The sequence below is a fragment of the Octopus sinensis genome, linkage group LG12 (assembly GCF_006345805.1).
Source record: "Octopus sinensis linkage group LG12, ASM634580v1, whole genome shotgun sequence".
NCBI lineage: Eukaryota > Metazoa > Mollusca > Cephalopoda > Octopoda > Octopodidae > Octopus > Octopus sinensis.
In genome coordinates this window covers 10,213,121-10,285,209 of record NC_043008.1, presented here as the reverse complement: position 1 = coordinate 10,285,209, position 72,089 = coordinate 10,213,121, and the positions used below count along the sequence as shown (strand labels likewise).

The 72,089-nt window shown below is 38.6% G+C and overlaps 3 protein-coding genes across 3 annotated transcripts in view; 1 reads left to right on the top strand and 2 right to left on the bottom strand.

Annotated features, from left to right (window-relative positions):
- Nucleotides 1-11,113, bottom strand: part of LOC115217966 (tumor protein p63-regulated gene 1-like protein) — a 59,558-nt gene extending 48,445 nt beyond the window's left edge. Inside the window, exons 1-2 of the mRNA XM_029787693.2 lie at nt 10,873-11,113; nt 9,513-10,013 (exon numbers count right to left, since the gene is read on the bottom strand). Coding sequence (XP_029643553.1) covers nt 9,513-9,881 — 369 coding nt within the window. The 5' untranslated portion in view covers nt 9,882-10,013; nt 10,873-11,113. The remainder of the gene's footprint in view (nt 1-9,512; nt 10,014-10,872) is intronic.
- Nucleotides 11,114-27,905: 16,792 nt separating this feature from the next.
- LOC115218057 (alpha-aminoadipic semialdehyde dehydrogenase) lies at nt 27,906-59,370 on the bottom strand. The gene is made up of 19 exons (XM_029787823.2): nt 59,007-59,370; nt 52,514-52,567; nt 50,629-50,694; nt 49,505-49,585; nt 49,265-49,388; nt 47,951-48,083; nt 46,704-46,748; nt 43,512-43,589; nt 40,863-40,920; nt 40,097-40,136; nt 39,947-39,988; nt 38,229-38,323; nt 37,589-37,673; nt 36,752-36,858; nt 35,863-35,979; nt 33,321-33,418; nt 32,914-32,987; nt 30,708-30,783; nt 27,906-28,343 (listed from the first exon to the last, which is right to left on the bottom strand). Exons 1-19 carry the CDS (start codon nt 59,229-59,231, stop codon nt 28,289-28,291), a joined length of 1,653 nt encoding a protein of 550 aa, XP_029643683.1. The 5' UTR covers nt 59,232-59,370; the 3' UTR covers nt 27,906-28,288.
- Nucleotides 59,371-61,630: 2,260 nt separating this feature from the next.
- The window catches only part of LOC115217986 (sorting nexin-25), a 36,948-nt gene continuing 26,489 nt past the window's right edge, over nt 61,631-72,089 (top strand). Inside the window, exons 1-6 of the mRNA XM_029787725.2 lie at nt 61,631-61,783; nt 64,624-64,868; nt 66,287-66,447; nt 67,496-67,627; nt 68,899-69,077; nt 70,471-70,657. Coding sequence (XP_029643585.1) covers nt 64,644-64,868; nt 66,287-66,447; nt 67,496-67,627; nt 68,899-69,077; nt 70,471-70,657 — 884 coding nt within the window. The 5' untranslated portion in view covers nt 61,631-61,783; nt 64,624-64,643. The remainder of the gene's footprint in view (nt 61,784-64,623; nt 64,869-66,286; nt 66,448-67,495; nt 67,628-68,898; nt 69,078-70,470; nt 70,658-72,089) is intronic.

Here is a 72,089-nt window from a genome sequence, read left to right as displayed (position 1 = left end):
TGGTGTGTTTACGTCACCATAGCTTAGCAGTTTGGCTTCAGTCAAATCAAATCGACCCCAGCACTTATTCTTTGTAAGCCTAGTTCTTATTCAATCGGTCTCTTATGCTGAGCCGCTAAGTTACGGGGACATAAACACACCAACATCAGTTGTCAAGCAATGTTGGGGGGGGGGAATACAAACACAGACACACAAACATACACATACACACACACAAACACACACATACATATATATATATATATATATATATACATACACATATATATACGACAGGCTTCTTTCAGTTTCCGTCTACCAAATCCACTCACAAGGCTTTGGTCGGCCCAAAGTTATAGTAGAAGACACTTGCCCAAGGTGCCACGCAGTGGGACTGAGCCCAGAACCATGTGGTTGGTAAGCAAGCTACTTACCACACAGCCACTCCTATGCCTATCTTCACTATTCATGAACAATACACAACTAAATTCATTACACTCCATATAAAAAACCAGGACCTATGTCTGATAACCTTTAATGGTGACCATGGAGTTTAGACAAACAAGCCAAAACTAATTGATTTACTAGGTTTAGATCATAAATTTTTGAATTGCTACTCAACTTAAAAGGTTTAAAGCCATAAAACACGTTAGATAATCTATGGGATAAACCTAAATACTGCATATGATAAACAAATGATTTAACTGGAAGTTAAGCTCCTCCTGCAATAGTCTAAAGGTTTTCTATGATCAAGAATGCAACAGGATAATAGGGAACCTCTACATATTTGGTTGACTTGTTAGAAATAGCAACCAAATCTCTAACATCATATCCTATCACTTTAAAAAAGAAAGAATACATTGGGCAATGTTGTCCTGAATATAGAGTCAAAATTGATTTAGTGGTATCAATATGTTTATCTAAGATGGAGATATATATATAATAATAATAATAATAATAATAATAATAATAATAATAATAAATCAATGTGCCATTTTAAAGCCTAGCCAGGCTCAAGGGCCCGGTTTCCCAGTTTCTATGGCGTATGTGTTCCCCAGCTGGACGGGACGCCAGTCCATCGCAGCTTTACTCATTTTTGCCAGCTGAGTGGACTGGAGCAACGTGAAATGATGTGTTTTGCTCAAGAACACAAAGTGTTGCCCGGTCCAGGAATCGAAACCACAATCTTACGATCATGGTACTGACACCCTAACCACTAAGTCACGCGCCTCCACATATATATATATTATCACCATTTAACGTCCCTTTTCCATGCTAGTATGGGTTGGATGATTCAACAAGAGTTGGCAAGCCAGAAGACTGTTCCAAGCTGCAATACCTGTTCTGGCAAAGTTTCTATGGCTGGATACCTTTCACTGATTCCCAACATGGCTTCGTGCTGAAGAGATCATGCTTGACCAACTTACTAGTAATGGAAGAATTGGTGATGCGCATCCTCGATGATAGTGATGCTGTTGACATCGTTTTATTGGACTTTGCCAAAGCTTTTGACTCGGTAAACCACCGCCTACTACTTGTCAAGCTTCAAGCATATAGTTTCCATCCGGATATTGTACGATGGGTTGGTGCCTTCCTCTCAGATCGCTCCTTCCAAGTTCAAGTTAATGGTTCGCGGTCCGACGTCTCCAGTGCGAGCAGTGGCGTGCCTCAAGGTTCAGTGCTTGGGCCCTTGTTGTTCTTAGTCTTCATAAATGACTTGCCCGACGACCTCACGCAACACACCCTTCTATTTGCCGACGATATCAAACTGGTCGCTCCTCGCGGTAGTATAGAGGATCTTCGTCGATGCCTCCACCAAATTTGGAAGTGGTCTAACGATTGGGACCTGTGTCTGAACGTGTCAATGTGCTGTCATCTGCCTGTCGGCTCTACTCCTGCAACTCAACTTGATTTCGAGCCAGGTCGTCTGCTGCTGGAGAGGACCGATCAGGTAAAGGACCTGGGTATCTTGGTGGATTCCTCCTTTTCGCCTTCGGCCCAGTGCGTCCATGCTGCCAACAAAGCGCGCGGAATTCTGTTTTTGATTCGACGGTCATTCGGAATGCTCACAGCAGCCATATTCCTGCCACTCTATGTCACACTGGTGAGACCCATATTGGAGTATGGGATTCAAGCCTCTTCTCCTTATCTCCTCAAAGACATACAGCACCTCGAAAGAGTCCAGAGGCTGGCTACCCGCATGGTTCATGGTCTCAAAAATTTGTCCTACGAAGAAAGGCTGAGGACGCTCGACCTTTATTCTCTTGAAAAACGCCGCCGCCGTGGTGATCTCATTCTCGCCCACAACATCATAAGCGGGAAGTGTAACCTCTCGAAAGAGCTGTTCTTCACTCCTGCTCTGGAGCGTCGGCTGCGGGGTCATTCCAAAAAGCTCTACCTGCGACGATTTCATCTCAATCGAAGGAGAGGAGCTTTCTCCGTCCGGGTTGCGGATCCGTGGGACAAGCTGCCAGACGAGATGGTGAAGATGCCGACGACCGCTTTGTTCAAAGCCTCCCTGGACCTCAAGTGGCCTGAACTCTTTACATGAACACCACCCTGTACTTAACTCCATGTCCCCCTACATGGCCTTGCTATTTGCTTTTGAGCCAAATTAACTAACTAACTAACTAACTAACAAACACCAACCATTTTGTAGAGTGTAATGGATGTTTTTTGCACGACACAGGCACCAGAATGGTCACCAAGTAACTCACAAGATTTTTCAGCAGTAAGGAATGGCTTCAAGAATCAAAATCTTCAAAATACAGTGTGTATGTGTGTGTGTGTGTGTGTGCGCATGTGTGCACGTGTATGGGTGTGTGTGTGGTAAGAAGTTTGCTTCTCAACCACACGATTCTGGCTTCGGTCCCACTGCACAGCACCTTGGGCAAGTGTCTTCTCCTACAGCTTCAAGCTGACCAAAGCCTTGTGAGTGGATTTGATAGATGGAAACTGAAAGAAGCCTGTCGTATATATATTCATATATATATATATATATATCTATGAGTGTGCACATGTTTGTGTCTGTGTTTGTCTCCCACCACTGCTTGACAACAGTTATTAGTATGTTTATGCCCTTATAACTTAGCTGTTTGGCAAAAGAGACCAATAGAATAAGTACCAGGCTTTACAAAAAAAAAATGTAATAAGTCCTGAGGTCAATTTGTTCGACTAAAATTCCTCAAGGCAGTGCCCTAGCATGGCCACAGTCAAATGACTGAAACAAGTAAAAGGGGTGATGCTCATGACCTTGACCTTTGAAGACTCTCCTCTCTAATTGGTTGGTTTGATGTGTTTGATGGACAGCTTAGAGAGCTGAAGGTCAATGTCAGCAGGAAAATACCTGTCAGGGTTAGAACTGTACAGGGTTTGAGGGCTGCAGGCCAGGGAAGGAATGACTGCTAAAATATTTTATGTGGAGGGGTTAATGGTGGGTGAGTAGGGGTCAGAGAGAATAAGGGGTGGGAAGGGGGTGGAGAGGGGTATGTAGTAGTAAATTAGTACAAAAAGATCAAAGACCATTGTAGTAGTATTAGATAAGAGAGACAGACAGACAGACAGACGTGAAAACACACAGACAGACAGACAAGCTGGCAGGCAAACCGACCAACAAATGGATAGATGGATGGACAGAGGGAAAAACCCATGCATTTGTGAGTCAGAGGTTGAAGAAGTGGCTGAAGAAATTCCTTCAAGTTTGTGTAAAGGTGCTTTTTCACAAATGTCACCTTTAACCTTTCAGCATTCAGGTCACTCTGTCAAATGTTAAACTTTATTTATTCACATTGTTTTGAATTAATTATGCCTTATCTTGTAGATTTGAGATTTTGATGAAGTAACTGTTAATTTTTAGAATTATATTGTAGGGTTGGTGTGGAGAGGTCAGACCTTGCCAGTTTGAACATCAAACACCTGGAATATTTTGGCCAGATATGGTCACTTTAAATGCTAACGGGTTAATATGTACACCTAGATATTCCCTTTTACTGACATTTGTATGTTAAACCATCAAGTCGGCCAATCATTATGATTTACATTCTAGATGGTTCTAACATCAACTCTTAAATACTAAATGTCACTGAGATCTGGTTAAATTGAATTTCTGAAAAGTTTTAGGATATTTTACACTTTTTCGAGATCAGTGACTTTTCGTCACTGGAAAAAGGATATATGTGTTTGCATTGGGACCCCTTTGCATCGAAGACCGGTGATTGTCGTGCACTGACGATGGGTAAATACCCAGAAACCCGGGTCCATGTGTATCACATCAGGTCGATAATGGGAAGGATGGCTTCCCTTTGCAAATACTGATAGGGCACAGAAAGTGTGTCAATTGCCAGCTGGAGAAGATGTTCTCCTGGGGCTACAAGCTACAGTAGCATCCACCCTTAGCAATTAGCCACATTTAAGTGGCAAATATACTTCACGTTTTACATCAATGTTTTTGTACAACTTAAATGGATGACATTCAATATTTGCTTATTGATTACTGAATGTCATTTCAATGATTCACAGAGATAGAGATTAAACTTACTACAATGAAGATATCTTTCTCTGCTGCAGCCACAGTTTCAAAGGGCATCTAAAAGCAAAAATTCAATCCCCAAGTCTTGTAGGGTAACAGATAAGATTAAAAGTATAACATGGTTTCAACTCCTGGTTAAAACTCTCTCATTCAGTTACACTGCTAATATCTTTTGAATAAGTCCTGAACACACAGCCACAAACTCTTGTTAGAGTCATCAGCCTGGGGTGCCTTTGGCTGATGAGGTACAACAAAATTAAAACACCAGGTGACTCAGAATCCCCTTGTGATAATGAATCAATTGTGTTATGAACACACCTTTGTTGTAAAGGAGAAGTTCTTTGATGAAACAAAATAGTGATTAGCATATTTAGGCTTGAATCTGCCAGAATGTATTAAGAATAAACATACAAATCATCATTTTGATTCTTATTTCTTTATTGCCCACGAGGGGCTAAACACAGGGGGGACAAAGGACAGACAAAGAGATTAAGTCAATTACATCGACCCCAGTGCGTAACTGGTACTTAATTAATCAACCCAGAAAGGATGAAAGGCACAGTCAACCTCAGCGGAATTTAAACTCAGAACATAGCGGCAGACGAAATACCGCTAAGCATTTCGCCCGGTGTGCTAACAATTCTGCAAGCTCACCGCTGTTCACCAAGTATTAAATGATTTATAATACACATTATGCTTTCATTAACCCATTAGCACCTAAATTATCAATATAAAGAAAAAATAATCTCTTGATTTTTTTTAGCTTGTTTAACACTAAGGAATTTTTGAAGCAAAAATATTAAATTTTTTTTACTCATGCACACAACACGCATACGGACATGTGCATGCATGCACACACACCATCATCATCATTTAAGACTGACTTTTTCATGGTTGCATATATCAGATGGAATTTGCTGAGGCAGGTTTTCAACAGTTGGGTGCTCTTCCTGTCACCAACTCTCACCAGTTCCCAAGCAAGGTAATATCCCCTCTCCCAATGTGGCCGTAGCCAGTACCGCACCGACTGGCCTCCATGCTGTGGGCACGAAACAATCACCATCCGATCGTGGCCGATCGCCAGCCTAATCTGGCTCCTGTGTCGGTGGCACATAAAAAACACCATCCGAGCGTGGTCGTCTGCTAGCCTTGTCTGGCACCTGTGTCGGTGGCACATAAAAACACCATCCGAGCGTGGTCGTCTGCTAGCCTTGTCTGGCACCTGTGTCGGTGGCACATAAAAACACCATCCGAGCGTGGCCGTTCGCCAGCCTCGTCTGGCACCTGTGTCGGTGGCACATAAAAACACCATCCGAGCGTGGCCGTTCGCCAGCCTCGTCTGGCACCTGTGTCGGTGGCACATAAAAACACCATCCGAGTGTGGTCGTTCACCAGCCTCGTCTGGCACCTGTGTCGGTGGCACATAAAATCACCCACTACACTCTCGGAGTGGTTGGCGTTAGGAAGGGCATCCAGCTGTAGAAACACTGCCAGATCTGACTGGCCTGGTGCAGCCTTCGGGCTCCCCAGACCCCAGTTGAACCGTCCAACCCATGCTAGCATGGAAAGCGGACGTTAAATGATGATGATGATGATGATGATGATCCTTCAAAGACAAGAGGCACAAGGGCTGGAAGATGGCGGACAAATGACATACACACACACATTATCATTATGATTTTTATGTCCACTTTCCTGGTGGTTTGACAGAATTCAACATATGGGCCCAGTGTTATAGTCTTGATGGAGGGACGGATGTTAGAGGAGGAGTTGTAGGGGGGTGTTTGACAGGACCTCAATTTTGCTGAGATGAACAAGTCTTCTCAAGCAAAGCTTATTGCCATTCCTCTTGGTTCTCTGCCATTTCCTCAAGGAGACTCAACATTCACTACTTCATCTCACATCTTCCTGCATCTGGTGTCCTTCCTAGCTGATGCAGGGATGCTTTATCATCTCCTTCTAATATATATTATTTTTAAACACAGTACATTCGTAAGAGGTGTCACCTCAGACAAATACCACTGTAACTCGCCTGTTAACCAAGGGCCGGTTTTAAAGCAGATTTATTCAAATTGAGCCCTATTCCAAGAGAGTGTTCCATGCTCATGCTCAAGCAGATGATGCTATGATGACTTTTTGGTATATCATTGTGGCTAAGATGCTAAAGCCTCAAGCCCTCAATGCCTTTTGGTTGGGATATGAAGCATGAAACATCAATCTTCAGCTTTTGTAGAGAGGAGGGCCCCACTGACAATTCTCAAATTGGGCCCTGCAATTCCTAGCATCAGCCCTGCTCTTAACGATGCATATACATTAAGTATGATGCATAGATGGCTATTTTAATTTAATACTGCTTCTATTATGTATAATGGTATTATCATTGTCTTTATCATTAACAACCAGAAGCAAAAACAATAATAATAATAACGAGCCTATTGTATGCAATGTTCAGGTGCATTGCATAGAAAGGATCAATAAGTCTTGTTCAGCAATTCTTTTCACAGAGTAAATTGTATTTCTTTATATAGCAACAGAGTGTGCATACATGTTTGTCCTTTGTTTCCCTGTGGTTTTAACGGCTGGTTGCCCTTCCTGCCACCAACCATATTATAAGTGTGGACTTCAAAGACCTGTTGAGACAAGTAAAATCGAAATCAAACTCAGTGACTGGCATCCGTTGCTAGTGGAGTGCTAAGAGTACCATTCGAGTGAGATTGTTGCCATAGCAACAAGCTGGCCTTCGTGCCGATGGCACATTAAAAACACCATTTGTGCGTGATCATTACCTGTGTCACCTTACTAGCACTTGTGCTGGTGGCGTGTGAAAAAAGCATTTGAGTGAGGTCGTTGCCAGTTGCTGCTGGACTGGCTCCTGTGTAGATGGCACATAAAAAGCACCATTTGAGCGTGGCCGTTGCCAGTACCACCTAACTGGCCCTTGTGCCGGTGGCACGTAAAAGAACCTACTACACTCTTGGAGTGGTTAGCGTTAGGAAGGGCATCCAGCTGTAGAAACACTGCCAGATCAGATTGGAGTCTGGTTCGCCAGACCTCAGTCAAATCGTCCAACACATGCTAGCATGGAAAGCGGACGTTTAACGATGATGATGATGATGATGATGTAGTCAGTTTTTATACAGTGAAACTACATACAGACAAAATAAATGACTTCGCACATTTTGGTGTACAAGGTCAAACTTATAGAGGACAGATAGTCCTTTGAATCATCTAAAATATGAATGATACTCTATGATCTCAAACGAACGAAAGGTAAAAAATTCACCCTGATGGAATTTGTACTCAGACCATAATTAAACACTGTTATGGACCTATATACAATGTCTGCTCATTATAATTCCATTTACATCTAGGATGCTTTATAGAAATATTACACAAACTCCCCAGTATTTAACTGGTACTGAGTTAACAAAATAGTAACTCAGAGGGATGAAAAGTAAAATTAATTTTGGCAGGATTTGAAATAAGAATGTAGAGGTCCATAAACTAAAGGCCACAACACCAAAGTCGAATGTTCAAACGATTTTGTCAATCCATGAGTCAATATTTCTAAGTAATAATTTTCACGACAGTATCTGGCATTCTGCTTGTTGTAGTTGATTAATCAGGTCAGCCTGGTTGAACAGATCTATAATCGAAATCATACTAACCGAGACCAGCCTGTAGTTTTAGTGGTATGTAAGACATTACCTAACGTAGTCTTACTTAAGATAGCAGGGTGTGGTTTGTGGGCAATTTGGCTGCGATTTCTAGCAGGTAGAACGACCACCAAGATGATCCTTCGTTGGTTCGCCTTCATCTTATTTCATTCATTTACGAAACATTTGATTAGAAATAATTTCAACGTAGGATTTGGGTTTTTGCGTTTTATTTTCTGAAGTACCAGTATTGATTTATTGCAGAAACCAATTACCAATGACACTGATGTAACACATGGCGGTTGTCTTGTATACTCGTTCAGCTGGTGGTTCCCCCCAGTAACCGAAGATTGGCCAAACGAGTAATGCTTGGCATCGGGTCTGGCAGGTGAGTCACGGCTGAAGTGACGTAAAAAAAAAAATTATGTGGAATGCGAGTGCAACGAGATGCTTGGGTGGAAGCGATGTTATGACTGGCAGGTTGAGATGAGCAAAGGCGGTTGTAGTAGTGGTCGTTGATGAGTCACAGAGGACAAGTCACCCTCGTTCGAAAATTCCATGAGGTAAACTTTACTGTAAGAACACATGCGAACAACTTCTGCTGTGTAAATAAATGCAGACCTAGCTAAATGCAGCTAGAAACTTCAACACTCGGTTTGCTGTGTAATAAAAGGAAAGTATTGCCCCCTTTATGTTTTTACTTCCTGGTTGTTCGTTATAGAATCAATGAAATTAAGTTCTAAGACTGATATATAATTGCATACCTCAGCACCTCTGTTTACCTTTCAGCTACAATGGCAATATTTCAGATCATTACATTATAATATATTAACAGTAATGTTCAGTAAAAGTAAACTTAGGACGGATCGAAGGACCCGCACCACCTTCTTTATATATATATATATGTGTATTTTTCTGGTTATGACTTTTCACAGTATTTACATCGTTTATTCACCTGAGGGGAAACCATTAATGCCACAACATCTCATTTCAGCTACCCTATCCTTAAGATATTTGGTTTCACGCCTATTATCGAACGCATGACCCCCTTTTGAATGGATCGATATATTGATAAATACGTAACCACTTCTATAATGTAACGGAAAGGTAACTGAAAGAAAAAAGAAAGCGGATGTGTAGGCGTGCATAAATGACTGAGATGAGATGAGATGAGAAAAAATGAGATAGAAAGGAAACAAGGGTATATGTATTGTTATATGAATAATTTAAAAGTGGGGTAATTATGCTGTGATAAATAAAGGTGAGTGAATGTGAGCGGCATGGAGATAAGGTCAACGTGAAATACAACATAAGAATATGTGGTGGACAGGTATCTTAAATCGCCTTACCTTGTAACTAAAAAATAAATCGCATGCTTCATCCGTCCGGACAATGTTCTGTTTCTTGGACGTTCGGCTACTCGTACTCAGAGTACTCCTTCGACTGTACGTACTTCCTGGTCGACTTCTGTTGAGGTTGGGGTCAGTGGCCATAGCTTGATTGTCGATGGGGGTCGGTGTATGTTGTTCGTTTCTAATAAACGGATGACCATCCGTAACGTCGTTGGTGCTGCCATGGTAGGTGTGTACTCCGATGTAACCTGAATTTGTTGGTTTCAAACTTAGGGTGGCACCGACAAACTCACCTTCCTTTTCGTCTGCCGATGACAGATGTTCGTCACTCAGGTATTCAGATACGAATTTATCATCGGTCATCATTTTGAATAAACGATTTCTGTTGTACACTGACTTCTTTTTATAATGTCACCTACCAACGATCACTACGAGGGTGTGTATAGTGTCGCGCGTGTGTATATATATATATATATATATATGTATATATAAGTAGAGCTGTAGAGATAACAAAGGAGAAAGTATTAATTGGGAAATGACAACTAAATTGACATTACGGAATTAATATACATTATTATATACACCCACATTTCTGAAAGAAAAAGTCAACATATTGTTTACTATATTGGTTCGATCACGTGTTGAACAGATCGATACGAATTACGAAGCAATACATGTATGTATGTATATATATATATATATATATATATATATATATATATATAATATATATATATATGTGTGTGTGTGTGTGTGTGTGTGTGTGTGTGTGTGTGTGTGTGGTTAAAATTTATATACACAGAGAGATGGATTTACATTAGTATACAGACGTAACGAATTGCGTTTGGAATTGGTAAAATTGGTAAAATTGGTAAATGGTAAAATGGCTTGAGTCATCAGTGTCCTAAGGATGGTAATATTTTCTAGGCCAATAACACTCCCCATATACCCATATATATATATATATATATACTCATATATATATACATACATACACACACATATACATACACGGGGAGAGAGAGAAAGATCTAGTAAACATGAAGTTTATTTAAATAAATTAAATAATCTTACAAAAAAAAGACTCTATTTTCTTTAGGCCTTATATTATCTAATGTTTGTCAAAAATTTAAATTCTATTGTTTTAGTTTGTGTGTGTCAAAAGAAGAAGAAGAGAGACATAATGTGTACCTCATCACGATTTATGATAATTTACTAAGCTTTCGTTTCTAGATAAAACTTAGTTTAGTTGCTTGCTAAGTTGTGGGTGCACCTTAGTTAGAGAGAGAGAGAGAGAGAAGGGGGCCTCGCCATGTAGAAAGAAACATGCGTAAATCAGCAAAGCAGACTTCCTTACCTCGTCGCCTTTATTTAATAGTTTACTAGTTAATAATAAATACTATTATTTTTAACTACTAAGTACTTCCTTCTTGTCCTCTCACATAGTAATGAAATAGTGTTGGGGGGGTGTTCGATAAATGAGATATTAATGAAACGACAACCCGATGTCTAAGCAAAGTGAAAATCACTTGTTCTCCTCTGAGTGGTGAGGCAGAAAATGCAAGAAACAAATACAAATTCCTCAGCCCCTCCCCCCTCCTGCTGGTGCTACCGCTGCTGCTGATGCCAGGTGATGTCACATTCTGGAATATCTCTCACTCATCGTTCTTTATTCCCATGTGGTTTCACCGAACTTATCATTCTATAATTCTGCAATTCCGTTGTTCTGTTAATTACACAAACTTGACAACGCCTTTTGTTTTATTGTTTTTACAGTATTATTCTCTTTGTTTTATTTTCATTTTCTCTTTGTTTTATTTCCTTTTGTTTCCCCTACTTTTTTTTTTTTTCACAAAGTCTTCCTTTATTTCCTCCCAAAATAAACTCAACCAAATAATTAGTCGTTGACAAGGAATTTTTTCTGAACCTTTTGTTTCATTGAATTTTAAAAAATTCCCATAACTATTATCCATTTTTTTTTTTTTTTACTCAATTCAGTGATTGAACTGTTGCCATGCTGGGGCATCGAATTATTATCATCATCATCATCATCATCATCATCATCATCATCATTATTATTATTATTATTATTGAGTGAGAGAGCAGTGCATGCCATCAAAGTGACACTGGGGTAAAATATACGAAGCCCAGTATACCCATCATGACTACCCGTCTGATAAGGGTACACTAGGCACATGCATCGCAACCATATGTGCGCGACATGGTGACCTCATATCAAGATAAACAGCACATGACCTTGCAGGTGGGGCCCAGTTAGAATTTTCTTCTGGTTGAGTAACCCATCCTGCTCAAAAGGTCCCTGAATAAGGGTTGTTTAAGGATGTTGAACAAAACACCCATGTTTCCGAAGGTGAATTATCCAAACCTCCAAGAATTCCTTTCAACACATGGCTATGATGCTCCCCCTCTACTTCTGCTCGTGATCAGAGATGCACATATCGTCAGCCACTAAGGGACATGCTCAACTGGTTAAGGTCAAACAACTGACAAGCAAATCTGTGGTATTGAGCAGAGTATTTACTATAGCCCATCTTTTATACCAAGACAAAACAATGTACATGATAACACTTCCAATCATTTAAGATCAGAAGCATGTGGGACAAAATGCTGCTAAGCATTTTGTCCATCTTTACATTCTGAGTTCAAATTCTGCTGAGGTCAGTTTTGCTTTCCATCTCCTTCATGGTCAATAAAATAAGTACCAGTTGAGCACAGGGGTTGATGTAATTCATTTATCCCCTCCCTCGAAATTGCTGGCCTTGTGTCAAAATTTGAAATTAGTATATATTCAGAGCGAAATAGCAGGACTATATTCACATAGGGAATCTCGTTAGGGACCAATTTCTGTTTTCCAGTATTTTTCTGTGATTCAACAAAGGCCAGGTCCCAAGGTTATCAAACTTAAGAGGCCCGACTTGTAGTTTTAAAACCTCAAATACCCTTGTAACCTTAACTGTTGGTTTCTATATTAAACATTCAGTGAAATAAAAAGCTGATCATATTGTGTTGGAGTAAACATATTATTTTCAAACATTCAGAAATGAAAAAAAAAAAATCAAACATGATGAATATATCAAAATTAAGGTAAGAAGTTGAAGAGAATAAGGAAACTATTATCTCTCATCACTTTCATTCCTTTACTCTTTTACTTGTTTCAGTCATTTGACTGTGGCCATGCTGGAGCACCGCCTTTAATCGAGCAACTCGACCCCGGGACTTATTCTTTTGTAAGCCCAGTACTTATTCTATCGGTCTCTTTTTGCTGAACCGCTAAGTAACGGGGACATAAACACACCAGCATTGGTTGTCAAGCAATGCTAGGGGAACAAACACAGATGCACAAACACACACACACACACATATATATATATTGTTGCGGACCACCTGCCGTCACCCGGTCGATCAGCGAATGTTTTCGCCACGGAAACTCGAAGAGGAGAGAGAGATACAACAACAACAGCAGCAGCAGCACAGAGGCAATCGAGAGAGACACAAAGAGGCAAGGCAATTGGCCACGTTTACCAACTAGTTTATATGACTATTACAATTGTTACAACAACAAATACATTTCAGATACATTTAAAAGAGGACATGCAAGTAACAACTCAATACATCATACAGGTATACCACAGATCAAAGCATTTAAACTGTCCGGTAACAACACATCAAGTTCAATAACAACAGCAATTAAAGAAAACACATGCAAGAAACAGGTATACAATGTTCATGTCACAAATAATTCACGTTACAAATCAATGTTCAAATCCAATTAAAACAAATAACGTTCACAGTTCTTTAAGGTCTTTAAGGACTACATCAGAGTCTTTCTTTTCCACAATAATTCTGAACATAAATACCACAACTCGATAATCAACACATCAACAAGTCCTTTACTCAATTCACATTGTTCTTTTCACTGTCTCATTTCTTTTCAACATTTCGATACATCGATTCTTTTTCCTTCTTTTTCTTCACATATCAATACACAATTCACGTACCTTAATTCCTACTAGAATGGCCAGTGTCCCATATTGCACCTCATCTCTCTCAGTGCCGCTAACTCCAACTTGCCAAACTCTTGCCCCGAATCCCAAATCCTCGCTCCTAAGTCCAACCGCTCGCTTTGACGACCAAATACCGACTGCTAAAGGCCTCTTGCTCTGTCACCACCCTCAATCTCTCTCTGCTCTAATATTCTCTCTATCGCCGCTTGGTCCTATGTGCCTATCTTCATCGACGCTGTCGCTGTCACTCTCTCACGACAGCTCACAGATTCCTTAATCTGTCTTCCTCACTACTTTCTTCTTCCTCACATCTCTCTGACCCCTTCTCGACCGGCACAAGGCCAAAGGTCCCTCCACAGGCCATTACTCTTCCCAAAACAAAGGGCTATAACTTTTTATTCCAGACTTCCAGACTCCTCCCTAAGAAAAGTAGGTCCTTTTCATTTTGTGAATTTTCAGTTATACCAAGTTTTTTTCTTTTTCTTTTTTTTTTTTTTTGTAGATAACATTATGGTGTTTTAGCTGAGAGTAGTTTGTCAAGGAGACACAAAGTTTGTTTTGCATTCTACTTCCTTCTATGAATCTGTGATCCAGCTGCACTGCCTACACTTTCTCTCATAGCTCTTGAGCTCTCATCAAAATCATCCTTGACTTGACCATACAGCCTACTTGTTGTTTTTTCAGGTATAGTGTATTAAGACCAGGCTATCAAATGTGTCCTTCCTTTAAAAAAAACATCTAGCTTGACTTAAGGGAAATCTGGGTAGCATTTCTAATAGATTAAGCAGATTAAGACTGGAGTCTGGTGCAGTCCCTCAGCTTACCAGTCTTGGTCAAACCGTCCAACTCATGCCAGCATGGACAACGGAAGTTAAATGATGATGATGATGATGATAAGCAATTGTTTAGAAGAGGTAATAAAATCAAGTACAATCTCATGTCCGTTTAATGTCCGTTTTCCATGCTGGCATGGTTTGGATGGTTCGACTGGAGTCTGGGAAGCCAGGAGATTACACCAGGCCCCAATCTGATCTGGCAGTGTTTCTACAGCTGGATGACCTTCCTAACGCCATGATTACATTTATATGGTTGGGAAGCAATCTTCTTACATCATCATCATCATCATTATCATTTAACGTCCGCTTTCCATGCTGGCATGGGTTGGACGGTTCAACTGGGGTCTGGGAAGCCCGAAGGCTGCACCAGGCCAGTCAGATCTGGCAGTATTTCTACAGCTGGATGCCCTTCCTAACGCCAACCACTCTGAGAGTGTAGTGGGTGCATTTTACGTGCCACCAGCACAGGGGCCAGAGATGGCATCAACTATGATCAGATGGCGCTTTTTACGTGCCACCGGCACAGGGGCCAGAGATGGCATCAACCCGATCGGATGATGCTTTTTACGTGCCACCGGAATGGAAGCCAGTCAAAGCGGCACTGGCATCGGCCACATCCGGATGGTACTTTCTACATGCTATCGACACGGGGCTCACAACTACAATTTCCATTTGATTTGATCTTGATATTGCTGTTGATGTTGACGTGAGATATATTAGTAGAGGTTACCCTCTAATTACAATCCTAATACTTTAGATAAGGAATGGACGTATAGGATCACACACTCCTATATTGACCCCCACCCCCACCCCACCAGGAAGAGAAATAAGATAGTTACAGCTGGAATGCTTTTGATCATGGGTTTGTTTGTGTAAAGCTGACCTGAGACTAAACATCAATGAAAAATGTTCAAGTTCTTTATTAAAATGTCTGGGTTTAGTTTGCTTTCGACAGAAGAAAAATGAAGTTGTTTTGACATCAGTTATTCTTATGACAAAGATCATCTGAAAACATTTTTCACATATCAACCAACCATTGTTACTCAAAAGTAATTGTAATAATGGTGTGTGTGTGTGTGAATGGTGGCTGTACAAGTATAAATGTAATCAAAATATTTTATTATGACATTAAATAAACTTATGTCTAGTTTCTAGTTACTAGACAAGCAAAAAGAAAATTTAGGCACATCTAAGCAGTCAATCGCCTTGCAGGAAATAGCAGCCAAATTCTCTTCATAGCAGTTTTTAAACAATGCATTTCAAGACATCAGTTTGGTGGTTCAAATAAGATATGCAATCTATGTGGGTGTCTTTTCAGAACATTGCCTGGTTTTAAAAGCCACCTCAAATGCCATGATGGTTCTAAGGTGTAGGTAGAGGAAATGCTCAAACTCTGCACAGGAGGCTGATTTCTAAGCATAGCTTTTTAAATACTACTGCAAAACAAGCTCTGGGAGAGAATCTTTGGGATGGTTGCTAGTTGGTCTGTTATAACCAATCAAAATAGAAACAAACTTGATCTATAGTAGATTGGTTTTTACTTTGGTGTAAATGTATACATAAAGCAAATTGGCCAGTCTGAATGTTGTTTGGCAGTTTCAGCTGTAAATCTGATGGCTTGTAGAATTATATCTCACAGATGAATAATGGTTGGTTAAGCCCAAACTGAATGGGCGCCGAGATTTTCATAGAGTTAACGTTTGTGTGGTTATATTTGACTGTGCGTGGGTGGATAAAAGACTAACAGAAAGAAATAAGTATGGAAGGCTAGCAACAGCAAATTGTACAACACACACACACGCACACTTGCACACTCGCAAACACACATTCTGAGTTACAGATTGCTACTGCGTTTTGAAAATTTCCTATTTTTTCCAACAATTCTGTCTTTCATCAGAGAGAACTGGCTTCAAAATAGTATGGCTATTGTTTCATCTCTTACCTAAACTTAACTAATGACATACATGCATACATACACATACATACATACATACATACATACATACATACATATATACATACACACATACATACATACATACATACACACACATACATACATACATACATACATACATACATACATACATACATACATACATACATACATATATACATACACACACACATACATACATACATACATACATACATACACACATACATACATACATACATACATACATACATACATACATACATACATACATGCATACATACATATATACATACATACTTGTATACATACATACATACATGCATACATACATACCTATATACATACATATTTGCATACATACATATATACATACATACATGCATACATACAGGCATACTTGTATACATACTTGCATACATACATACATACATACATACATACATACTTGCATGCATACATACATACATACATACATACACACACACATACATACATACATACATACATACATACATACATCATCATCCTCATCATCATCATCATCATCTTCACCATCACCATCATCATCATCATCATCATCATCATCTTCACCATCACCATCATCATCATCATCATCATCATCATCATCATCCTCATCATCATCATCATCATCACCATCATCATCATCACCATCATCATCATCATCATCATCACATCATCATCATCATCATCACCATCACCATCATCATCATCATCATCATCATCTTCACCATCACCATCATCATCATCATCATCATCATCATCATCCTCATCATCATCATCCTCATCATCATCATCATCATCATCATCATCATCATCATCATCCTCATCATCATCATCCTCATCATCATCACCATCACCATCATCATCATCATCATCATCATCATCATCATCATCATATACATCTCTGCAGTCTTGGAGGTTGAGCAAAGCTCAATGGCTACTGCACCCTTCAACTGAATAAACCTAAGCCATCTTTCTTTGAAGAAAAAAAATCATTACACTCATAATTAAAATTAAATCTTTGAAGTAATAATTAAATATCTGATCTTCATAGAAAATATAGGCTAACTGACCCTCACCACAACCGCCGCCACAATCACCACCACCACCACCACCACCACATCCTCAAACACACAAAATGCTATTACACTGTAAACGGTATATATTTTACACTTCCTTATCTTTATCCCACACTTGACCTTAATGACATCAATAGACTCCATTCTTTGGTGTTAAGGAAAATAAGAGAAGAAATATTTCCATTCAATGTTTGTTTGTTTTTTTCTTTTTCTTTTCTAGTATTTCTTTTATTTAATTTCAAATTTTGGTTTATGCTTTAAAATCACAGAAAACTTTATCTTGTAGTGGCTTCAAAGAAAAGAGTGCTAGTTTAATAATAATAATAATAATAATAATAATAATAATATAATAATGATGATGATGATGATGATGATGATGATGATGATGCCTTGATGTAGTACCAGGCAGTGGCTCTCATGGCTTCTGATCTTAACTGATTGGAAGTGTTATCATGTACATTGTTTTGACTTGGTATAAAAGATGGGCTACAGCAAATATTCTGCTCAATACCACAGATTTGCTTGTCGGTTGTTTGACCTTAACCAGTTGAGCATGTCCCTTTGTGGCTGACGATATGTGCATCTCTGATCACGAGCAGAAGTAGTGGGAGAGCATCATAGCCATGTGTTGAGAGGGATTCTTTGGGGTTTGAATAATTCACCTTTGGAAACATGGGTGTTTCATTCAACATCCTTAAACAACCCTTATTCAGAGACCTTTTGAGCAGGATGGGTTACTCAACCAGAAGAAAATTCTAACTGGGCCCCACCTGCAAAGTCATGTGCTGTTTATCTTGATATGAGATTACCATGTCGCGCACATATGGTTGTGATGCATGTGCCTAATATACCCTTATCAGACGGGTTGTCATGATGGGTATTCTGGGCTTCGTATATTTTACCCCAGTGTCACTTTGATGGCATGCACTGCTCTCTCACTCAATATTATTATTATTTATGGGTTTTTCTTCTTCTTTCAAATTTGCTTCCATTTCTTGCCAAGTGTCTTCCCGACTCCTAGGGCAAAGAAACTCATTGTATACATTGGTAGGCCATTAAACTAAACTCACTAGTTCGTTCATTTTTTTTTTTTTTTTTTGATAGTAATAAAGTTAAATTAAAATACATGGGTAGTAATAGTTCTCACATCGACAATGCTCTTCTTGCAATAATATTATTATCATTATTATTATTATTAGTGTTAGTGTATATCCCAAATCCCAATGTGGATTTCAGGTTGGGACAGGCACAGCTGTCATAATTTTTACCCTTCAGTAAGTTCAAGAAAAAGCATGTAATCAAAATATTGACTTGTCCATAGTCTTTGTCAACTTGACCAGTGAATCATTAGGTGCTTTGGAAAATTTTGTCAAAAGTTGGTCATCCTGATAAATGATAAGGGTTTTAGAATCTCAGCACAAAGGAATGATGGCAACAGTGTTCAGGGGTATTTTCTGTTGCCACTGGAACCAAACAGGTTTTAGCCCCTGCACATTATTTTTTCTCCCATATTTTCAATGATGTTTCAACATGCTTTTAGGGATAACCATGAAAGTGTAGTAGTAGTAGTAGTAGTAGTAGTAGTAGTAGTAGTAGTAGTAGCAGTAGCAGCAGCAGCAGTAGCAGCAGTAGTAGTAGCAGTAGTGGTGGTGGTGGTAGTGGTGGTGGTGGTGGTGGTGGTGGTGGTGGTAGTAGTAGTAGTAGTAGTAGCTTAGGCTGTTTTACATCCATTTTCCATGGTTTATTTGTTCAAATCAATGTTTCCATTGCTGGATACTCAGTCTACTGCAAGCCACACACACACACATACACACACACAAACACACACACATATATATACATATATATATATAATGTTTAGTGTGTAAATCCAACTAGAGAAAACAACAAACTTACTTCAGCCTTATTAAATTTCCTCAACCAAGCAAATTCTGTTTAACTGGCAAGGACAAAAGAGATCAATAATCAATATATATATACACACAGAGATAATGGTGATTCATTGATATTGATTATGAAATATCTACCATGGGGTTGAGGGGAAATTCCTCAAGGGAACATTCTACATTACTCAGCCCACATATTCTCTCCCCAACACTCCCTAAACTCATTCCATCTCGAAAGACCCCCCACCCAACTCCTCCTACCTCTTGTACTCCTTCTCTCCCATCCCCACACACATTCATAAGTTATGTACTTTTATTTTTTTGCATTTTTCTTTTTTCTTTTAATTGCTTCAGTTATCACGCTGTGGCCATGCTGGGGCACCGCCTTGAAGAATTTTAACCAAAACGCATCAGAGCCAGTACGTATTCTTTTGTTAACCCTGGTCCTTATGTTATTCCGTGTGTGTGTGTGTCTTCGTGTCTGTATTTGTCCCCCACCACTGCTTGGCAGTTGGTGTTAAGCTGCAGGGACATAAGTAACACCAATACCTATTTCATTATTACCCACTAGGGGCTAAACACAGAGGGGACAAACAAGGACAGACATAGATATTAAGTCGATTACATCGACCCCAGTGCGTAACTGGTACTTAATTTATCGACCCCGAAAGGATGAAAGGCAAAGTCGACCTCGGCGGAATTTGAACTCACAACGTAACGCAGACGAAATACCGCTAAGCATTTCGCCCGGCGTGCTAATACCAATTACCAAGCAATGGTGGTGGGTACACGAACACACACACACACACACACATATATCACCATCATCATCATCATCATCATTTAATGTCTGGTTTCCTTGCTGGCATGGGTTGGACAGTTTGTCAAAGAGCTGGCAAGCAGGGAGTCCAGACTCGAATTGTCCAGACTCCAACAGACAATTGGAGTCCAGACTCAAATTGTCTGTTGTGGCAAGGCTTCTACGGTTTGATGTTGTTCCTAATGCCAACCACTAAATAGAGTGTGCTGGGAGCTTTTACTGTCCACTGGCATGGAATAAGTGAGAGTTAGCTCATGTGGGAATTGAACTCACATCTCTTATTTCCACGACAAGAGTACTGACCTATTCCACCAACATAGATACACACACACAAAAAAAACATACAAACACACTAACACACACACACATATACATACACAAACACACACACACACATATATACAACGGGCTTGTAACAGTTTCCATTTACCAAATCCACTCACAAGGCTTTGGTCAGCCTAAGGTGGCAAGCTGGCAGACACTTTAGCATGCTGGGTGAAATGCTTAGCGGTATTTCATCTGTCTATATGTTCTGAGTTCAAATTCCGCTGAAGTCGACTTTGCCTTTCATCCTTTCGGGGTCGATAAATAAAGTACCAGTTTCGCACTGGGGTCGATGTAATCGACTTAATCCCTTTGTCTGTCCTTGTTTGTCCCCTCTATGTTTAGCCCTTTGTGGGTAGTAAAGAAATAGGTATTTCATCTGTCATTACGTTCTGAGTTCAAATTCCACCGAGGTTGACTTTGCCTTTCATCCTTTCGGGGTCGATAAATAAAGTACCAGTTTCGCACTGGGGTCAATATAATCGACTTAATCCCTTTGTCTGTCCTTGTTTGTCCCCTCTATGTTTAGCCCCTTGTGGGCAATAAAGAAATATATAGTAGAAGATACTTGCACAAGGTGCCACACAGTGGGACTGAACCTGGAACCCTAACAGCTAGGAAGCAATCTTCTTACCACACAGCTACAACTGTGCCTGTATCGCCTGATTCATAAGAGATAACTGAATAGTGAGTGGACGGCTGAACAGCCGAGCTCAAAATAACCGACCTTGAGCTGAGTTTAATCAATGAATTAAAATGCATCGATGATATCACCCGAGAGCAAGCATGATCCTTCGGAATGGAAACAGTACATGGTGAGATCAATCGAGTGAAAGACAGAAAAAATGAAAAGGAAAACAATGAAATCTATTGATTGGTTTTGTGGTTCGGAAGAAATTGGAAATGAATACTGATAGTCAATTGGATTATTGTAAGTAATGTGTAGCTTAGTTACCATAGCAACAGCACTGCGATAATGTTTCAGTACAATAATTATTAATTTTTCCAGATATGTTTTAATGTTTGTAGCAATTAATGGCTATTATCTCCTGACTAATTGATTTCATTGATAATTGCAACTGTCTCAGTTTTCTACTTTGATATCGGAAGTCTTTATGTTGTATTCATTCTATTAGAAATAGCAATCAAATTTCATTGAAATTATAAAAAAAAAGGAGGGACATATTAGATAATGTAGTCTCTGTTATACAAACTGATGGGATGGTTATGGCTGGAAGGCTTTGAATTATAAGTCTGCTTCATCAGGTTTGCTTGATTGGGAAAATACAGTTTTTAATAAACTGAGCCAATGAGAGAGTCATTCAATAGTGAGACAACCTCTTATCTTAGACTAGGCGTAGGAGTGGCTGTGTGGTAAGTAGCTTGCTTACCAACCACATGGTTCCGAGTTCAGTCCCACTGCATGGCACCTTGGGCAAGTATCTCCTACTATAGCCTCTGGCCGACCAAAGTCTTATGTGTGGATTTGATAGACGGAAACTGAAAGAAACCTGTCGTATATATGTATATATATATATAATATATATATATATATATATATATATGTATGTTTGTGTGTCTGTGTTTGTCCCCCCAACATTGCTTGACAACTGATGCTGGTGTGTTTTCATCCCCGAAACTTAGCAGTTCGGCAAAGTACTGGGCTTACAAAGAATAAGTCCTGGGCTCGATTTGCTTGAATAAAGGCAGTGCTCCAGCATGACCGCAGTCAAATGACTGAAACAAGTAAAAGAGAGTAAAAAAAGTTGTACTATGACTCAGTGGAAAACGGCAAATGGAGGACAGAAAGCTGACATATAAGTGAAAAAGAAGCAGCAAAGATAGCCAAATGTCCAAGCATCATACACAGAATAGAACACAAAAAGACTGAATACTCAACAGTAAGAGAACGATGAAGAGGAACGCTTCATTAGGCATGTCAGAAGTGGTGTTGGCAAATTTCAAGAAGCATGAAATTGTTAACCCTTTCGTTACTCTATTTATTTTGGGATGCTCTGTGTTTCTTTCAATTACTTTAAATATAACAAAAAATTTAGTAAAATAACTTAGTCATCATTAAGCTAGTGTTAGGACCATAAATTGTGACTAAGGTTTGGTGGAATATTTTAATTCAAAACTTATGAAAACAAGACATTTTTACTACGGAGCCAGAGCCGGTTTCAGCCGGGTTGGTAATGAAAGGGTTAAAAGATATTCTGTTCTGATGGCTAACGACCATTGTGGGTTGTTTATTTCATGCTTCAACAATTCTGATTGTGAAAATACTTTTTTTGAAATTCCTGGGTTCTGAGCTTTTTTTTTTTTGATTTTATAAGCATGTCCACAGGTGGTAGAGATGCTGAAGAGATAAAAGGTGGCCAAAGTTATCAGTGGAAAGATGGTGGGCAATCTTGAGGGCTTCTGCTAACCCTATAATGCTAAACGTTATAATTTTAGTGTGTCAATGCCCAGAGAAGCAAGACATTCAAGATGCTGCAGGATGGTCATGAGAGAGCACAATCACCTCTTCCAGGATAAACAAAGAATGTATATAAAAAAGAATGCGTATAAAAAGAGAGAGAGAGAGTGAAAAAAGAGAGGGAGAGAGATATCAATGGGGACATTAACATATTTAAATCTAGTTGGGATGAAAATTATATAATATAGGTTATTTGCTGGATTCTCTTTTACTCTTTTACATGTTTCAGTCAATGGACTGTGACCATGCTGGGGCATCATCTAGGTTAATTATCTTTTTGATTAATTATGTCCGTTACACCCAGAACCATAATTACAGCATCAAAGATATTCTGAAAAAAATCAATATTAATTAACACCTAAAGCAGCAATCTGGCAGCAATATTTGCACACCAGGTAAAATGCTTCACAGCATTTCATCCACCTTTATCTCTGATAATTCCAGGTAACTGCAGGAGAAATACCTGGTTCAGAATAAACAGCTATTCCTGGCTTTCCCTGATGTGAAGACAGCATTTGACAAAGGATCACATTCGGTAATCTGGTGAGCTCTGAGGACATGAGGTGTAGATGAATGGTTTGTGTGGGCAGCTGAAGCTAAGTACAAGGATGCAGCAGGTAAAGTGAGAGTTGACAATGACTTCAGTGACGAATTTAGTATCAAGATAAAGAGTCCATCAAGGTTCAGCCCTCACTCCTCTCCTGTTCGTCATAGTCCTACAAGCTACCCCAGAGGAGTTTAACAGTGTCCATGGAAACTCTTATATGCTGATGATCTAGTTCTTATAGCTGAATCCAAAGGGGAATTAGAGAATTAATTCCAGGCATGGAAGCTAAATCTGGAATTGAGAAGCCTCAGAGTAAACTTAGCAAAGACAAAAGTTTTAGTAAATAGTAAAGAAGACGAGAACTGGATGGCCTTCTTCAATATGCAGAAAAGGAGTACTCTTTTACTTGTTTCAGTCATTTGACTGTGGCCTCTATCAGTCTCTTTTGCCGAACCACTAAGTTACAGGGACGTAAATACACCAGCATCAGTTGTCAAGCGATGTTGGGAGGACAAACACAGACACACAAATATATACACACACATATATATACGACGGGCTTCTTTCAGTTTCCATCTACCAAATCCACTCACAATGCTTTGGTCGACCCGAGGCTATAGTAGAAGACATTTGCCCAAGGTGCCATGCAGTGGAACTGAAGGTAGAAACGCCATACACTGTACTTGATGTAAGCTGTGGACACACAAGAAATGTAGTGGAATCACTGACAGACTATCCATAAATATGAGCTTCATATGCAGCAGCTGCACTGGAGCAGTTTGCATGAGCATATGCTGCACATTGTACTTGCCCCCATGTTACAGTGACTCCTCACTCCCATGCATTAGGCCTGCCTCGTCTCCCTGCCACCCCCAGCTCCTATGGATTACCTATTTCTTTACTACCCACAAGGGGCCAAACACAGAGAGGGCAAACAAGGACAGACAAACAAATTAAGTCGATTATATCAACCCCAGTGTGTAACTGGTACTTAATTTAATCGACCCCAAAAGGATGAAAAGCAAAGTCGACCTCGGTGGAATTTGAACTCAGAACGTAGCAGCAGACAAAATACCGCTAAGCATTTTGCCTGGCATGCTAACGTTTCTGCCAGCTTGCCACTTTCTGCTATGGATTACCAACCATGTCACCCTCTCTCTTGACCTCCCCCAATGACAACTGTATCATCATTACTACTTCTGCTGTTGCTTGTCTCACCAGCTTCTTGTTCATCTGCCCTTCAACCCTCCTCCCTCTGGTAATCTGCTTCCTCATCTTCTCCCTTTGTTCTCCAACCCATACAATCTTGCAAAAGCAATTCTTCAACTGACTTTGTGCCTTGTGGGGCCACCTGGGCACCACATCACCATTTTTTCTCTCTAGCAGCTCCTACCACTTTTTTTTTTCTTTCTCTCCTCACCTTTTTCCTCTGCTAACCCTAAGTACCTATGCAGAGCCCTATACAGGAACCTGCTCTGCTCCACTTCTCATAGTAATCCCCTCATCTTCTACCATAAAGTCGACCCCCTCCCTCATGCTCATAGTCCTGCAAATTGCATGGCAACCTCAACAGTGCAGGTGGCAAGAGAAAAAAAAACAAAAAAACACCCAATCCACATTAAAGTGGTTGGCATTAGGCAAGGCATCCAGCCATAGAAACTTTGTCAAAATAGACATTGGAACATCATGCAACACATCAGATCCTATCATCATCATCATCATTGTTTAACGTCCGTTTTCCATGCTAGCATAGTTTGGATGGTTCAACTGGGGTCTGGGAAGCCAGAAGGCTGCGCCAGGCCGTCTGATCTGGCAGTGTTTCTACGGCTGGATGCACTTCCTAACGCCAACCACTCAGTGAGTGTAGTGGGTGCATTTTACGTGCTACCATCAAGGGGGCCAGACGAGGCTGGCAACGGCCACAATTGGATGGTGCATTTTATGTGCCACCGGCACGGAGGCTAGTCGGGGCGGCACTGGCAACGGCCACATTCGGATGGTTCTTTTACGTGCCATCGGCACTGGTATCACAGCTACAATTTCCATAACTGAGATAATCCATGCCAGCATGAAACACTGACGTTAAATGATGACGACATGGGAGAAGGTGCCTCTATAAATAAAGCAGCATTCATATATTAGTTAAACTGCTACTTCAGGTCACCCTCTTATATGTCTGTACAGAGATTTCTACCCTTTTCACATACAAACTTGTATGCACAATTTACAAACACTTATGTTAAGATTCAATGGCAATGTAATAGAATACCAGGTGTTCATTAGTTGATAGTTAAAGGAATTGATCAGAGATATATGTACAGTGTCTCTCAGAAATCAATATATCAGACATTTTTATCTCTTTACTCTAGAGAGTGAATGATAAGTTACAATGACCAAACTGTTAAATGTATCGATTACCTAGGGAGCCAATAGGTGATCGTTTGAATCGCTAGAAACAGCAGCCAAGTGACACTGCGCTTTATTTTTTATTAAAGAAAGGAAGGATACATTAGATAAAATACTCCAGGGTACACTATACCTAGAAACAACAATAGCAACAACCACTTATTAATCTTTGATAGTGTGTTTCCCATCCTGTTATTGCCAATGGAAGAGAGCCACTACAGTCAATCTACTAGAAAAAAAACCCAGCAAAATCTTCTTCAAATCACACACAACCATCTAGGAAAAACAATAGAATGTATGAGATAACGTTTTCTTTGCTTGGGAAAAAGAAGGGATGGTCATAACCAGAATGTTTTTTATCATAAATCTGTTTGATCAGAGACGACCTAAGGTTAAACAACACCCAGCTAAGTTACTCTACTCTTTTACTTGTTTCAGTCATTTAACTGTGGCCATGCTGGAGCACCGCCTTTAGTTGAGCAAATCAACCCCAGGACTTATTCTTTGTAAGCCTAGTACTTATTCTATCGGTCTATCTCGCCGAACTGCTAAGTAACGGGGACATAAACACACCACCATTGGTTGACAAGCAGTGTCGGTGGGGACAAACACACACACATATATATATATATATATACAGGACAGGTTTCTTTCAGTTTCCGTCTACCAAATCCACTCACAAGGCTCTGGTCGATCCGAGGCTATAGCAGAAGACACTTGCCCAAGATGCCACGCAGTGGGACTGAACCCAGAACCATGTGGTTGGTAAGCAAGCTACTTACAACACAGCCACTCCTGCACCAATTTAAACTATTTCCCCGGTACACTGCTAGGTCTAGGGACAAAGGTTAACCTTTGACATGGTTCAGTCCACCTTAATGAGAGGTATAACAGAACTGGAACAACAGGTGTAACAAAGCTATCCATTAACATTACAAAGTAAGGTCGTTATCCAGTTTCCAAAAAAATGTAATCTAAACAACCTATATGTTTGAACCTCCCAGTTTCTTTCAGCCAACGATTTATTTTATCTCTCTCTATATAAAGCTGAAGTTGTCTGTGTATGGCAGGTTTGGTAGCCTTCAACTAACACTATCTCCTCCAAGACCCTGTGACACAAGTTGACCAAAATTGAGAGTATGATAGAAGAAGGCTTGCTCTTCCATCCGTAGAAGAAAAAATTCAAATCAGACCATGTTAACACCAAAAATTATTTACATCAAAAAGGTGTTTTTTTTGTATGAAAATCCCTATTTTTTACAATTTTTTGACTGCTGTGTCACCATTTTTCAGTGCATTTCAACCAGAAAAATGTTCTCTTAAAGAGAATAACAAGCTACATAATGCAGAATTTTCACTTTTCAAAAATCCAATTCTAAAGGGTCGAAACAAACCCGAGCAACGCCGGGTGATACTGCTAGTATTTAATAAAATTGGTGCAGGTACATCTGTCTGGTTAAGAAGTTTTGTTCCCAACCATATGATTTCTGGTTTAGCTCCATTGTGTGGTTATCGTGTGTGTGTGTGTGAGTGTATATCTGCACTTGTACAAAATTCACAGTATTCAAGGGGGATGTTGTCACTTCCATCAATAAATAGTCTGCATATTTCATATCTTAGAAGCTGTGAGAAACAAACAAAAAAAAAACCCTTACTTGAAAAAAAAATTTTAATTAAGGTAAATGGTTAGCATCAGAAAAGGCATCCAGCTGTAAAACAATGCCTCAATATCATTCATCTAACCCATGCTAGCAGAGAAAAGCAGATGTAAAACAGACGAAAATATTTTCCTTTAGTTTTGGCACGTAAAAGCACCCACTATACTCTCGGAGTGGTTGGCGTTAGGAAGGGCATCCAGCTGTAGAAACTCTGCCAGATCAAGATTGGAGTCTAGTGCAGCCATCTGGTTCGCCAGTCCTCAGTCATTTGTCCAACCCATGCTACCATGGAAAGCGGATGTTAAACGATGATGATGATGATGAATTCACAAAACACAAAAACTAATAAAAATAAAAAGTAAAGTACAACACATTTTTATATAGCTTTTATTCAGCTTATTTGTCTTTTACAAAAATATTTTGTGAAATTTGATAAGCTATTACTGCTCTAGCTCAAATTCCTTCATCAATTCGCTAAATTTTCTCCAAAAGGGAATAAGGATCGCGTGTGTGTGTGCATGTGTGTGTGTGTGTGAGAGTGAATGTATGTTATTGAAAGTGGAGGGGGGGTTATTGATTGACATGATTTCATCTATCAGAGTAACCAAAGAGACTTCGATTACAGGTCAATAATCTAGTCTAAAATACTAGATCAATAATCTCAAGCTTAAACAAATGGATGCAAAATGCACCATGGAATCATTTTGAAACGTTGGTAGAATCCGTTTCTGAAGAAGCAGGCCTGTCAACATTTTATTCAAACTTGATGCCTTGGGCAAGAGGTAATTCTTTGCTGTAGTTGATGGTGCTAGAAAATATAACAAAAAGAGAAATATGTTAAAAAATCAATACAAAATGTTTGGTTCAATTTCTTTTTTTGTAAAGAAAGAGAAACTGTAAAAGAAAGTAAAAAGAAATATAATAGGGCTCTGCTATCAAAGCTATCAATCCTCTTTCTCAGAGCCTTCCTTGGAAGATGCAGAGGGGCTGGCACGAAACTTATATTAGCAGTATCAGAACACTGGCGGACCTGGTTGGCTCTATGCATGATGACATCCCTGAGACCACTAACCTGGGATGACCTCAGCCTCATCAAGCAAAAGCATGAAACAAGCAAGTAAGCGAAGAAATTTAAGGGCCATTTTAAGAAGAAATTCTTTATAGCAAACCCACATTGGTATGGGGTAAAAAAGAAAATTTTTTTTAAAGGCTATGAACAGTCAGTGTGAACACTTGCAAAAATGTCCTAAGCCTGAACTTATTAGGTCCATCTCGAATTCCAGAATTCAAAAGGCCAGAGCTTAACATCATTTCCAGGGCATACATTCCCCTTTGAATGGGATGCTGATCCATTACAGGATTAACTCCCCAGCTATAACTGGAACTCAGACAAGTGGACTAGAGCAACACGAAATGAAGAACACAATCCACTACTCTGTCCAGGAATCAAAACCATGATTTTAAGATTTTGAGTACACCACCCTAACCACTAGACCCCGCACCACCACTTAAACTTAATGAATCATTAGAGGTTTTTTTTTTCTTTTACTTTTTTTAGTTGTATGTATTTGTGAACAACAGCATCAATGAATATTTGTACTGGAATCAAGTTTCAACAGGTCAATCATTGTAGGTCAGTTTCTTCCAAATGTCAACTGCACTTACACAATACTATTTACAGCTAAGTGGACTGGCAGTCAACTGGCTTTCAAATCCATTGCCTTTTTCTTTTGCAAATACTAGTTTCAAATTTCAGCACAAGGCCAGCAATTTCATTCCAGGGGAGGGGTTAAATCAATTACATCAACACCATAGCTCAACCGGTATTTATTTTATTAACTCCAAGAGGATGGAAAGTAAAGTCAACCTCAACAGAACTTGAGCTCAGCATCTGAAAACAGATGAAATGCCATGAAGCATCTTATTTCTTTATTACCCACAAGGGGCTACACACAGAGGGGACAAACAAGGACAGACAAATGGATTAAGTCGATTACATCGACCACAGTGCGTAACTGGTACTTATTTAATCGACCCCGAAAGGATGAAAGGCAAAGTCGACCTCGGTGGAATTTGAACTCAGAACGTAGCGGCAGACAAAATACCTATTTCTTTACTACCCACAAGGGACTAAACACAGAGGGGACAAACAAGGACAGACAAACGGATTAAGTCGATTATATCGATCCCAGTGCGTAACTGGTACTTATTTAATCGACCCCAAAATGATGAAAGGCAAAGTCAACCTCGGCAGAATTTGAACTCAGAACGTAGCGGCAGACGAAATACCGTAAAGCATTTCGTCCAGCGTGCTAACAGTTCTGCCAGCTTGCCGCCTTCTTCTTTGAATAAAATGCCACAAAGCATCTTGCTGCCCGATGTGCTAACAATTCAGCCAACTTGCTGCCATTTTCAAACATTAAAAAGAACTATTAATCTTCCTTGGACTGAGACACCAGCACAGTTACTGATCTCCTGTTCTACATACATCATCATCATAAGACTTCTATTTCTCCTTGGACTGGGCTGGAGAGATGTGCAACACAACAGCCTTAGCTATTACTTCAAGGCAGTATTGGCAATAAATAAAGCTTATATTAGCAGTATCAGGTTAGAAACTAACTGCCACTAATCCCTAACTCTTTCCTGTACACTAATCTTCTCATATATATGATTAATTAGATCATCAACACAAACTTCAATTAAAAAGAAGATTAATGAAATTCTAGCATACGAGCCTTTTACAGCAAAACCAAGTGAAATGGCTACCACTGAAAATAAGAAACCAAAAAGTTGATTATGGTACCAACTGGTCCCATTATTACCGTAAATCCTCAAGTATAGTCCGCCCTTGAGTATTATACGCAGGGGATTTTAGGGGGCTGTACTTCTGAAAAACCTAAACCTTGTGTATAATACACATCCCTTCTCTAACTTGAGTCGTGTGTAATTAAGCCAGCAGCACCTAGTCGAACAAACACTTCCGTGCATGCATAATACAATAATGGTGATGTTCTTAACCGTTATATGGGAATGTAAATACGTTTTTTAAATTGTTTTTGTTACATGTCATTCTGTGTTTTGAATACTTTAATTTTGATAAATGTTGCTTACCATAGAAGTGTTCAAAATATTGAAATAAAAATTTTAAGTAGAAGTTAAAGAGAATTACCATGTTGATCGTCGCATATATTGCTTCCAGGCGTCACTACCAGACTCTCGACCCCCTCCGGTGTGTTTCTCTCCCCCTGAAAGAACAGACAACAAAACCAACAATTATAAACAGGAGAACATCTTTAACCCTTTCGCATTCAGATCACTTTGTCAAAAGTGACGTTTGTTTATTCACATTTAAAAAAATTAATGGATCTTTTCATTTTGACCGGCAGATTTTTAAAATAATTTCTTTGTAACTAAACACTTTTAAACTTCGTATACTGGTAGAATGACAAACTGATATGATACCACAAGAGATTGTTGTTGACAAACAACCGCAGAAATTGTATTCACCTCAATAGACGTCATTGATTGGTTGAAATTGCCGAAATGCAAGAAATAGCTTACAAACTACAGAATTTTCTCAAGAAAGTCAAGAGAAAAAGATGTTTTATGTAACACATTCTACCAGTATACGAAGTTTAAAAGTGTTTAGGTACAAAGAAATTATTTTTAAAATCTGCCGATCAAAGTGAAAAGATCCAAATTAAATCAAACATCATCTTGTAGCTTCAAGATTTCGAGAATGTGATTGCTTATTTTTAGATTAAACATTTTAGATTGACAGGTATGAGAGGCTGAATGGGGCCAGATTCAACATAAAACAGACAGGGTATTTGGAATGGAAGGGTTAAATAGTTTCTGATGATATCCTCATAGTGACTTAAGTGGGATATATTGGATTAGATTATCAAATCAAAGCCAACAACTGTCATTCCTGAATAATTCTTTATTTCAGTTTTCTTTTACTGGTTTCAGTTTTTCTTTTTATAGATTGGTTGTATAGTTAAGAAGTTTGCTTCCCAACCATTGGGCTCTGAGTTCAGTCTCACTGCGTGGCACCTTAGGTAAGTGTCTTCTACTATATCCCTGGACTGACCAAAACCTTACGACAGAATTTTGTAGGCAGAAACTGAAAGAAGTCCATCAAGCACGCACACACAAGCAAGTTCATGATTAGAAGCTATGTCAGGACAAATTTCAAAAGGGACATAATTAACCAACAAAATCAAGAAACCTCAACCCATGCAAGCCTCTTATCGTCAATTCTAAAAGTCAATTTCGTATAAAGAGACTAGGCTTTCTTTTCACTAAATAAATATACAGAACTACAGTCTTACTGTGAAATAGGGCCTATGAGGACCTTTTTTTTTTTTTTTTTTTAGTTGTGATGATGATCAAATTGTCCGATTTTGTTATTAAACTATTAGAATCAATTCAGCTTTTACCCTCAAACAGTGGGGAGGCTACTTTGGCCTTGTAATATATACTGGTGTACAAAACCATTAAAGAACAGTAAACACCATTTTTTTGTTCACTGAAAATTGGAGCAAGCAGAGTTAGGTTGTCTTCAAAATATATTAGCAGTAGTAACAGCTGATCTTATGATCACCATTAAAAGTCTAGCATGGGAACCTCACACCAATTGTGCCTCTCATAAGATTTAATTCAATACTATACATTTGGCTTCAACAGGAATAAGCGCAACCAGTCGATTTGTGAGTCAATCTACTGGAAATAACCACCAAATCCCCTTCATATCACAAGCTACTATCATTAAAAGATCATCGTATGGAATAATGACGTCAAAAACACCCTGTCTTGAAACATAAAAAAAAAAAAAAAAGGTCATGATAGCCACAGCTGGAATGCCTGTGAAAGATTTCAGCTGGAACTAAATATCATCATGAAAAGTAAGATTTCAACCATGATCTTGCTATCAAGTGATTTTGTATATCAGAGACACACGTAAAAAGCACCCACTACACTCTCAGAGTGGTTGGCACTAGAAAGGGCATCCAGCTGTAGAATCTCTGCCAGATCAAGACTGGAGCCTGGTGCAGCCATCTGGTTCGCCAGCCCTCAGTCAAAATCATCCAACCCAATCTAGCATGGAAAGCGGACGTTAAATGATGATGATGAATGTTCAATGTGTCTCTTTAAAACGAAAAGGTGTGATAAGAGGAAGATTTGGTTTTTATTTCTAGCAGGTTCAGTAGCTACACAGAGGCTTGAGGCTCACTAGTTCAAGAGTATACTACTGTTAGGAGCCAAGGAGAATCATTGGATGCGTAACACAAGTTAACAGTTGATTAAAAAAACAAAACAAATTATTTCTCTTCCCACCATCACAAAATAAGAACATTTTGCTGAGTATTTACCAAATGCTCCACCAATTTCAGCACCACTAGTCGGAATGTTAACGTTGACGATACCACAATCAGATCCTTTTGGTCTGGAATACAAAACGAAATATTTTTTTTAGAAACACAGTATTGATAAGATAATTTATAAAACATTTAATTCATTGAACATATCAAGATGGTGTATAAATGCATTAGTTTGTAATTTCAAGAAATAAATATTTTTTAGAAACAAAACAAATTAATAAAATAATTTATTAAACAGCATTTAATTCACTGGATTCATCAAGGAGGTGTGTATAAACATTAAGTTGTAATTCCACCAAGAAATAAGAAGAAAAAAAAGGAGTTTGTGAGATAAATAGAATATACTCTTAGTAAGTATATTCTATTAAAAGAAGAGATCAGAAATCATGTAATTTTACCCAATCCACTTAAAGATGGATCCAAGATCTTTGGTAAACAAGCTGCTGGTAAGGCCTTGTTTCACTTCGTTGTTCCAGGTTATTGCCTCATCGACAGACTGCAATGAAATAATTTTGTAAATTAATATACAAACATACATAAAATTATATATAATAAAAGGCTTCCAAATAAGGAAGCGTAGTGCTAGAAACACAAAAAGGGATAAATTCATGAAAGGAATGAAAATTAAAAACATTTACCATCTCAGGTATGGGACATTACCCTATGGGACATAGTTGAGATGGTAAATGTTTTTAATTTTCATTCCTTTCATGAATTTATCCCTTTTTGTGTTTCTAGCACTACGCTTCTTTATTTGGAAGCCTTTTATTATATTTCTATACGAAAAAATATATACTCTAACCCTTTCGTTACTATATTTCTGACCAAATTACACCCCTTATGTGTTTCAATTAATTTCTAACGTAATCATAAATTTAGTCTGGTTTCATTAAACAACTATAACTTTTTTATTTATTGATATATTAATCTGATTTTTGGAAGATAATTTAATGAAATGTTCTCAACCAATTCTATACTATAATTTTTGTCACAAAGTGACTCTAATTGCAGGTAGATACAGGTAAATTCCACAAAATATAAAATTATTAAAATTTTGTTCAAACATCGCTATAGAAAATGGGTTATTAGCTAATATTCAATTGGGTATACAACAAAATTTTACGATAGAATTTGTTATTCTGGGTAACTTTCTGATACCCATATTTATGGCAAAATAGTCTTAATTTCATTTAAGGTTGTGGGAAACCACAAAGTATCCTTTCTTTCGCTTTGTTTACATTTAGCGTAACGGTTCGTTTTCGCTGTAATGATTTCAAATGGGCTCATTCGAAAAAGTAAAGAGAAATAGCCTAAGGCTTTACTCTTCTGGGAAAGTCTGTGGCTTGGTCCAGTTTCTTCAGAAAAATAACCGAAAGAAACAGTTTTTAAATTTTCACTCCATTCAGGTGCCAATTCGTTTTCTTTATCGCTATCGGAGATCTCAGATTCACTGTTTTCACTTTCGGAAAATGAAACATCAAATTCATTATCAAATACCACATGCTTTTTTTTTTCAGTCATAGAGTTAGATTTATGAAGGTCTTCAGTAGAAAATCCTTCGAATTCTGACTCGCTGCTTGATATAATGAAATTCATATCCATTTTTTGTCAGAATTACAAATTTTGAAAACACAATAGGAACAAATTTCGGAAAAAAATCTCCCAAAATTCACGGAATTAAAATTACACTTCGATTATTGTACAAAACTGTAGTTGAACTGTTTACGAAGTATAATATGTGTTTTCACGAATGTACTGAAGAGATTTGCTCTGATATTCTCATTTAAATATGAATAGGTAAATTCGGGCGGCTTTGGGCGGTTTGGTCTCATAAACCAAAATTTTTTTCGGGCGGCTTTGGGCGGTTTGGTAACGAAAGGGCTAATGACTAACTCGTCTTTTGTGCTAGGCCACTGGTAATAATAATTTATTATTACCCTATTTGATTATGTTTAAAATTATATATATATATATATATATATATATATATATATATATTAGTTGTCAATTGTGGAACATGACTGCCACCACATAAACCTGATGATTGTGTAACACATGAAAGTACTAGTTTATTTCAATACTGTAAAATTGTAAATAAAATGTGAAAATCAGACTAAGTTGGGATTTCAATGATTAATATATTTTTCTATACATAATCATATAAACTCGTGTGTGTGTGTGTACACACACATAGAGGCTGGGTGTAATAAAAGAGGAAGAATTCAAAATACTTGTAGAGTTCATTTATTCATTCAAAGCTGATGAGTCCTACTGCAGATTTTTTTTTTCCAGGCATTCTTTTAGAAGACAAAGAAGAACTAACACACTAAAGTGAGAAACTGAGTTGAAATAGAGTGATTTATCAAATCATCAGCTTCAAATGAATATTTTTTTGCCAAAAGAATCAAAACGGATGGTACTCCAATTGCATTTAATAATACAGCCATTTTTTTTCTCATTTTGTTCAGTCAACCAAACTAGAGAATAGGATTCATTTTTTTTACTTTTACTTCTTTTCATCAAACAAGCTTCACTAAAAAAGTATTGTTTTCTATTATACTTAGATATAAAATTATATTTCCTTTTACTAAAATCAATTACAAATAAATACGAAACAAACCTGTGAAACTGACTTAACTTAATCCTTTGGTATTTAAACAGACAATATCTGGCCCAAATATCTTACTTGTTTTATGTTCAAACTGGCCAGACTTGGCCTCTCACACTTATTCTACATCATTCTAAAAATCATTCAGAATCTCAAAGCTTCAAGATAATGTAAGATAAATTTAAAACATGTGAAGAAATAAGAATTACTTTTCACAGAATGTGAACTCTAAAAGGTCCACATTTTATAAACTGGGTATTTGTATATAATTCAACACATGAATAAGAAGAAAAGAAAAAAAAAATCTAATAATTTGAAAGAAAGACACTCACTTTGGTTTTAAGGACATAGACAATAGGAGCAAAAGTTTCCCTCTGTACCACTTCGGCATCGTGGGCAAGACCAGTTATGATGGTCGGCTCAACAAAGTTTCCAGTACGCTTTATTTGCTGAAAGTTAAAAAAAAAGAAAATTAACAAGGGGACCACCTTAATGTATTATATAGACATAATTAATTTGTGTGTGTGTGCGTTTCTTTTATAGTTTACTTGTTTCAGTCATTAGACCATAGCCATGCTGGGACACTGCCTTGACGATTTAGTTGAAGTAGCCCCATATGCCTTTGATTTTTTTTATATTAATCCCTTTTGGTGAACTGTTAAGTCACAGGGATGTAAATACACCAACACCGGTTGTCAAGAGGTAGTGGAAGACAAACACAGAGACAAAGACACGCACAAAAATGGCATTATATATATATATATATATATATATATATATATATATATAAATGGAGTTTAATATAGGTATAATTCAAATACTTTTACTTCCGACACATCATTTTCTGTTGAAATGTCTTATTGACAAGTTTCATTTCTTCACTTCCCTGAAGAGATTACATTATTTTACACCATTTTATTCCTTTGGAATAATATCAGTGAAATCTTCGAAACATGTGTCGGAAGTAAAAGTATTTGAATTATACCTGTGTTAAACTTCATTTATTTATTTATACATTATACAAAAAATTCCACGTAAACCCGAAGTTTCTACCTTTAAAAAACAAGGAGTTACAACCTCTTTACTTGTGTGATATTTTGCTACCCTGGTAACTATTTATCTATTTTTTCCGTGTTAATTGTTAACAAAGGAAAAATACACTCATCTAATTACATATATATATATATAAACTAGAACATGTAGAAATTTGATGAAACTTACTTTTCCACCATATTCAATTTTGCCTCCTTGGGCCACAGCGTCTGTAACTGCTTTCAAATAAAGGTCCACACCCTGTTGGCTGTGCATAGGGCCATAGAGAATTCCAGCTGAAAGTAAAAAAAAAAAATTTTGGTTACAAAATATCAAGAAACTAACTTCATTGCTAAACAGGTGAACAACTTGTATAATATTGTTCCTATGACATGTGCCTTCTCAAGTTCATTAACAGCACACCTGATGACCCCCAACCCCATTAATTTTTTTTTAAATGATGCATTCACAGTTCAGTTCTTGTGCATATTCTATGCACTGTTCATGCAGTTTTGGTTACTTTTTTTTGGTTACATCATCGTTTAACATCCGCTTTCCATGCTAGCATGGGTTGGACGATTTTGACTGAGAGCTGGCGAACCAGATGGCTGCACCAGGCTCCAATCTTAATCTGGCAGAGTTTCTACCGCTGGATGCCCTTCCTAACGCCAACCACTCCGAGAGTGTAGTGGGTGCTTTTTACGTGCCACCGACACAGGGCCAGTCTGGCGGTACTGGCAACGACCTCGCTCGAATCTTTTACACATGCCACCGGCGCGGGTGCCAGTAAGGCGATGCTGGTAACGATCATGCTCAAATGGTGTTTTTCACGTGCCACCGGCACGGAGGTCAGATAGCCGCTCTGACAACGATCACGCTCGGATGGTGCTCTTAATACCCTACTAGCATGGGGATTGAGTGCCAGTAGTGTGACGCTGGTAACGATGCACTACTGGAACTCGAGCCCTGTGCTAAACAAACCCAACAATTACAGTAAAAGCTACATCAAAAGGAGAATATACTCACATTCCAATGGGTCACCGATAGACAGCTGGCCGTAAGCTTTCACCAGTTTTGTCACAACTTCATCATGGACTTTCTCATGTAAAATCTTATGGAAAATAAACACACGTAAAAGAACAGTTTAGCAGCAGGAAAAAGTGACAGGATTTAAAGTAATAGGTTTACACAACTGGACCCTTTTCTCTCATTTCTCAATCTACACAATTCTGAGAATCAAGACTGATGTCAAGCTAAAAGATAATATACATTTATGTTAGAGAAAGGAAAAAGAATATAGTTAAGGTTTAGTCCCAGGTTAACCCTGACTGAGGAAACCTGAGATTAAAGATATTTCAGCTGTGATCATATCACCAAGTTTTTTTTGTATATCAGGGACACAATGTTCAATGTGTCTCTCTCTAAAACAAGAGTGTGTTAAGAGGAAGATTTGGTTTTTGTTTCTAGCATGTTCAGCAGCTACATAGAGGCACCAGGCTCACTAGTTTAAGAACATACTACTGTTAGGGAAGTGAGGGGAGAATCATTGGCTGAAAGAGGAGAGACTGTGTAAGGATGAGAGATATAAAACAAAAACAGACAAAAGAAATTTATTTTCATAATATACTTTTAAAGCCAAAAAAGTTCAATAATTTCTAATGCTTACCAAACGTCTTGTAGTTGTACATCTTTGACCAGCAGTTCCAGCACAAGCAAACAGAGCAGATCGCACAACCATTTCAAGATCAGCATCATCGTTTACTATTAAATACAATTAAAAAAATATTTTATTAAGTTTCTTCAGCATCAACATATTTTCAAATATTTCTCAAATTGTCTCATTTTCTTGGCAAACACGTCTCTTTAAAACTTCATTTAAAATGTTTCTTTCATCTTTTACTCGCTCCAATCATTGGACTGCAGCCATGCAGAGCCATCACTTCAAAAGATTTAGTGAAACAAATCAACACCAGTATATATATATTTCTTTTAACCCTTTAGTATTCAGGATTCTTTGTCAAATGTAATCCTTATTTATTCCCATTGCTTTGAATCAATTATGCATTATCTTGAAGCTTCAAGATTCCAATGGTGTGTTTATGTATTTTTAGAAGGACATTGAAGGGCAAGTGCAAGAGGTTGGATCTGGTCAGTTCTAACATAAAACAAGTAAAATATTTTAGCTGAATATGGCTGGATTAAATGCTAAAAGTTCAAGTCAGGTACTTATTTCTTTTTTCCAAACAGCTAAGTTATGGGAACATAAATAAACCAACACCAGTTGTCAAGCAACGAAGAACAAACAAAAAGACACACACAAACATAAATACTCAACAGGTTTCCATAAAGTTTCTTATTTCTTTACTACCCACAAGGGGCTAAACACAGAGGGGACAAACATGGACAGACAAACGGATTAAGTCGATTACATCGACCCCAGTGCGTAACTGGTACTTAATTTATTGACCCCGAAAGGGTGAAAGGCAAAGTCGACCCCGGCGGAATTTGAACTCAGAACGTAGCGGCAGACGAAATACCTATTTCTTTACTACCCACAAGGGGTCAAACACAGAAGGGACAAACGGATTAAGTCGATTACATAGACCCCAGTGCGTAACTGGTACTTATTTAATCGACCCCGAAAGGATGAAAAGCAAAGTCAACCTCGGCGGAATTTGAACTCAGAACGTAGCGGAAGGCAAAATACCGCTAAGCATTTCGCCCGGCGTGCTAACGCTTCTGCCAGTTCACCGCCTGCTTCCATACAGTTTCTGTCTACCAAATTCTCTCCTAAGGCATTGGTAAACCTGAAGCAATAATAGAAGACATTTGCTTAAGGTGCTGCACAGTGGGACTGAACACAAAACCATGCGATTGCAAACCTAGCTTCTTAACCACACAGCCATGCTTGTGCTTATATCTTTGTATATCTTTTTTCCTTTTTACTTGTTTCGGTTATTAGACTGCAGCCATGCTAGAGTACCACCCTGAAGGTTTTTTAAACAAACAAACGAACCCCAGTAGCTCTCTTTTTTAAGCCTGGCATCTATTCCATCGGTCTCTTTTGCCAAACTACTAAGTTATGGGGAGATAAACAAACCAACACCAGTTCTCAGGTGGTAATAGGGGAGAGAACACAAACACAACAACAGGCTTCTTTCAGTTTCTGTCTACCAAATTTACTCACAAGGCTTTGGTTGGCCCAAGGCTATAGAAGACAATTGCACAAGATGCCATGCAGTGGGACTGAACCTGGAACCCTGTGGTTGGGAAGCAAACTTCTTACCACCCACCCACGCCTGTGCCTGTATGTTTCAAAATTTTACTTAAATGTTTTTAAAGCTATTTTGTTGTAAACCAAGTTAAAAAGTAAAGAATATTTACCAATGAGTGCATTGTTGCCTCCTAATTCCAAAAGGCATTTACCTGAAACAAGGAAAAAAGGGAGAAAAAAAGGTTAAGAATCTTTGTGATAAAAGAATTAATTAAATCAAAATTTGAAATAGTAAAACAAAGGAATAATGTTAGACTAACCAAATCTTTCATGGACCTTCAATGATACAAGTTTGCCAATCTAAAAGACAAAAGAAAAAAAGCAAATTAAAAATTTACTAAGTGAATGGAGATACCCACCTTGACCTCATATGTGTGTGTGTGTGTGTGTGTGTGTACGCTGGAGTTGAACTAGGGACAGCTGATGAAGGGGATTTTTCCTTGTGTAGTTGCCTTGTACTCTGTTTTTCCGTTGTTAAAAAAATGGTCCGTTCCATGCTGTTTTTACGTTTTCATTCCTCGTTGAGTTCTACGTCTTTTTGTGGTGTCCTGTACACACGTATATATATTTATATATGCATGTATATATACATGTAGATGTAGGTACGTACATATATGTATGTATGTATATATATTTTATTTATTACACTATTGTATGACTGAGCGCCTTCGCGTCGATTCAATTCGTTTGGTTTCGTTTCGTCTCTTCTCTAAGCTGGTTTTATATATATATACATACACACACACACATTATAAACATTTAACAACTATGTGGTTGAAAATTGAAACTTCACATTATACAATGCTTCAATATGAGGGAGAAAGAGAGAGAGAGAGAGAAAGCAAAAGCGAGAGAGAGAAAGAGAGAGAGAGAGAGAGAGAGAGCGAGATAGCACGAGAGAGAGAGAGAGAGATAGTGAGAGAGAGAAAGAGAGAGAGAGAGAAAGAGAGAGAGAGAGAAAGAGAGAAAAAGAGAGAGAGAGTGCATGTTTTGTAAGGTATACAAAGTTGTATTTTTAAAACTCACTGCAGTGCTTCCTGTGAAAGACAAAAGGTTAACTCTTTCATCTGTTGCCATGAGATTTCTAGAAATGGGAGGATAAGAAAAAAAAAAAAAGATAATGAAGGCATCAAAACAAATGTAATTTCAAATTAAGTATCAAGAAAACCTAACTCGTTAGTTTTAAATAAGTTTCCTTTACAGCCAAAAAGAATAAAACCTCACACTTATTTTTACCATTTTCTACAGTTTTGCTTTTATATCAAGAATTATTGTGATTATTATAAACATGGTGGAGGCGAAATGGCCCAGTGGTTAGGGCAGCGGACTCATGGTCATAGGGTCGCGGTTTCGATCCCCAGACCAGGCGTTGTGAGTGTTTATTGAGCGAAAACACCAAAAGCTCCATGAGGCTCCGGCAGGGGATGGTGGCGATCCCTGCTGTACTCTTTTGCCACGACTTTCTCTCACTCTTTCTTCTGGTGGCCTGCTCGCTCAGCCAGGAGGTGGTGTCGTTTGAAGGCTAAAACAATGTGAAGCGCATTGTGACCAGCAATGTGTAGCAACATCTGATAGCCTGGTCGGTCATGGGGATCACGTTATTATAGACATAAAGATGCCAACATAAAAGTAAAGAAACACGAAAGAATCAAGTTACATTTAAACTTGGTAGAGAAACAGTTGATGCCATTTTTATATGGAGACAATATTTTTTTTTTTAAATCAAACAAAAGAACATCAACTATTCTTAGACATCAACTTCAAGCTACCTAGCTACCTTTGATAATCTGATGGAAGGCCCTGTGGCAGATGATAACAACATCTGTAGACACAAAGATAGTGTGAATTAAGGAGTAGAGGGAAGCACTATACAACAATACTAAGTTGTGGTCATGGAAGGTCAGTGAAACCATTTAGCATTTAAACCGGCCATATCCAGCCAAAATACCAGTTTTATGCTCAAAATGGTCAAATCTGGCCTCTTACACCAATCCTACAATGTCATTCTAAAAATTAACAGTTACCTCATCATAATCTCTACGCTACCAGCCGATGCATGATTAATTCAAAACAATGTGAAGAAATAAGAATTACATTTGATGGAATAATGTGAATGCTAAAAGGTTAAAAGCCAATCACTAAGCAACAAAAATTGCAAACTCGTTAATTAGAGAGGAGTTAGGTTTTGTTCTATTTTCTCTCAGACAATTCAACTGTCACCCATGGGATTCAAGCCTCTTCTCATCTCCTCAAAGACATACAGCATCTCGAAAGAGTCCAGAAGCTGGCTACCCGCATGGTTCTTGGTCTCAAGAATTTGTCTTATGAAGAAAGGCTGAAGACGCTCGACCTTTATTCTCTAGAAAAACGACGATGCCGTGATGATCTCATTCTCGCTCACAACATCATAAGCGGAAAGTGTAACCTCTCGAAAGAGCTGTTCTTCACTCCTGCTCCAGAGCGTCGGCTGTGGGGTCACTCCGAAAAGCTCTATCTGCGTCGATTTTATCTCAATCGAAGGAGAGGGTCTTTCTCCGTCCGGGTTGCGGATCCGTGGAATAAGCTGCTGGACGAGATGGTGACGATGCCGACAACCGCTCGGTTCAAACTCTCCCTTGACCAGAAATGGCCTGAACTCTTTGCATGAACACCCACCCTGTACATAACTCCATGTCCCCCCTACATGGCCTTGCTTTTTGAGCCAAAAATTAACTAACTAACTAATTAATTATTAAACATTCTAGTGACTGGCAAATATTCACTCCTCAACATTACACCTACTGGTTTCCCAATTGATGCAAACAAACTTTTAAGGCAGCAAGCTAGCAGAATCATTAGCACATCAGGTGAAATACTTAGCAGCAACCCACTTGTCTTTAGATTCTGAGTTCAAATTCTACCAAGGTCGACTTTGTCTTTCTTCCTTTCAGGATTGGGTAAAATAAGTGCCAGTTGACCACTGGGGTCAGTGTAATTGACTTACCCCCAACCAAAACTTGCTGGCCTTGCATCAAAGTTTAAAACCAATATTACAACCACTGACCCAGGGACACTTTTCCTGCTTGTCTCTCCCACTCAAAGTACAATGGCTTCAACTTCTCTTGCTCGTGAAAGCTGTTGATGACCCAAGGGTCCCAATACACATACCTTTCCTCCTCTTATCACTACTGTGTCTCTCTCTCTCAATCATTTTATTCAATTTTTTCTCCTCAAAACTGGGACCATCTAGTAGCCCATTGCCCATATTTCCCCATTACTCACCAACGACATAAACACAACAATAAGAAATGATCAGGCAGAAACTGGTTCATGCAACCAAAAACCAGCAACTTCCATAACCACCATATAACAGGTAGGTCATGGTTGGAATGCTTTTGATTATATATCAGCTCAATCTCTGTTGATCTGAAGCTGAGCAACAACAGAGTAGAAAACAAAATTTTCTTGTTCCTCTGAAGGTTTTTTTGTGATTCATGCCAAATCAAGGTCATAATCTATAACTTGTATAGTTAACAGAATCAAACAAGATTCTTTTTTTTTTATTCCATAATCCTAGCAAATATAATTATACAATAAAACTCTTATTAAAGAAAATATTCTCATTTTTTGAACAAATAATTTGCAATTCTACTGTTTCATGTTTAAAAAAAACAAAAATTCTGTGAAAATATTTACCCAACATCGGCACCACCACAGACCAATGAACTGATAGCACCCGGTAAACTGTTGGCTTCCAATACAGATTGAACAATTCTGGAAAAGAAATTTGGAAAAAAAACTCATCAACTTTATATTACTGAAACAAATGTTCATTTTTTTAAAATATTTCATAAAGAGAATTTAATATATATATTGCATTTGATGACTGGCACCCATGCCAGTGGAGCGCTCACAGCTCCATCCAAGCGGGATCACTGCCAGAGCAGCTGTCTGGCACGTAAAGAGCACCATTTGAGCGTGATTGTTGTCAGCGTTGCCTGAATGGCACTTGTGCCGGTGGCACGTGAACAAAACATTCGAGCAAGGTTGTTGCCAGTGCTGCTGGACTGACTCCTGTGCAGGTGGCACGTAAAAAAACACCATTTTCGAGTGTGGCCGTTGCTAGTACCACCAGACTGGCCCTCGTGCCGGTGGCACTTTAAAAGCACCCACTACACTCTCAAAGTGGTTGGTGTTAGGAAGGGCATCCAGCTGTAGAAACTCTGCCAGATCAGATTGGAGCCTGGCACAGCCATCTGGTTCGCCAGTCCTCAGTCAAATCGTCCAACCCATGCTAGCATGGAAAGCGGACGTTAAACGATAATGATGATGTATCATGTAGATAGATTTTTTCATGTATTAAAAATAGATTTTAAAAATTAGATTTTAAAAAATCTACTTTTATTTTTCAAATCATTGAGAAATATCAGTATGACTATACTGAGCAGGATCTGAGGAAACTAGGATTATCTTTGTAGGAAAATATTATGTAAACAGTTTAAAATTGTAATCGCTGTCTGTTGAGCAGAAGAATAAACATTAGACTCTTCCTCCTCCTCCTCCACCACCACCACCAGCAAGCAAATTTATTTCACATCTGCTGAAGGACTTTTATTCATAATATCTCCTTGCAAATGTCCTTTGAGGCTTGCAGTCATTTTGCATTTGATGCAGCAGAAAATTATTGCAGTAATAGCTTCCATCAACTTGGTCACCATTCATATCCAGGTCTGCTAATCTGTTTTGCAGAACTTGAAACTAGCATTGCTCCAAAAAGGTCACAAGTGACAGAAATCAGTTCACCACGAAGAAGGAAAGCAAGATCTGACATTTTGATCAGAAAATGTCAAGTAGGTCTCCCCCTTCCTTCTACTTTCAAACTATCAAATCACTTGATGAGCTTTTCTTACTATTTTCCCCCATAGACAATCACTAATCTTCTCACAGACTCCCTTCTAAAGAAATAGTGACTGGGTCCCCCAGCCTACGACTTGGATGCATTCATTTTTAAATACATAGCAACACAGAGAAGGATGGAGTAAGTAAATAAAAACATTACATTCTCACAAGTATTATATTAGAAATTTCGTTTTTATTTTCACTATTCATCAACAAATCACACAAAAAAAGTGCATTCCCTCCTAAAACAGTAAAGTTAATTTTCTTTTATTTTACCCTTTAGCATTTAAACCGGCCATATCCGCCCAAAAGTATTCTGCCTGTTTTATATTCAAACTGGTCTTTCACACCAACCCTACAATATCGTTTTAAAAATTAACAGCTACCTCTTCAAAATCTCATAGCTACAAGATAACGCATGATTAGTTCAAAACAATGAGGATAAAAAATTAATTTTTGCAGATTAATGTGAACACTAAAGGGTTAAATGGTAGTGTATTCATCTGCAACAAAATGACAGGAGCCAGTCAGTGGCCCTGGCAACGAGCACACTGGTGACACAAAAATCATTTGATGTCAAGACAAGGAGACATCTCCTATATACACATGATAGGCTTCTTTCAGTTTCTGTCAGTCAAATCCACTCATAAGGTATTGATTGGCCTGGATTTCGGCTATAGTAGAAGACACTTGTCTGAGATGCCCTGCAACAGAACTGAACCCCCAAAATACCATGTGGCTGGAATAGCAAACTCCTTTAACCAAACTGCAAGGGGCCACATAAAAAGCACCCAGTAAACTCTATAAAGTGGTTGGCATTAGGAAGGGCATCCAGCCATAGAAACCATGCCAGAACAGACAATGGAGCTTGGTGCAACCTCTGACCTTACCAGTGCCAGTCAAACCATCCAACCCATGCCAGCATGGAAAACAGACACTAAATGATGAATGATGATTGAGATATGCACATGCATACACACAGAACGAATGAGAGAAATATACTCAATACAGGTCATGGCATTCAGTTTATGAGTTCCTACATCAATGATTCCCTCTATTGTTCTTCAGAGTTTCTCACCAAATGAAAAGACACGGAGAAACAGTGGAATGAATAATCAGTTTCATTTGGATGACTTAGGAAGAAGTGACGAAAGATGATCCCAAGACATCTTCATGAGTGTACTTCAAACTATATGGTTTTGGGTACCATCCTGACTGTATTACATTGAGCCAAGCATTGTCTATAATAGCGTCAAACTGACCAATGCCTTGCAAGTGAAATTAGTAGACAGAAACTGCACAGAAGGTGGCGAGCTGGCAGAAACGTTAGCATGCCGAGCGAAATGCTTAGCGGTATTTCTTCTGCCGCTACGTTCTGAGCTCAAATTCCACTGAGGTCAACTTTGCTTTTCATCTTTTTGGGGTTGATAAATTAAGTACCAGTTATGCACTGGGGTCGATGTAATCGACTTAATCCCTTTGTCTGTCCTTGTTTTTCCCCTCTATGTTTAGCCCCTTGTGGGCAATAAAGAAGAAACTGCACAGCATCCCATCAAAAATGTGTGTGTGTGTGTGTGTGCGTGTGCATTTGTGATTACATATTCTTCCTGTCCTCACACTGACACTGTTAAGGTAACAGTAAGGTTATGTTTACACCTCCCATAAAACGCAGTAGTTTCACCAGTTCCAATATGTGAAAAGCCAGTGGAACTAAAAGTACATTAGTTAAAAAACAGACAAATATTGATAATAGGAAGGACATCCAGTCAATGACTATTGCATCAACAAGTCTCAGCCTCTGACTCATGCCAGCATGGAAAAAAAAAAAAAAACTGACCTAGAACAAATGAGGATGATTATACAAATATATTTTCTGCAGAACTCTAATGGAACACTCAGAGACCATGGCATAAACCAAATGATCAATGAAGATGGCAATAGGTTATATTTTGTCTGATCCAGTTGAGCTGGAAAGCCATTGGTACTTACTTTGTTGTAGCTATACTGGTCAGAGGGGTACTTGGAGCTCCTTTCCTGAAAATAGAAAAATTTAAGTGGGTAAGAATATGCATTATACCTTTATAGAGTTCACTCTAGGAATTTTAATCCTTTTATAGGGAAATTATACTTAAAACAAATGTCATATGGATTTCTTTCAGTTAGACACCAGATATTTTTTCTTAAAAGAGCTATATTAACTAAATTCCAGTAAATTAATCAATTTTAATCGTTTTGCATTGGAAGTAGAAAAAACAAAAACAACCCTCCACCCATCTGAAGTCAACTAATGTTAATTACGAAAACTAAAAAAAAGGTGATAAGAGTAAACCATTTAGTTCTATTCTTCACCATCTTGGCCAATGTCACAGGCTTAATTTTAAATTCTGCCATGGTCAACTTTGCCTGTCATCCTTTCAGGATCGGTAAAATAAGTACCAGTTGAACATTGGGGTCAATATAATTGACTTTCCCTACTAGCCTAAAATTACTGGCCTTGTACCAAGATTTGAAGCTAATATTAATCTTGCCCTTAAGGTGATGAACTGGCAGAATCGTTAGCACACTGGACAAAAATGCTTAGCATTGGAAGTAGAAAAAACAAAAACAATCCTCCACCAATCTGAAGTCAACTAATGTTAATTGCAAAAACGTGCAGGTGGCACGTAAAAAGCACCATTTGGGCGTGGCCACTGCCAGTACCACCAAATTGGCCCTCATGCCGGTGGCACGTAAAAGCACCCACTACACTCTCGGAGTGGTTGGCGTTAGGAAGGGCATCCAGCTGTAGAAACTCTGCCAGATCAGATTGGAGTCTGGTTCACCAGATCTCAGTCAAATCGTCCAACCCATGCTAGCATGGAAAGCGGACGTTAAATGATGATGATACCACCAAGATAAATTCAGTCAGTTATACTCAATTTTTAGCCAATGTGGCCTAGTGCTAGTATGAGAGATCAGTGTTAGTCTGACCCCAGAGTAGACGCCAACCAGAGAAACAAATGCCACGAAGATTAATTTTGCCCTTCTTCTTTACTTTCCATCTCTAATGGAGGTCAGCTCATCCTGACCCCTTATGTAACACAAAAGCAGTTGTGGTAATTATAAGCAGTGTGGTAATTAAAAGCAGTTGTGGTAATTAAAACAGTAACGAATCAGAATGATATTCTAAAACACAACACAAGTTCTCAGAAAATAATTCCAATCTACAATTTATTTGCTAGAAAGGGTTGGCTTACCATAATAGAGTGTTGCCAGTTACCATAGCAATACAAGCATTCCATCCATAGACAGCTACAGGAAAGTTAAAGGCAGTAATAATACCAACGGTTCCAACTGGATTCCACTGTTCGAGTAAGGCGTGACCTTTACCTGAATAAAACAGCAGACAATAAAACATTTTTGGCCCAAGTCCAAAAAAACAAAAAACAAAAAAGCAGCAATATTTAACACACTCATACGTATAAGATAGTAAGAGAGGGGTAAAGAGAAACAGTGAGGGAGAATAAAATGTGTGAAGTGAAAAGATAACCGTAATAACTGAATCAAGAGATGGAGAGAGAGCGAGATGTGGGGCAGTGTTGTAGTAGTACTTATACAGCAGGCTTAACACAAAATGTACTTGAAGTTTAAATGTGAAGCAGTCAATCTCAATGTGAACAAAGGTTGAATAAAAAATAACTGGCCTGATGTTATATAAACCATCTTGCACAACCTTAATGTTTAAAGAAGCTGGCATTACAGCATCACAAATGTTTTGCCAATATTTGGAGCTAATCTGAATTTCTCTGGAAAATGACTAGAATTCTGTCTGTCCATGGAGGAAATATTCTTTAATACTAAAAAATAATGAGTATAGTTTTGGTAGGCTGCAGTATCTTTTAGTTATTGTTTAGGACTAAATTTTGATGGAGGAAACGAGATTAAAGGCAGTCTAGCCATAACCATCCATATGGTGATGGCAAGGTGCCGGTGGCATGTAAAAAGCACCCACTACACTCTCACTCTCGGAGTGGTTGGCATTAGGAAGGGTATCAAGCAGTAGAAACCCTGCCAAATCAAGATTGGAGCCTGGTGCAGCCATCTGGTTCGCCAGCCCTCGATCAAAATCGTCCAACCCATGCTAGCATGGAAAGCAGACATTTAACGATAATGATGATTTTTCTCCAGTTAGTGTGTCTCGGACTATATTGTTATCCAATGGAACCTTCCCTTTTTTTTAAGACAGTGACATGTAATTTGCAGGAGATTCAGCTGCTATCTCTAGCTAGGGTAACCTGGCAAAGGATACCACATAGATTTATGGATAAAAATTAAAACTCTTAAACTGCAATAATTTTAGTAGAAAGCAGTGATTATAAAACATTCCAAGCCTCTTTTGTTGCAGCAATAGCATGTTAATAATCAGCTGGGTTACCCTACAAAGACCCAAAAGATTGAAGGTAATGAAAATTCTTACAGTTCCACAAATAAACTGTGCTTCTCAAGGGCACCTACTTAAGATAAATATTTTAGTAAAGAAGAAATGATTATATTCACTTATATCAACTTACGTTCTGAAGGGAAAACGTGTCCTGCAAACATCCGAGACAATCCCACAGCATAGTCAGCAATATCTATGAATTCCTGCACCTCACCTTCACCTTCAGGCAAGATTTTTCCCATTTCCAAAGACTCCTGAAATATAAAAAAAGAAATAAAATTTTATCCAATTCCAATTAGAATACTGATTCCCAATAAGAATTTAAAAAACTGAATTGAAATGGAATCCAAAACAACAATGACAAACCTACCAGTTTTCCAAGGAGATGTTTTTTGTGTCTCAGGGCTTCACCAATCTGCCTCACTATTTCACCCCTCTGTGGTCCTGGCATCTAATAAAAACCAACAAGAAGAAAGATATTTGTTAATAGTTATTTCATTATATTTTTCTCCTATCTTTTCTAATTTAAACCCTTCTGTACACTAATATCAAACAGTGAGAACATAAGAATAAGTGCTCAACACTGCATTGGTGGATTAAACATGGTGAGTTAACAAGGCTACCATCGATTTCATGTGGAGGGTTTGATAATTGAGATTTCTCTAAGCATGAAACAAATGGTAGCCTTGTTACCCAACAAATAGTGTGTGTGTGTGTGTGTGTGTGTGTACAAGGTCTGATCAATAAGTATCCGGACTGTTGCCATAGTAACGAAGCTAAAGCATGCAGAGTGAAGCCACTTAGCACAGATTGACCTTGAACTCTTCTGTGCATGCACATTAAGTTTTAACATTCTAGCTCACCTCCACCGTTCAAAGCACTGCTTGGAAGGAAGGTGTGTAGCATGTGATCGTTGCATTGACCATGACAGAGAAAGTTGTCATGGCAATACCTGCTCAGAAGCCGACAAAGTTATCAGATGTGCAGATTAGTTACAGTTCAGTTCAGTCCATCATAACTGAAGATTTGAGTACGAGATGCATGTCTGCCAAAACTGCTTTCAGTTGACTAAGAAGACCCTCGGGTTTCAGTTGCACAAGATCTCCCCGACTGTGTTGAGAATGATGAAAACTCTTTGAAAACTTTGCATAGGTCTCTGAGCAGATATCGCCAAGCTTTTGGCAAAATTTGATACAGATTCTCTGCTCATCTTTCTCTGTCTTTGTCAATGCAATGATCACACGCTACACACCTTCCTTCCAAGCATTGCTGTAAACAGCAGAAGTGAATTTAAAACATTAAAACTTAATGCACATGCACAACTGTGTTCACTCTCCATGCTTTAGCTTTGTTACTATAGAAACAGTTCAGATACTTATTGATCAGACTACATATATTATTGAGAAATACATCACAGACTGAGCTACCCACAAATGCTTTATACTTCCAGTGATTTCTACAGAAAAAGAAAAAGAAATTCAATTAAGCGCTTACCTCAACCCAAACATTCCAAGCCTCTTTTGTTGCAGCAATAGCATGTTCATAATCAGCTGGGTTACCCTACAAAGAACCAAAAGATTGAAGGTAATGAAATTTCTTACAGTTCCACAAATAACCTATTTCTTTATTACCCACAAGGGGCTAAATACAGAGAAGACAAACAAGGAAAGACAAACAGATTAAGTCAATTATATCGACCCCAGTGTGTAACTGGTACTTAATTTATCGACCCCGAAAGGATGAAAGACAAAGTCAACCTTGGCGGAATTTGAACTCAGAACGTAACAGCAGACAAAATACAGCTATGGATTTCGCCCGGCGTGCTAACGTTTCTGCCAGCTCGCCACCTTTTAATTCCACAGATAACCTGTGCTTCTCAAGAGTACCTACATAAGATAAATATTTTAGTAACGAAGAAATGAATGGTCAAAAGTGAGCAGAATCTTATCTAAGAACGAGTTCAAAAAAACCTTGAGTCCTTACATCTTTAGACAGTGTTTAAGTCTGATAAGTTAATGAAGTTGTCCAGTAGCAAAATAACTTTTACTTTAACTCACTGACATCAACCTCAGCTGATTGCATATTAATGCTGACATAGCAGGTCACTAATTCATATCTTATCACAGTCCAAAGTCCCGCCTCGTCCAAAGTTCCATCTCTCCTGTAATGGTTTTTATTCAGAGTAATTGATCAAAGTGGCTTTCCTGAACCATGGCATGTGAAGTCCAGGTTTCTTTTGTTCTTTCATTCCTTTTCATGGAATGGATTTCAGACATGGATGTCCTTCCTAACACCAACTTTCTTAAATGTGGACTAGGTACATTTATTCTGCCACTGACACTATAGAGTCATCTCTTATAGGACTAAAGTCTCTTCTATCCTGTATTTCAAAAATAATTTGCCCTATATTCATATGAAAATATAAAATTAAAATACTATGTAACATTGCAATATATCCACTAGCATAGCTAGTAGGGATCAATCCACCCCCAGCAGCACATTTGGGTCTGCTGTAGGCAATATGTGTTCTTTGTGGGGTCCAGGGGTAGCAAACAGAAAAGCCACCCCGAGTAGCACACACTCTAGCTGCACTAGTGAATATATCTTATCTTGGAGTTTTTGTTTGTTTTTTTTTAAGAGAAAAAAAGATTTCATGACATCTAACAAAAGCAATGCATAAACTTATCCCTCAAGGCTATTGTGAAGCAGTCAATCTCAATGTGAACAAAGGTTGAATAAAAAACAACTGGCCTGATGTTATATAAACCATCTTGCACAATCTTAATGCTTAACTAATGTATAAAGAAGCTGCATTATCGTAAAAACAAATGACATACTGCTACACATCTTCGACCCCAAAAGAATGAAAGACAAAGCTGACCTCGGCGGAATTTCAACTCAGGACAAAGATGGACAAAATGCCACTTAGCATTTTGCCCAGTTTGCTAACATTTCTAGCCAGCTCACCATCATCTTCATTGTTTAACATCCGTTTTCCATGCTGGCATGAGTTGGACGGTTTGACAGGGGATTGGCAAGCCAGGAGGCTGCACCAGGCTCCGATCTGATCAGACAATGTTTCTACAGCTGGATGCCCTTCTTAATGCCAACCACTTTGAGTGTAGTGGATGCTTTTTATGTGCCATTGGCACAAGAGCTAGTCAGGTGGCACTAGCATCGGCCAAGTTCAGATGGTGTTTTTTACATGCCACCGGCATTGACCATGTTTGGATGGGGTTTTTACGTGCCACTGGCATGGGGAACCAGTCAGGCGGCACTCACTGGCAACAACCCACGCTTGAACGGTGCTTATTGCGTGCCACCAACAATGACCCACAAATGGTGCTTAAATAAAAACATAAAAATATAGGAAACATACCTGTGTAACTTGAGCAATAGGTAAGTTATTGGCTGGGCACATGGAGGTCACAACCTGAAATGGAAAATTACAAAAATAATATTCAGTTCAAATGTTATGATGATGATGATGATAGTGACAACAAAGGTGATGACATTGATGGCAGTAGTAACAATGACGGTAGTATAGTGGGTGGTGGTGGAAGTGAAGATATTGTCATACAAAACATTTAGAACAAAATCCTTTCCCCGCCACCCCGTGAATTAATGGCGGCTGGTTTCCTGCCACCACCCTTTGATCTGTCAACAAGGCTGAGTAAAATGAGAGTGTGATTTATAACTGAAATCCGAGTACAACATTTATATGTAAACCAGTTTTAATGTTTGTTCTTTTACTTGTTTCAGTCATTTGACTGTGGCCATGCTGGAGCACCGCCTTTAGTCGAGCAAATCGACCCAAGGACTTATTCTTTGTAAGCCTAGTACTTAGTCTATCGGTCTCCTTGGTATCAAACAGTGACTTAAAAAAAAAAATTTTTAATTTAATTTCAAATAAAAGTGCCCCAGCATGACCATAGCTCTCAAGCTGAAACTAGTAAGAGAATAAAAGTGTCTTATTCTAAATAAGCAAACCTAAAAGAGAATCAAGCCATCGCTGTCTTGTCTTATTTTTCAGGTGTGGTATAATCCTCAGTGTGTTATCATTTTATTTGGGGGGGGGGATCTTCAGACAGTAGTGTGTGATTTGAGGAAGATTTAGCTGCTATTCCTAGCAGATTAAGCAACCACATACACATTTTCACTGCCCTTCTCTTTTTCAGCTTCTTAAATAGATCAAGGACAAACAGCAGTGCAGAAGGAAATCAGATAAGAACTGAAGGGGAGTGAGAGGGGCAGGAGAAGGAGTGGCATGCAAACCAGCCAGTAATAAATTATAATATATTAACAATAATGACAGACTTAAGTTTCACTCTACAAAGATAAGAATACATCAAGAATATATTAAGAAACATAATGTATGGGAGACGGTTAATTATGGGGGCATCAGAAACTTTAAAATGGGAATATATGCATTTAAAAAGCTGCCTATATCTCAATGTGTGCGTGTGTGTGTGTATACGCAATGGCCCAGTGGTTAGGGCAGCGGACTCACGGTCGCAGGATCGTGGTTTTGATTCCCAGACTGGGCGTTGTGTGTGTTTATTGAGCGAAAACACCTAAAAGCTCCACGAGGCTCCAACAGGGGGGTGGTGATCCCTGCTGTACTCTTTCACCACTCTTTCTTCTGTTGACCTGCTCGCTTAGCCAGCAGGGTGGCGTCATGTCATTTGAAGGCTAAAAAAACAATGCGAACGCAATGTGACCAGCGATGTGTAGCAACATCTGATGGTCAGGTCGGTCACGTGATCACGTGATATATGTATGTATGGGAGGGGGGGCTCTGAAAGGGGTCTCAGGGAGTAGTGTCCCTGCTTTTCTGGGCTAGTTTTCCACCACATTTCTTAAAAATCATAGTAGAGGCCTTGGTCTCGGGATCACTCATGTCTACAATCTGAACTTGGGGGTAAACAAGGGCATGCTCCCTATAGAAAATCCAGCCCCACTCCCCCTAAAAAAGCCTCATGATAAATAAGGGAGAATGGGCACCAGCAAGCCCAAAGGTTGAGGTGGGCTGCACCTGCCTGCCTCAGTTGCTATGGAACTGAGGTAGACCTGGCCACTCCCATTAACGGGGACGAAACCTGGATTTTAAACACTGGATGATGATGATGATACAAACACACGAGTGTGCACAAGATAGAAGACTACATCTCACCCGACAGAGTGACCTAAACATCAAAACTAATGCCCAATTCTTTACACCTTTGATCACCAAACATAAAGCATAAATGTAAATGGTGATAAATATTGAACTTTTGGTATTAACCCTTTAGTGTTCAAATTACTCTGTTAAATGTAATACATTCTCACTCAAATTGTTTTGAATTAATCATGCATTATCTTATAGCTTTGAGGTTTCAATGATGTGATTGTTTATTTTAAGAATGTCAATGTAGGTTAGGTGTGAGAGGCCAGATATCGCCAGTTTGAATATAAAACATTTAGAATATTTGGGCCGGATATGGCCGGTTTAAACACTAAAGGGTTAACACTGTTTCTCATCTTCATCATCGACCACGTTCGATGGTTTTTTTTTCACATGTCACCGGCACGGGGAGCCAGTCAGGCGGCACTGGCAACAACCCACACATGAATGGCGCTTATTGCATGCCACCAAGACCAATGCCTAATCTGGCACTGAGATTTCATGTATATTGCTAGCAGAGAAATCACTGCCATTTCCAGCTGTTGGGTATCTATCATTGACAAGGCCAAAATCACATGATCTCGTAGTCCTGGTGGTGGTTGATTATCTCCCACTAGCAGTATAAACAAGAGTGCACCACTAGTCCATATGAGAGGTTCTCTCATGGTAACTGTTGCAGTATTCTGTGTTCTTACACAACATCCACTTTTAAGGGGTGATAAATATTACTTTAGATATTATTAATACTGTTTCTGACTACTAATTATTTTTTTCTCTTAAAAAAAACTGTGAAAAATGGAAACAAGAAATTGAGTAGAAACAAAAAGAAGCCTCAGCTGTGGTTACAAAATTTGTTTCATAACCATGTAATAGTTTCATAGCATAGGCCCCACTGTGACATTTTAAGTGTCTTCTACCATAGATGGTATTCTGTTTTATACACAAACCAGATCTGGCCTCTCACACCTACCCTACAATCCTAATGGCTTCACATCATCATCATCGTTTAACGTCCGTTTTCCATGCTAGCATGGGTTAGACGGTTCAACTGGGGTCTGGGAAACCAGAGGGCTGCGCCAGGCCCAGTCTGATCTGGCAATGCTTCTACAGCTGGATGCCCTTCCTAACGCCAACCACTCCGTGAGTGTAGTGGGTGCTTTTTATGTGCCACCTGCACAGGTGCCAGACGAGGCTGGCAAATGGCCACGATCAGATGGTGCTTTTTACGTATCTTCACTATCGGAATAAAAATTAGTAGCTTTATTTATTCATCTGGCCATAAGGCAGCAACTACTCAACGTCAAGTAGTTATTTTATTGAGATATAATTTTGTTCAAACCATGAGTATTAGTTCTAAATCTATTTTAATTATTCATGGCATGTTAAAAACACCATTCGAGCGTGATCGTTACCTGCGTCGCCTCACTAGCACTTGTGCTGGTGGCACATGAAAAAAAAACATTCGAGTGAGGTCGTTGCCAGTGCCACTGGACTGGCTCCTGTGCAGGTGGCACATAAAAAGCACCATTTGAGCATGGCTGTTGCCAGTACCGCCTGACTGGCCCTTGTGCCGGTGGCACGTAAAAGCACCCACTACACTCTCAGAGTAGTTGGCGTTAGGAAGGGCATCCAGCTGTAGAAACTCTGCCAGATCAGATTGGAGTTTGGTGCAGCCATCTGGTTCGCCAGTCCTCAGTCAAATCGTCCAACCCATGCTAGCATGTGAAGCAGACGTTAAACAATGATGATGATGATGATTTATTCAGCTGGCCATAAGGCAGCAAATACTCTACTTCAAATAGTTATTTTATTGAGATATAATTTTGTTCAAACCATATGAGTATTAGTTCTAAATCTATTTTAATTATTCATAAACATAATTATACTGTCGTTTGTACGAAACAAATGGTTAGACAACAGTAGAAAACCATGCCTCAGTAAAAGTGGCAATGAAAGCAACGAACACATTCTTGAAGAGAAGCAAGAATGTGTGTTGAATAGAGACAAGCTACCTAGAGTAGAGGCAATAGAAGTACCATTAAGGAAATAAAAAAAAAATAGGACAATAAGGACATTGTAAAAAATAATTACTAAAGTGTTGAAGGTTTCAAGCTATCAAGTTACATAGCTATTATGTCAGCAAGATAAGGCAGCAAGCTGGTAGAAACACTAGCATGCCGGGCAGGCGAAATGTTTAGAGGTATTTTGTCTGTCTTTACATTCTGAGTTCAAATTCTGCAGAGGTTGACTTTGCCTTTAATCCTTTCAGGGTCGATTAAATAAGTACCAGTTAGGCACAGGTGTCGATATAATCGACTTAATCCATTTGTCTGTCCTTGTTTGTCCTCTCTATGTTTAGCCCCTTGTGGGTAGTAAAGAAATAGGTATTTCATCTGTCTTTACATTCGAGTTCAAATTCCGCTGAAGTTGACTTTGCCTTTCATCCTTTTAGGGGTCGATAAATTAAGTACTAGTTGCATACTGGGGTCGATGTAATCAACTGGCCCCCTTCCCCAGAAATTTCAGGTTTTGTGCCTAGAGTTGAAAAGATTATGTTAGTAAGATAAGCAGAAACAATGATTTCTGGTGTATCACTATTATCATGTAACATAAAGGCAAAGATGTTTAACCCTTTAGCATTTAAACTGGCTATATCCAGCCCAGGATATTCTGTTTTATACTCAAACCAGATCTGGCCTCTCACACCTACCCTACAATCCTAAAAATAAACAATCCCATCATCGACATCTCAAAGCTATAAGATAATAACATGATTACTTCCAAATAAGGTGAATAAATAAGCCTTACATTTGACAGAGTGATCTGAATGCAAAAGAGTTAAAGACGATCAACCATAGAGACTTGAAATGGGAGCAAATTTTTTAAATAATTCAAAATGTTGGGAAAGTTAAAGCAAGGTAGTATATAGCTTAGATGACCTGTATTTGGGGTTTGTACAAGGACATGGAATTACAGAGGCTATATTTTTGCTATATTTTTGGCATAAGTTCTTGGATTAGCATAAACTAGTCTACTTTGCAGTACTACTTGAGAACAGTGGTTCCGGTGCGCGCACTCGCGTAGTCGCGCATCCCCGCTAGCTAGTCGTGACTAGTTGATCCTTACTTTGTGTTTTTGTGTGTTATTTACTTTGTTTAAAAAATTATTTGTGTTTTTGTGTTTTATTTACTTTGCTAAGGTCGTCGTAGGATCGACTAGTCACGACTAGCTAGCACGGATGCGCGGCTACGCGAGTGCGCGCACCGGGACCACTGTTCTCAAGTAGTACCCTACTTTGCATTCATTTGTCTGATAGAGAGGGGAAAAACACTAGAGAGAAAGGGGTCGTGAGATTCATTCAAATCATGCTTCAAGTTTATGACTGGTAACGAATCCAAGGATGAATTTTAGTAAATACGTAGGTGCTTAATGAGGATCTGTTTTTATCATTCCATCACAGTAACTATGTGAGATGTTCTTGGAGATAATAAGAATAGATATCAATACAGGTTATCATTGAGAATATAATGTTAACAACTTAGCTCTTATTAGAGTCTGTCGAAGAATTGTAATAACAGGGCCTGGAAGCGTGGGCTTGAATCCAAAAGCCCAAACTATTATTAACACTTTAAAGACCAATGTATTAATTTGTAATAAAAACGCTAATAATTCGAATTTTCTGTATTTTGAACACTGATTTTTAAAACACATCGAAAAAGAGTAGAAGTTTTAGGATTTATGAGGTGGGGGTGTAAAAAGGAAAATTTTCGGAAAATTCCAAGCAAAAAAACAAAACAAAAAAAAACGAAGGTTATCATAGTTTATACGGAGTTCTTAAACCAGAATTCTGCCACTTGCTTAAGTACCTCATAACTTTGATTTTTTTTAATTTTCAGAAGATCGCCAATTTTTGCGAATTTGTGCTCGACACCCGGAAATTCATGCGATTATGAAAAAAAAAAAAAAAATTATTTTTTTAAACACCCTTCCCCCACGAACAGAATTTAACAACGTTGCAATATGTTTGAAATTAATCGATTTTTATGTTGATTAATAATAATAATAATAACGAAAGCTAACCACTAATTATTTAGAACATATGTAACGTATAAGGAAATAGGCAACGTCGAAGAACCAACTACTTCAAAAGATTTTAACACTGATTTCTTATATTAATTAATTTCGCATTATACTATTCATATTGATCAATTGTATTCCAGGACAACAATTTTTGTTGTTGTTAATATTGAAATCAAATACTATTTAGTTCAATAATTGGGGAAAAAAATTGGTTTTGATTTTCTTTTATTTATTTAATTCTTTGCCATTCATTACCCTATTACAACAATAACTTCATTATAGAACTTAATTAAAGAAATGCTTTACCTAATTCTCTGGCTGACACGTAAATATTCTAAGTTGTTCTTTTCTTTTTTGCAAACATAACACGCACGCATGCATATTAGATATTTGTTTCGAATGCCTAACTTATCCGTAGAATTATGATTAAAATTAATTTTAAGATAACATTATAAAGTTTTCATTTATTTATATTTAATTAATACATCGAAATTAAATGGGAACAGAAAGCGGGAATTATATGCATGGAATTGTGAACATGAGGAGAACAAAAGAGGAGGGAGGCTTTTGTTTGACAGGGAAAAAAATGCCCTTTCTGCTGCAGAAAATAATTTTTAAAACATCCTACCTCGCCACTGCCGCACCAAGACTTGCCAAAATAAACACCATGGTTATGGGACGAAAGTCCTAATTCTTTTAACCAAGAATATTTGGAATCGTTGATTAGAAATTTGTCCATGTTAGTGACTGACAACGACAGCAAACGAGAGGAGTTTCTGAAAGCCGGGCCGATAGATCTGTGTAAGAGAGGAACACAGATCAGTTGAGACACACGTGTGATAGTAGCAGCCATCGGGGGAAGGCGATGAAGCAACTTGCCAACCTTCGTTTTTATGTCTTCTCTGGCAGAGGTCGGTCAATATATACACAGAGAACAATTACAATTCCATTCATTGGTCGACCGATCTAAACTAAATACACTTCCATAAACAGGAATAAGCTCATTTCTGAATCACTACAAATATATATTTTATAATTTATTGCATTCAAATTTGTATTTTTTTATTAATTAAAATCCAATTAATTAATTGACAAAGAGATGACCAACAAGGGAGACTATTCTAGATACACTACCTTCCAAATGTATTTTGTCTCGAAGAAACAGGTTCCCTTAATTATCCAATATTTTCTTAATAATTATTTAATCATTATTTGCTTCTATGATGATTAAGTGACATAAGTAATAGAGGACCAAATGCCGTACAGTGCTGAGCTGGCAGAAACGTTAGCACGCTGGGCGAAATCCTTAGCAGTATTTCGTCTTTATGTTCTGAGTTCAAACTCCGCCGAGGCCGACTTTGCCTTTCATCCTTTCGGGGTCGATAAATTAAGTACCAGTTACGCACTGGAGTCGATGTAATCGACTTAATCTCTTTGTCTCTTCTTGTTTGTCCTCTCTGTGTGTAGCCCCTTGTGGGCAGTAAAGAAATAAGTATTTCGTCAGCTGCCACGTTCTGAGTTCAAACTCCGCCGAGGTCGACTTTGCCTTTCATTCATTCGGGGGTCGATAAATTAAGTACCAGTTGTACACTGGGGTCGATCTATTCGACTGGCCCCCTCCCCCCAAATTTCGGGCCTTGTGCCTAGTGTAGAAAAGAATATCTAATTTCGTTGAAAGTTAAAATTATTTCACTACATTCAATTAATTCATTTGCAATGGGAATTTTCCAAAAGTGTAGATGACGTGGGATCCGCCCCCACCAGGGAAAACGCCTCCTCGGACAAAAGCCCCACGGTTATATTTTTCTACGTTCTGAGTTCAAATTCCGCCGAGGTCGACTTTGCCTTTCATCCTTTCGGGGTCGATAAATTAAGTACCAGTTACGCACTGGGGTCGATGTAATCGACTTAATACCTATGTCTGTCCTTGTTTGTCCCCTCTATGTTTAGCCCCTTGTGGGTAATAAAGAAATAGGTATTTCGTCTGCCGCTACGTTCTGATTTCAAATTCCGCCGAGGTCTACTTTGCCTTTCATCATTTCGGGGTCGATAAAATAAGTACCAGTTACGCACAGGGATCGATATATTCCGTCTTAGCCCCTTGTGGGTGGTAAAGAAATAGGTTATTTATTTATTTATTTATTTCGTTTTTAGAATTATTAGTTGAATGAATCGACCCCAAAAATTTTTTACTTGCTGCAGTTGTTAGACTGCGGCCATGCTGGGGCATCACGTTGAGGAACTTTTAGTCGATTGTATCGACCCCAGAATTTTTCTAGATGATTTTCAACCAGCCCATGAAGTTAAGCCTAGAAGGTCTCTCAATATGCTAGAAATAACAGCCAAATCTCTTGAAATTTTTTATACCCCCCACCCGGTTATATTTCTTGGTTCTTTTTTTTTTATTTCTAAAAATCTTTTTATTTGTTTCAGTCACTGGACTGCGGCCATGCTGGGATACCGCCTTGAAGAATTTTTAGGTGATTTTCAACCAACATATAGTGTTAAGCCTAGAAGGCCTCTCCACCTGCTAGAAATAACAGCCAAATCTTACAAAATTTTCTTTTTTATAATTTCGCGTAAACAAAATCAGAAATCGCAGTTGTAAAAAAAAAATGGCATAACTACAGATTCCTGCCCCTCGACTTTGGATGATTGTTTTAATCATTAAATTACAGTAAATTACGATACATAATAAAGAATAAATCAATAATGGTTAGGGATTCGTGACGAAAGCCAAAGTTGACAGCAGTGTGACAAGGACACTCTGATGGTTCTTACAGCTGAAGCTACAAAACAACAGCTAAGAAAAATAAGTTTAGAAGTCTGGTTTACAAAGAAATGATTTAACACAAGACAGGAGTGGCTGTGTGGTAAGTAGCTTGCTTACCAACCACATGGTCCCGGGTTCAGTCCAGAGTCTTGTGAGTGGATTTGGTAGAGGCAAACTGAAAGAAGCCCATCGTATATGTGTGTATATATATATATATATGTGTGTGTGTGTGTGTGTGTGTGTCTGCGTTTGTCCTCCCAACATCGCTTGACAACCGATGCTGGTGTGTTTACGTCCCCCGTAACTTAGCGGTTCGGCAAAAAGAGACCGATAGAATAAGTACTAGGCTTACAAAAGAATAAGTCCTGGGGTCGATTTGCTCGACTAAAGGCGGTGCTCCAGCATGGCCACAGTCAAATGACTGAAACAAGTAAAAGAGAGTAAAAGAGAGAGAGAGAGAGTAACAATCTACGAAAGGTAGAAATTACTGTAGATGTGAGAAGAGACGACATTAATAAAATGGAGAACATTGATTTAAGGAAATTATTTCGTCGGGGACAGATTCGGGTGACACCGGTTGATCACGGAAGCAAAATGATCAAAGTGCAGACAAGATTAAACGAGAAAAGACCGTACGTAGATCGATAAATGATTCCATTTAAATTCATTGAATATATGCTTCGTTTATTTCCTGTCTAATGCAGTTTTTGAAAAATAACGATGTAACTGGTTCTTAGATTTCGTTTCAGAAAAAAGAAAGCATGTATAGCTTCATGACTAGAGTAATTGTGTAATTAATTATTTGCCCCACCCACAAATAGTAAATAAAGACGATCGTTGTCTAAGGAGCGACTTTTTTGACAAATATATTAAACCCTTACTAGCTGGCAGAACCGTTAGCATGCTTGGCGGAATGCGTAACCGTATTTCGTCTGCCGCTACGTTCTGAGTTCAAATTCCGCCGAGGTCGACTTTGCCTTTCATCCTTTCGGGGTCGATAAATTAAGTACCAGTTATGCACGGGGGTCGATATAATCGGCTTAATCCCTTTGTCTGTCCTTGTTTGTCCCCTCTGTGTTTAGCCCCTTGTGGGTAGTAAAGAAATATATATTAAACCCTTACCAGCACTTGTCTTAAGAACCATACATACAAGCAAACACGTCTGAAGCCTAAAAGAGATGGCCTTTTAAGGGCCTGCGAAACTAAACCGCATAGAACCGAAGCAAACTATTTTAAATAATACATGTAACTCCTACTATATGTGTTGAGTGCCCTTTTGTTTCGTTTGACCCTCATTCATTCATTCATATATATATTGGCCTGCTCGCTTAGCCAGCGGGGTGGCGTCATTTGAAGGCTAAAACAATGCGAAGCGCATTGTGACTAGCGATCTGTAGCAACATCTGATAGCCTGGTCGGTCACGGTGATATATATATATATATATATATAATACAAATAAGAAAATGGAGAAACAATTTAATTGGTTTATCAGCTTTAGGATATTAGGATGTTGACTTATTTATTTAACAAAACAAGAACCATAATAACATACATATATACATTAAAATTCAATATAAGATTAAGATATATATATGTATATATATATATATATGTGTGTGTATATATATATATATATATATATATATAGGCGATCCTTCGGTATAGGTACACACGTGACTTTGTTTACAGTTCTGAAGATAAGAGAAACCCTTTTCTCCCACCCCTAACTCTAACCCCCCCATATATAAAGAAAGCACTTTCTTGAAATGTATCAGGTACTTATACCAAAGTTACGCCCAAACTTGTTGCCGGTTCAAATATGCTCGACGCATATTCGAGCTATCCTTCGATATAACTCGCAGCTCAGCTGTGCGTACACGCCTTCGAGTCAAAGCGAAAGATTGCTCATATTCGAACCCGCTGTCTACAGCGAGAAATTTTCTCCATGACAAAATACAGTGAATGGCTTTCTTGTGGGTTCGAATATTTCCGCGAGCATATTTGAAGACATCACAAAAACTGTTACTCAGAGTTTTGGTTTCTCAACTCAAACTGTCAGACGAGCAGGAACGTGAAACTCTGAATAACAGTTTTTGTGACGTCTTTGCAGCTTTATTAATAAAGCATTTTACTCTACCTCCGGTATTCGAATACTATTTTTTCCACCTTGTTTCACATTTATATACTTTCTCTTGTATATATGGTAATCCTTCAGTGTCTATATAACTTTATAAATACGAGGGTAAAAATTATTAAATTTATACAAGTGGTTAGCATGCATATATATTTCATACACTATCATATATATATATATGATAATGTAGGCGCAGGAGTAGCTGTGTGGTAAGTAGCTTGCTTACCAACCACATGGTTCCGGGTTCAGTCCAACTGCGTGGCACCATGGGCAAGTGTCTTCTACTATATACTCGGGCCGACCAATGCCTTGTGAGTGGATTTGGCAGACGGAAACTGAAAGAAGCCTGTCGTATATTTGTATGTTTGTGTGTCTGTGTTTGTCCCCCTAGCATTGCTTGACAACCGATGGTGGTGAGTTTACGTCCCAGTCACTTAGTGTTTCGGCAAAAGAGACTGATAGAATAAGTACTGGGCTTACAAAGAATAAGTCCCGGGGTCGATTTGCTCAACTAAAGGCGGTGCTCCAGCATGACCGCAGTCAAATGACTGAAACAAGTAAAAGAGAGTAAAAGAAAAACAGAGAGAGATATATATACCAGAGTAAGCACATAAATGTGAAACACGGTAGGGAGAAAATAGCAATCGAGTACTGGGGGTAGAGTAATATGCTTTACTATTAAAGCTGCAAAAGCTGTTACTCAGAGTTTCACGTTCCTGTTTGTCAGACAGTTGTGATTCACAACTGTCCAATGAATGGGAATGAGTAGCAGTTTTTTGTGATGTGTTTGCAGTTTTAGTAATAAAGTATATGTATGGTCATATCACGTGTCCCGTGATGATCTGAGAAGGCTACCAAGTTGTTTTATTGTTTTCACCCCAGGTCAAGTATACATAAGGACAACAGTATTATGATATCGTTTTAGCAGATATAAATATAACTATACAGCCAATGATTCTAGTTAACACACAAGACAGCCATTATGCTCCCCCTGCCACAAAACACCACCATGTGGACTCTGTTGAGATTAATAAGAAACAATTATGAACTTTTTTATTACACTTAACTTTTAAACATATTTTTGATAAAGTTCGTTTTTTTTCAAGAAGAACCGAAACATGTAAAATCTCTAAGAAAATTAAATTTATCTTATATAGTGGCGTTTTCAAACTTCTTTTTTATAACTATAAATATACAATTTTTTATAGTTATGAATGTGCAAATGGTCCTTAAAGGTAGAAAAAAAATATATTAGTGCTTCTAATGTGAAATGTGCAACAGAACTGAATATTTTCCAGATTTTTTCTAAAATGCCTATTTTGTTATTTCCTTTTAAGGACAATGAATTGTTGATATAATGAAGAGATTGTCCCTGGCTTTCAGTCTTGGAGGTGTGGCACTTGCAGTATTCTGGCGCCATGGTTTGTTTAGCTATATCTCCTTCACATTGCTCTACGCATCGGTCTGCCTTCTTGGCGTGTCGGTCGGAGTGCGATGGTTCATTGACAGAAGCCCATTTTACCGTACAGCATTACCACCTCAGACTTCGAGTTTCCTAGGGCTTCTGGTTCAGAAAGTCAAGGTAAGCATTTCCTTTTTTTAAAGAAAAATACATTTCACGTTTACAACTAATGAAGAATGAAACATCATCATCATCATCATCATCATCATCATCATCATCATCATCATCATCATCATCATCATCACCATCATCATCACCATCATCATCATCATCATCATCATCATCACCATCATCACCATCATCATCATCATCACCATCATCATCATCATTTAGTGTCCGCTTTCCATTCTGGCATGAATTAGATGATTTGATTGAAACTGGTAACCTAGAGAGCTGTACAAGGTTCCAGTCTGATCTGGCTACGTTTCTACAGCTGGATGCCTTTCCTAACGCCAACCATTCCAAGAGTGTAGTGGGTGCTATTTACGTGTCACCAGAATCAGCCATGACTACAATTTCACATGGCATGGTGAGTCTTCTCAAGCACAGCAAATCACCAGAGATCTTGGTCACTTGTCATCATCTCCCTGAGGCCCAACATTCAAAAGATCATGCTTCACCACCTTGTCTCATGTCTTCCTGGTTCCCTCCATAGAGATCAGCACCTCTTTACGCAGCTGTCCTCGCTCATATGCATCATATCACCATACCAGCACAGTCTTCTCTCTTGCTCATCACATCTCATGCCTCTTATACCCAAATTTTCTCTCAAGATGCTTACGCTCTGTTGTACATGCACACTGACAGTGCAGATCCAGCAAAGCATACTAGCTTTATTTCTTTCAGGCTGTCACATGTCCTTGGCAGTCACAGCCCATGTTTCACTGCTGCATAGTATGGCAAACATTGTCTAAAGTTGAAATTAAGTATCTTTTAGTCTCATATCAGCCCTGAATGAGCAGATGTACAATACAAAGTGTTTCAGCTGTGACCATCCCATCTCTACTTCTAGTGGAGAGTCTTGGGCAGTTAAAGGCACCCATGAAACGTTATGTGAAATAATTACTCTTTTACTTGTTTCAGTCATTTGACTGTGACCATGCTGGAGCACCGCCTTCAGTCGAGCAAATCGACCCTAGGACTTCTTTGTAAGCCTAGTACTTATTCTATCAGTCTCTTTTGCCAAACCGCTAAGTTACGGGGACGTAAACACACCAGCATCAGTTGTCAAGCGATGTTGGGGGAAGACAAGCACAGACACACAAACATATACACACATACATATATATATATATACATATATACGACAGGCTTCTTTCAGTTTCCACCTACCAAGTCCACTCACAAGGCTTTGGTCAGCCCGAGGCTATAGTAGAAGACACTTGCCCAAGGTGCCACGCAGTGGGACTGAACCCAGAACCATATGGTTCGTAAGCAAGCTACTTACCACACAGCCACTCCTACACCTAATTGCTAAAGTTTTTATTTTTATTTTTTCATTTCTTTACTCCTCTTTTTGTTATCTCTTTCATTTGCAGAAAAAGAAAATGGCTCTTCTCTCAAAACAAAGGAAAGTGGTAACATCACAGAACTTGGATTTGGCCATTCTTGAAGTAATCGACCTGTCAATTAGAGATTTTGTCATGACATGGTATAAACCCATTGGTAAAGATGATGAGTCAGTAGCACAGTTAATCAAGTTAGTAGCAATTTATCATTATTGTTATTATTATTATTATTATTATTATTCATATATACTCAACTGTTGGAAAAGAAAATAATTCTAACATCGGGCTACATCAAACAACCTTAAATGCCAAGAACCCTCCTAAGTATCCTAGCTGTCCCTAATAACACTGTTTTCTGTCGCTGGACTAAGCTGGGTTTTATGCCTATTTCCTCTACCCATCTGTTCAGATCTTTAGGGATAGTTCCTAATGCACCTGTAACTACAGGGATACATTTTACCTACACTTTCCATAGTCTCTGTAATTAAATGGCTAGGTCCAGGGACTTTGCTATTTTTCTATATACCTCATATTAATTTCTTCATCATTTGAAACAGTAAAGTCAATTATCTGGCACTTTCTATTCTCTTTATCTACTACTGTCAAATCAGGCATTCTAGCTTCTATTGCTCTGTCAGTCTGAATGTTAAAGTCCCACAACATCTTGTATTTCTTACTTTCTAATACTTTATTTCATTCATGTTCATATCTTTTATCCGTATGTTCAAATCCTAGCTTTCTACATAGCTTCTAGTGGATTGCTCTCCCTAGATTGTCATGTCTTTTCTTGTATTCTTTTTGTGCCAGCATGCTACATTCACTTACTGTATGAGCAATGCTTTCCTCTTTTGATTTGCATAATCTACATTGGGAATCTACTTGGTTTTTGTCTAATAATAATAATTAATTCGTTTATTGGCCACAAGGGCTGACAAAAATTAATTAAAACATAAAGGGAGAAAACACAGGACGAAAGTTACAAAGGTTTTGTCCGTTTGAAAAAAAAACGTGTAAAAATTCCAGAGAAAACAACGAAAATATAACAATTGAAATTCCCAATAGGGGCAGGTGCTTCGAAAGGTTACTCATGGAAAAACCCATAAAAGCCACAGGAGCCTAGTCAAAATGGGGGTAGAGAGCCCCTTTCTCCTTTTATAATACCTTTTTATACTACAGGTGTATCCTCAGAATTGGTCCATTTATACTGGCCATTCTTTGTTTCTTTTTCTTTACTCACAGATCTGACATTTGGATTGTAATAGAGAAACTGTCTGTTCGCTTGTCGAAAGTTGACATGGTGAAGTTCATGACGCAGGACCTCATTAATGCATTACACAATCACTTTAAAGAGATACGGTTATCATCGAAAACGTAAGTATTAATCTTACATTTTTTTTTTTTATTTGTTTCTTTGACCAATTCATTTTTGGTCTCTTTCAATCCCGCAAATATCATCAAAGAGACACAGTAAGCCATATGAGTGATAAGTAATTCTTTCCCTCATATTTGTCAGAGCGGCTAACTGGCTTCCGTGCCGGTGGCACATAAAAGGGCACCATTCGAGCATAATCGTTACCAGTGTCGCCTTACTGGCACCTGTGCCGGTGGTATGTGTAAAAAGATTCGAGCGAGGTCATTGCCAGTACTGCCTGACTGGCCCCCATGCCGGTGGCACGTAAAAAGCACCCACTACACTCTCGGAGTGGTTGGCGTTAGGAAGAGCATCCAGCTGTAGAAACTCTGTCAGATCAGACTGGAGCCAGGTGCAGCCATCTGGTTCGCCAGCCCTCAGTCAAAATTGTCCGACCCATGCTAGAACGGAAAGCGGACATTAAACGATGATGATAACGATAATGATGATTACCCATTCTCTACAAGCTCTGACCCACAAAATGAATTGGTAAGTGGACATAGCAGCATTTCATCCGTCATTACGTTCTGAGTTCAATTTCTGCTGAGGTCAACTTTGCCTTTCATCCTTTTGGGATCAGTTGAGCACTGAGATCGATATAATCAATACCCCTTCTCTGATATTGTTGGCCTTGTGCCAAAATTTGAAATCAATATTGATAATAATTTATCTCTTTACTACCCACAAGGGGCTAAACATAGAGGGGACAAACAAGGACAGACAAACGGATTAAGTCGATTACATCAACCCCAGTGTGAAACTGGTACTTTATTTATCGACCCTGAAAGGATGAAAGGCAAAGTTGACCTCGGTGGAATTTGAACTCAGAACTTAATGACAGACGAAATACCTATTTCTTTACTACCCACAAGGGGCTAAACACAGAGAGGACAAACAAGGGCAGACAAAGGGATTAAGTCAATTACATCGACCCCAGTGCGAAATTGGTACTTTATTTATCAACCCCCGAAAGGATGAAAGGCAAAGTCGACCTCAGCGGAATTTGAACTCAGAACGTAACAACAGGCGAAATACTGCTAAGCATTTCGCCCGGTGCGCTAACGTTTCTGCCAGCTCGCCGCCTTTGAAATCAATATTGATGATAATAATAGATTAGATTGTAAGATTTCTATACTCCAGTGAATCCATTTTCTTTTTAAAAGTAACTGATCATCAGAAAACTGACAAGATCTTTAAGTTTCTTTATTTCTTCTTCTGTTGCTGCTGTTAGGTCAAAGGAATCATCAGCCAATCACAAATACACAATTTATCCCTGGTTAGAGAATGAAGAAAAGGAGAAAGAATTCCTTAGATTCCTAACCAATTCTGTAATGTTTGTGCTTCTACCAACAAACTATGCCCATTGTGATATCGTTCGACATTTACTCAGGGAGATTTTCACTGTGTCTGGTAAGCTTCTCATTGTTTTCAGCATTTTACCAAAGTTTAATTTTTAATTAATGCACTCCTCAATACCTGAGATCAGGATAACAACTTGTTATATGGTCACTTGACTGGCTAGAAATAGCAGTCAAATTTCCTTCAAGTGATATAGTATGATCTTAAAAGGAATGACACATTGGATATCAGCTGCTGGCACTCTGCTGGCATAGCTCTCAGGGCCATTGAGGCACAGAAGCCACCACACTGTGACAAGGACTGGAACTTGTAGCAGATATACATTATATGGCATATATATATATATATGTATATATATATATAAAGGGAACAAAAGACGAAGACAGGTGGTGTACAAAACAAACAGATGTATTAGTATAGCGCTCAGGAATAGAAAAAGTCTTTTACGTTTCAAGCCTACGCTCTTCTACAGAAAGGTACACAGAAAAAACAAGGAGAGAAAAAAATGTGTGTGGTGGCTAATGAATGCTCCATTCCCATTTTAAGACATCAAGATCTAATTTGTGAGAAATTTCACTGCTATTTCTTGCAGATTGAATGACTATATAGACACTGCTTCTCTGTGATTTTTTTCACTTATCAATATTACAAGAAGCCCCCTGCTTAGATTTAAAAACGAACAAAATAATTTACTGATGAACTTTTTCCATTTCATTCCAGTTTAGAAAAATAAATGTTTTAATTAATTTTCTTTTTATTATATTTAATCATGTGACTTTGTATTTATTGAGGACTGGAAGCAGGCATTAGGGGATTTTATTGTTCTTTTTGTCAGGATTTAAAAGCATTTTGGATGCAAATTTCTTTTTAATAAACAGCTTATCTACGCCATAACTGTGTCTTTATATATGTTTATGTGTGAGGTAGAAATAGTTGGACTTATTCAGATAACAATCTAAAGTAGAATGGTTGTATACTGTCAATTTAACTTGACAGTAGGGGATTACATCACCGCTGTTTAGCCCTAGGAAGCATCGACGCTTCCTGTCGGCTTCGACACACTAACTGTGTCCTTATGTATTTACGAAGGGGAGACAAATACCCCCAACAGCCAGGCCTGCATCTAGAGACACGCATGTTTCAGGGTCTTTGCCCATCATCGGTCTAGAGTAGCAGAAGCCTGCTAGCTGCAGATATCTGTCTCGACTTCGTAAATATATATATCTAATTTTCAGTGAAGTTTATTCACTGATCACCAAAATCAGAAATATTAAATTTCTAAATATCTCATAGAGATATGTACGGTGGTGGGGCGATAGAATGGTTGTATACTGTCAATTTCATTTTTGGAGTCTGTTTAATGAAGGACATTGTCGTTGTCGTCGTGGCAGCAGCTGCTGTTGTTGTTGTTGCATAAATTTATTTTTGCTTCCTCATCTTCTAGTTCTGAAGCCCGCCATTGACCTGTTATGCGATCCGGAATTTATCAATGAACAACTGCGCTCCTATTTAAGTTACCGTGCCAAGTTGTCCGAAGACACCAGGAAGACCTATTCTTACGCTGCCACATATGAAGAGTTTGTCAAAATGATTCAAAACTGTGAAGACATTGAATGCCTCAAACAACTTCGGTAAGAAAAACAATTAGTTTTTCTCTTGTTTTCTCATCCACCTGTGTTTTTTTGTTTTTTTTTGTGCTGCTCTTGCTTGCTCTTGCTTGCTCAGCATATATATATTTCCGTACCCGTGGCACGTAAAAGGGCACCATTCGAGTGTGATTGTTACCAATGTCGCTTCACTGGCACCTGTGCTGGTATCACGTGAAAAAAGATTCGAGCGAGGTCATTGCCAGTACCGCCTGACTGGCCCCCATGCCGTTGGCACGTAAAAAGCACCCACTACACTCTCAGAGTGGTTGGCGTTATGAAGGGCATCCAGCTGTAGAAACTCTGCCAGATCAAGATTGGAGCCTGGTGCAGCCATCTGGTTTGCCAGCCCTCAGTCGAAATTGTCCAACTCATGCTAGCATGGAAAGCGGACGTTAAACGATGATGATGTCAGTAGCTCTACAAGGGAGGTATAATTAATGATGGTATGCAATAGCCTTCTTCAGGGCAACAAAATATTTCAACTCTAACCTATTGTTGAGCCTGTACACTGCTCAAATTCAACACTTCTTTGAGTACTGCTGACATATCTGGACTGTGATTGAGGTATGACAACTTCTTTATACAATTACAGTTACTACATATTTGGTGTTGGCAGATTGCAGGACTGAATTAAAACCTGACTTTGTTAAAAAAAAAAAAGCAACAACAAAGTTTGTTATGCAGATCTGTAATAGAGATATTTCGGTTGGCAATGCCAACCAAAACAATATGTTTTTGTGGTGCTGCAAGAACAGAAATAAATATTCCAAACTCTATATTATTCTGAATGGTGGGTTCTACATTCACAGACAGCCTTGAATACATTCATAAAATCTGGTTGGTAAAGACTCACTCAACATCAACATCAAAATAAATATCAAATGGAAATTGTAGTTGTGATACCTGTGCCGGCAGCACATAAAAAGCACCATCCGAACGTGGCCGATGCCAGTGCCGCCTTGATTGGCTTCTGTGCCAGTGGCACCTAAAAAGCACCAACTGATTGTGCTCCCCTGGCACCTGTGCCGGTGGCATGTAAAAAGCACCCACTATACTCATGGAGTGGTTGGCGTTAGGAAGGGCACCCTGCTGTAGAAACATTGCCGGATCAGACTGGAGCCTGGTGCAGCCTCCTGACTTCCTAGACCCCGGTCGAACCGTCCAACCCATGCTAGCATAGAAAACGGACACTAAACGATGATGATGATGATCATCATCATCATCATCATAATCATCACCATTATCAAAGTTTTAGCTTCAGTGTATTTTTTTATTTGTTAGCATAAAGTCAGACAGTTACATAGAGTAGTATGTTGCATAGTACTTTTTGTACTTGTGGCGACATTCACCCTGGGCAGGTTGAGTCGGCTTCTTCTACCACCCTGGAGGCATCTTGAACCATGGCAGCCCACTT

Coding starts and splice junctions, on each gene's coding strand:
- LOC115218057 (XM_029787823.2), bottom strand. CDS start 59,231: ATGGCTGCTACTATCACACGTGTGTCTCAACTGATCTGTGTTCCTCTC. Junction 49,586..50,628: donor CTTGGAATGTTTGGGTTGAG/GTAAGCGCTTAA, acceptor GGTTTTTATTAG/ATGCCAGGACCACAGAGGGG. Junction 39,989..40,096: donor GAAGGTCCATGAAAGATTTG/GTTAGTCTAACA, acceptor TCCTTGTTTCAG/GTAAATGCCTTTTGGAATTA.